This window comes from Prionailurus bengalensis, chromosome A1 (assembly GCF_016509475.1).
Source record: "Prionailurus bengalensis isolate Pbe53 chromosome A1, Fcat_Pben_1.1_paternal_pri, whole genome shotgun sequence".
In the NCBI taxonomy this organism is placed as follows: Eukaryota; Metazoa; Chordata; class Mammalia; order Carnivora; family Felidae; genus Prionailurus; species Prionailurus bengalensis.
Genome location: NC_057343.1, coordinates 195,759,542 through 195,831,630, shown reverse-complemented (window position 1 = coordinate 195,831,630; position 72,089 = coordinate 195,759,542). Strand labels below are relative to the sequence as shown.

At 39.0% G+C, this 72,089-nt stretch overlaps 1 protein-coding gene across 1 annotated transcript; it reads right to left on the bottom strand.

Annotated features, from left to right (window-relative positions):
- Positions 1 to 28,014: 28,014 nt before the first annotated feature.
- On the bottom strand, positions 28,015 to 42,580 carry NMUR2 (neuromedin U receptor 2). Its single transcript, XM_043597774.1, has 4 exons — positions 41,725 to 42,580; positions 35,084 to 35,168; positions 32,529 to 32,654; positions 28,015 to 29,576 (listed from the first exon to the last, which is right to left on the bottom strand). Exons 1-4 carry the CDS (start codon positions 42,439 to 42,441, stop codon positions 29,305 to 29,307), a joined length of 1,200 nt encoding a protein of 399 aa, XP_043453709.1. The 5' UTR covers positions 42,442 to 42,580; the 3' UTR covers positions 28,015 to 29,304.
- Between the last annotated feature and the right edge of the window lie 29,509 nt (positions 42,581 to 72,089).

Below are 72,089 nucleotides of genomic sequence, written 5' to 3'. Positions count from 1 at the left end.
TGGACGTATCCCCAGAAGTGGAATTTCTGGATAATATGGTAGTTCTGTTTTTCATTTTTTGAGGATCCTTTATACTGTTTTCCATAGTGGCTGTACAAATTTCATTCCTACCAACAGTGTACAGGATTTCCTATTCTCCAAATCCATGCCAGCATGTGTTATCTCTTACCTTTTTTTTACAATGGGCATTCTAACGGGTATGGGTATCTCATTGTGGTTTTAATTTGCATCTTCCCAATGACTAGTGATGTTGAGCATCATTTTATATACCTGTTGGCCTTTTGTATATATTCTTTGGAGAAATATCTATTCCAGTTATTTGCTCATTTTAATTGGATTATTTATTTATATTTTGCTATTGAGTTCTAGGAATTCTTTATATGTTTTGGAATAAACCCCTTAGATGAATGGTTTGCAAATATTTTTTTCCTATTCTGTAGGTTATATTTTCACTTTGTTTATGGTTTCCTTTGTTGAGCAGACATTTTTAGTTTGACATAGTCCCACTTATTTATTTTTGATTTTGTTTGTTTGTGCTTTAGGGTCATATCTGAAAACTCATTACCAAGACCATGTCAAGAGGCTTTGTTCCTGTGTTTTCTTCTATGATTTTCATGGTTTCAGGTCTTATATTTACATCTTTAATCCATTTTAATTTAATTTTTGTGAATGGAGTAAAGTAAGGATCCAGTTTCATTCCTTTATATGTGAATATCCAATTATTCCAGCAGCATTTATTGTAGAGATTGTCTTTTACCCATTGAATATTCTTGGCTTCTTTGTCAAATATTAGTTGATCATATATTCTTGGGTTTATTTCTAGGCTCGTGATTCTGTTTAATTGGTCTATTTGTTTCTGTGGCACTACCATACAATTTTTTTTTGACCCAAAAAAAAAAATGGCAGGGCCATTCTATACTGAGGAGTTTGAATTTCATCCTGAGGGCATGGGGAACTACTGAAAGCTATTAACAGTGATATGATTGTATTTAAATTTTAGAAAGATTGTTCTGGTAGCCCAATGGGGGAGTTGAGTGGAACAGAGTTAAGACCAGAGCTTGGGGAGTATGTTAAAATTTCTGTTGCAGTTACCAAAGTGATGAATGATAGTAATGCAAGCAGTAGTAGGGGCAATGGGAAGAGGGGGATGAAATACCAAGGAACTGAAATTATAGTATTAAGTATTTCTTGTATGTGTGTGGGGAGTGAGAGAAAAGAGGTCAAGAATACCATTCAGATATCTCTTGAATGAGATGACCACTACAGGAAAGATGCATGAAAAATTAAATGTGAAGGAAGGAATGATTAGAAGTATGCAACAGTACTGAGACTATGAGAGTATTGAATTGAAAATTGGGGAAGTCTTCATGGAAGAAATGGTATTTGAGATGAGCCTTGAAATATGGGTAAGTTTTTATATGGAGTCAGTTGTTCTCCTTATGAGGAGGAGGATGGTGTTTAAAAATGCTTGGTCTAGAGTGATGCATCTAAGGGAGTCATTCTTTGCTTTCATAGGTAGGTACATGTTGGTAGTTCAGTGCTATTGCCATCCATCCCCTTATTTGACTGTGATGATGTTCTCAGGAGAAACACATGATAAGTAAAATGATCTCCTTTTCAGGGGGAAGTTGCCAACTCTTGGGTAAAATGATGCTTCCAAGCTCCCCACTTTGTCAGGAGAAGAACCATGGCTTGAACCCACATGGCACTGAGTACAAGGCATCATGAAACTGGATCCAAATAGAAAGTTAACCAGATGCTGCTCACCTGTCAGGTAAGGATCTGAATTGAAATAGCTCTCTCAAATAAGAGACATTTTTGCAATAGAATCAAGTCATGCTTGAACTGTATATCCTAGAGGCACAAACCCTGAAATCAGGATAGCTGAGTGGGAGTTGTAGAAGGATCTTCAAGGACACTGTGAACTAGACACAACTAAGGAAGGGCTTGAGTGACCTTCATTCTTTTGCTCTTGGTAAACAGTAACTTGCATATGGCCATTTGGAAAGATGTACCATGAATCCAGGTATTAAAATTCTAATAATTGTTATAGTGCAATAGAATTTTATTTTATTGCTCAAATTATTCAATCTTTGGCCATTGGGAACTTTTCCGATTCTCTTCTGTGTTCTTTTGACATACCTTCAGTATGGGGGGTATTTATTTATTTTTTAGCACTTGTTTGCTTTCTGGCACTGTAAGGTGTTTCAGGCTCATCTTGGAGATTTCCTGCCCCGTCCTAGAATCAGTCATTTTTACAAGGAGGTCTGGTTCCTCTTTGTTTGTTTATTTTTTGTGTTTTTTTGGGGGGGTTGTTTGTTTTTGGTTAATGATATTAGAAACCAAGATCTGGGTGCTAGATGCTAGAAGTGCTTTTTGCAGCTAGGGTGCCATAGCTTCCAGCTGATAGAGCAAGGAAATACATGTGTGCATCCTAATTGGTGTATGTATGTGTATATGTGTATACACACACACACACACCTACCTATAAATACCAATATATTTAACCATCCGTGTCTATATTAAACTGAATAAAGGTTATACTGATGTCTCTAACTTGAATTCATTATACACAGGTATTTTACCCTCCTGCCCTTGATTATCTGTAATTTTTTATTTCAACCAGGAAAAACCAGGCTCCCACCATTGGTGACTCAGTTATTTAATTGTTCAATTCCAGTATATGTGCTTAATAGTTTCAGAGCTGACTTCCCATGGAAGAGAAAAAAACTATCGAGTAGAGGACAGTGCATATGTATATAGTTCCTTTTGCCTCTGCTCTTACAGACTGCACTAATTGTTAGGTAGGTTTATCTCATCCTCATGACTGATGTTGCTTCATACATTTGTACCACAGTTAGATTCCTTGGCCACATTATGCCTTCCATCCTGAGATTCCCTGATTATCTAAATCATTTTTTTAAATTTGCATATGTTACTTTCAGTCTTTGTCCTATAAAATTTTATAGGTTTTGACAAATACATTATATATCCACCATTACAGTATAATACAGAATAGTTTCACTGCCCTAAAAAAAAATTCATTGTTTTAACCCTCTACCTCAAACTTCAGGAAAGAAACAGCTTATGTGTTTACCAACTCTATGATTTTGCCTTTCCATAATGTCATATATGTTGGGATCTCCTGGGCCATCCCCAAGTTTGATGATTCAGTAGGAGGACTCACAGGGCTTATTGTATAGTACTTACAGCTAAGATTTATTACAAAATATAAAAGAGAGACTACAAAGTAAAATTGGCAAAAGGAAAGGCATATGGGGCAAAGTCAGGATAAAGGCACAAACTCTAAGAGCTCTCTCCTAATGGAGTCACACAGGGTGTGCTTAATTCCCTCAGCAATGAGTATGACAACATGTATAAAATATTGTCTACCAGGGAAACTCATTAATGACTCAGTGCCCAGGGTTTTTCAAAGAGATTGGTCATATAGGTATACTCTGTATAGCATGTACCAAAGACCTGGACTCATGCAAGGAAAGATGTCCAGCTTACACCACATTGTTTGTACAACAGTTTCACAGTGATTCACTTTTATGAATTTTTGGAATGGTGGGAAACCCCCTGAAATCCAAGTCCTGAAACACCAGCCAAGAAGCAACCTTGGAAACAGGCCTTTCTAAGGATAGCAATCTTAGGCCTTCTTTGTTAACACTTGTATGTACATCATACAGATGAAGTCATATAGTATGTAGTCTTTTCAGACTGACTTTTTTCACTTAGCAATGTGCATTTAAGATCCATTCATGTCTTTACATGATTCAATAGCTCAACCCTTTTTTATCACTGCATAGTATTCCATGTTTGGATATATCACAGTTTGCTTATTCACTCGCTTATTAAAGGACATTTTGGTTGCTTCTGGTTTTTAGAGATTATTAACAAAGCTTCTCTAAACATTTGCTTACAAGTTTTTATATGGACATGAGTTTTCTAATCAGTTATGTACCTAGGAGTGTGATTGCTTGATAGTGTGGTAAGATTATGTTTAGTGTTACAAAAAATTACCATACTGTTTTCTGAAGTATTTGTAGCATTTTGCTTTTTTACCAGCAATCAATGAGGGTTCTCATTGCTTTAAATCCTTGTTAGCAATTGGTATTATCTAATTTTTAATTTTCATTTCAGCCATTTTAATTGTGCATGGTAGTAGCTCCTTGTTTTAATTTGGATTTCCTTAATGACAAGTGATGTTAAAAATCTTTTCTTGACATTCTATATCTTCTTTGGTGAAGTGTACATTTACACATTTTGCTCATTTTTAAATTAGGTTGTTTGTTTTTCATATATGGGTTGTAAACTTTTGTATGTGTTTTGAATGCAAATCCTTTACAAATATACTCTCCTAGTCTGTGGCTTCTCTTTTCATTGCCTTAACAATGGCTTTCATGGATCAAAGGTTTTAATTTTAATAAAATCCAACTTATCAATTTTTCTCTTTTCTAGATCATACTCTTTGTATTGTATCTAAAAACTCATCACCAGACTCAAAGTCCCTTATTTTTTCTTCTAGAAATTTTATAGTTTTTCTTTTACATTTCTATGATCCATTTTGAGTTAATTCTTGTGGGAGATATAAAGTTGTAAGGGCTCTGTGTTGGTTTATTTTTTTGCATATAGATGTCCAATTGTTCCAGCATCATTTGTTGAAAAGACTATCCATTCTCCATTGAATTGCCTTTGTGTCTTTGTCATAAATCAGTTGAGAATGTTTGTTTGGGTTTATTTCTAAGAACCCTATTCTGTTGCATGCATCTGTGTTTCTGTTCTTTTTACAAATAGCACACCATCTTGATTACTAGAGTTTATAATGAGTCTTGAAATAAGGTATTGTGTCTTGAAGCTTTTCTTCTTTGGCTACTCTAGGTATTATGTTGGCTACTCTAGGTCTGTTGCCTGTCCGTGTAAACTTTAGAGTTAGTTTCTTGATATCTACAAAATAGCTTACATAAGTATATTTTTATTACAGGGCTTTGCAGAACCATTAGTATATTAAAGTGCATTATGAATATCTAAGGAGAATATACACTTTGAAGCATTTCCCAAACTTACTTGACTTCAGTGTTCTCCCCCTGCCCTCCCACCCCCCCCACCCCCCCACCCCCCGCCAGACCTATATTGCATGACCTCAGAGATTATTTCCTTCTTTTGACATAAGCAAAAACTGAAGCTCACAGAGGAGAAAGTATCTTGCTCTAGACTAGGTTAATAATTTTATTAGGATCAAGGCCTGGGCTAGAAACCTGTTTTTTGTTTTGTGGCTATAAGTATATTTTGGTCATATACATACATGACATACATCTCTATCTTCAGATAATTTTGTAGTTAGGATAAAAACTCAGAGAAGCATAATATTAGATATTCTCTGTCTCGAAAGATTTCAGTGCTTCATGCTACATGAATGGGTTTTCAGTCAACTTATTCTCTCAAATAATAGTGATTACATATATTACATAGAATAATTTTTTCTTATTCTGATTATTTAAAATTGTACAATTTAGTATTGGGGATAATAATAACATAATCTTATTATCCCATGCTTTTAAAGTCTATTGGAAAAAAAAATAAAAAATAAAGTCTGTTGATACTCATTCAATAAACAGGGTGGGATTGGGGACATACTCGTTGAAAACTATGTCAGTGTATTGAAAATACTAAAGTAGATCTGAAGCCCACCAATCTCATATAGCCTTTATTAGCTTTAAAATTCATTCCCTGACTCTTCTCACTCTCCTTAGGCTCACGGGCTAAGTTTTGTTCCTCTGTTTACTGAAACAGAGGTGTACTAATAAGTGAATCTGAAAGGCTTTCCCTAAGAGGGTTAAATTATTGACCCCTCAGTTAAGTATTGATTCTCTTCAAAAGCTCCATCTGAAGGATCACTGACATGATCGTCAAGGTTCATGGGCTAGATGGTTTACAGAAATGACAAAGTGTGTGCCTCTTTAATACCCCAGCTCTCTGCTTGGTTTATGTCTTTTTACATTATGTTTTGGGAGCGACTTGGGGGCAGTACCAATGGTCGGTTCTGTTGGCGGACTTGTAGCTTTATTTATATAACTGGATTAACAGTACCTAATCATATTCTGAGCGAGAGTGTTCTATAGCAGTTGAATGGTAGCACTCAAAAAAGATATGTCCAAATCTAAAGACTTGGTACCTATGAATGTGACATTACTTGGAAAAAGGGTCTTTGCACATGTAATTAAGTTAAAGAGCTCAAGATGGGATCACCCTGGATTATACATTGAATTATCCCTAAATTCAATGGGCCGTGTCGTTATAAGAGATAGAAAAGGAGAAGGCACTGGGAAAAGAGGAGAAGGCCATGTGAAGATAAAGGCAGAGGTTAGAGTTTTATTGCCACAAGTCAATGAATGTCTGGAGCCAACAGAAGCTGTAAGAGGCCAGGAAGGATTCTTTTGTAGAGGCTTAGGAGGGAGCCTGGCTCTGCTGACACCTTGACTTTGAACGCTTGCTTCTACGACTGTGAGAGAATAAATGTCTGTTGGTTTAAACCACCAAATTTGTACCGATTTGTGACAGCAGTCACGGGAAATGCACCTTATCTTCCAAGATTTCCAACTTAAGTTTTGAAATATTCAGGGCATCTTTCTGGTAGCTTAAGGTTTATCTACCCACAAGGATCATAAGGTGGAAGAGCTCTGTGAGGGCAACAACATCTGCTTTAACTCATCATAGTGTCCACGTGCCTGGATAGCTCTTGGTGTCATCATAGGTGCAATACTGTAATTTTTAAGAAATACATATTTGGCCAGTGAGATGACCAGAATATATTTCTCATATATATTTGGTTTTTGTTCATCGTTCCTGGCTCACAGATCCTAAAACCCTTGGGATTTCCTATGATGAGAGCTGCGAGGTGTCTTTGTTAAGGTAATCAGGTGACTTTTGGAAAGCACTCAACTAACCTAAAAATGGGGGCCTGGCTGATGGGAGAGCCAGCCTCATGATTAGAGGGTTGGAACGTTCAGTCCCTTTGCCCCCCACCTGTGGGAGGCTGGAGGGTCTGGGGATTGAGTTCATTTGCCAGTGGCCAATGACTTCATCAACCATGCCTATGTAATGAAGCCTGCATAAAACCTAAAAAGGACAAGATGCTTTGGGGTTGGTAAATGCATGTAGGTGCTTGGAGAGTGGCATGCCTGGGGACAGCATGGAAGCTCCCTGCCCTTTTCTCACATCTTGCCCTATGAATCTCTTCCATCTTGATTTTTTCTGAGTTATACCCTTTTATAATAAACTGGTAATCTAGTAAGTAAGGTGTTTCTGCTCTAGCAAATTAATTGAACCTGAGAAGGAGGTCTTGGGAAGCTGATCTATAGCCAGTCAGTCAGAAGTACAGGTAACAAGCTGGGCTTCTGACTGGCATCAAAAGTGTCTGTAGGAGGACAGTCTTATGGGATTCAATCTATGGGATCTGATAATATTTTTGGGTAAATTGAATTGAATTCTGACTTTGAGAACTGCTTGTTGGTGTGGGGAGACACCCTCTTCCAGAAAGCAGAAGTGACTTACCTATATGTTTTTAATTTATTTATTCATGTTGCCCAATTCTTGGGTTTATTTACTTGTTTTAACTTGATCGTCTTGGCAATGGAGAGAAACCCATGGTTGATAAAATATCCATGTCTGTAAGCGGCTGATGACCGGTTTTACTTATAGATATGAAAGGTATATATTATTTTACATATTATTGCCATTTAAACTTCTCACTCTTAGCCCTTTGGGAAGAGACTTAAGAGTACACTGCTGATTTTAAGGCTCTCAGAGACTGTAAACAAACCCTAAAATCATAAAAAAATCTTGTGGTTTTGTAAACATGCCATTGAAATACAAAAATAGCATTAGGTTTTGTTCATTACTTTCTCTTCATTTTATTGTCATGATACAATTTCCTGCACTTTTGGAATAGCTAAGTAACTATCTACCTTTTTCTAGTTTAAACAATCTGTTCTACATATAAATAACTGAATCTTCATACGTCTCAGCTTTGATTATGTATTTCCCCCACTTAAATGCTTTATCTTGTCTACAAATGTCTACAGAGGGAGGCCCAAACTGCTTAACCTGAACCTAGCCAATCTTTTCAGCTTTATTCCTACCTCCTGCTTATTAAAAGTGCAGAGAGATCCTCCTGACCCATAGACAATGCTTTTCAAACTTTAATGCACGTATGGTTCACTTGGGGGATCTTGCTATAATGCAGATTCTGATTCAGTACATCTGGGGTGGGAACCTGGGTTCTTGCCTTTCTAACAAGTTCTCAGATGAAGCTGATAAAGCTAGTCCAAGAATGACACTTTGAGTAGCAAGACTCTGACAATATGCCCTTCTCCTATATGCAATCATCACATTTTATCGTTCTGTGTTTAGTAACTCTCTTTCCCTTGTTGGTGATTGTGTCCCGGAGGACCATAGACCATATTGGACCTATTAGTTTCACTGTTAAATCCCTTAGCACCCATCAAAATGAATCTGAGATTCTTAATACTCTGCTTTGAACAGGGCCTAATTTCCCCCTTTTCTTTAAGCTTCAGGCAGTGAATTGAATCCAGAGAAGGAAAGTGACCTCTCCAGGATAACATTACGAATTTAGTGGCAAAGCTGGGGCTAGTAACTGGTCTCTGAAATAAATACCTACTGTGGCACAAAACTTCAAGTAAAGTTCTTAGGACAAGTAGCACATTATTCAGAACTTGCCCCCCAGGTATTGGATACTTAACATAGAACTCCCACTGCAAGCCCTTTGGCAAATTGCAAATGTCTGAGAGAAGACAAGAAATACCTCTGGGGCATTTCTCAGAGTCCATGGAGGCTCCACAATTAGACTAACAGCTTATAGGATAACTAGAGTGTAGCCAATTGAGAAGGATTGACCTAATTCTTCCTTTTTAAGTACCTTAATTTTATGCATCAGGTAATTAATTGAATGACTTAGTGATTACAGATGCTTTTTCTATCTCCAGCCTGGAATGAAAACAAGTTGCATCAGAAATGTAGGTGGGAGTGGGAGAGATCAGGGCACGGGCCACTTGATCAGAGCTTGCACAGATCCCATGCTGTAATAATAATAATTAAAAAAGATTACTGTGGTCTTTTATATTTCTCTGAGTAATGTATTTATCTGCCTAGTAGGAGGAAAATACAGGTAATGCCCAAAATAACTTCTAGGACTAGACCATGGTTTCTCAACTTTGGAAGTTTGCATTGACAATTGGGGCCAGATGATGCTATGTTTTAGAGAGCTATCCTGTCTGTAGGATGTTTAACACTTCTTGACTTCTACTCACTATATTCCAGTAGCCATTCTTCCTCTCTCCACCCTCCCACCCCAAGTTATGACAATGAAAATGTCTCCAAGCATTGTCAATTGCCTTCTGGACGAAAAAGGGAAAAAAATCTCCCAGTTGAGAACAAGTGGACTAGACCATTGGTCAGACTAAGTATGTCTACAGGGCTGTTGCATACAGCTACACAAATTGTATAGTAACAATTCCACAGAGTGCCATGCTCATAGATTTCAATAATGTTTGGGGCAACTTTTTTCAGATTTTGATAATATCAGCAATCCAAGGTTTTGTCCTTTAATAATTTTTTTTATAAAAAATATTTTAAATATTTATTTTTGAGAGGGAGCACACATGAGTGAGGGAAGGGAAGGGAGAAGGGGGGACAGAGGATTTCAGGTGAGTTCTGTGCTGACGGCAGAGAGCCCAATGTGGGGCTCAAACTCATGAACTGTGAGATCATGATCTGAGCCGAAGTCGGACGCTTAACCAACTGAGCCACCCAGGTGCCCCAGTAATGATCTTCATAGAATAAGAGCCTTCCACATTTAAATTCACTGGTATGAATTTGCAGAAGCTGTGTGCCTATCAGAATATCTGATGACTTTAATGTCTAAGAGGATAATCCATTGGTCACCTTGATCTCCACAACTGTTATCTTCCAGCCCACCTCATCCTAGACCTTGTTATCATTAGTAATTGTATCACCTCTGAAATTGTCATTTCATATATCTTTCTCTCTAATCACAAACCTTTGTGCTTCTGACTTGATTTCTCATCTAGTTCTCCCAACAATATTTAGACACCACCTATGTCTCTAATACATTTGATGTCACCATTTTGCATCGCTGACAATGTCCCTCTTATGCTAGTTGTCTCTTTACCCAGTTCAGATTTACTTGTCCATCATGATGATCATTCCCTTGTAAAAGCCCTCAATAACCTTGCCTTACCAACCTTGTAATGTGTTTGCCTGGCTAAACCCAATGCAGATTGAGTCTAATTATTTACCTTATCTGTATCCGTATCTAACAGATGAACATCTGCACCTAAGTGGAAAAGACACGTACAGTATAGTGATTAATCCACTGCAGTTTAAATTCAAGACCACAAACCTCAAAGGGGCACTCACGTTGCCTAGAATTCACATCCTGGTGACATTGTTTTCTCCTCTCTGAGACAACTCTCTCAGATGTCTTTCACCCGCTCAGAAGTATTACCACACTTGTACCCTCACTCTTACCTGATAACTTTGCCTCAAAAACAGAAGCAGAGGGAACTCTCATATACACGTTATCAAATCCAGAACACATCTTTCTTTGGACCCCAATTCTCTATCTTGTATCTTTTCGCTCCCTCTGTAAAGGGCCAAGTCTCTTGTCTCCCTGCTTCTGTAACTTCCTCAAGCATTTACCTTCGGTAGTTCCCCCATCCCCTGCATTACAATTTCTTCCTTTTAACGAAATCATTCCCATTGCATATAAATATACTCTAGTTTCTCACATTTTACATTACCCTCTAACTGTGCAGCTTCTATTCTTCTATCATCATATTTCTCTCTTCTTCACCGTAAATTTTGAAAGATTGGTCTACTTTCATTTACTGGATCTGGGTCCTTATCTCCCACTGTGTCTTCATCCACTCCAGTCTGGCTTTTACCATTGCTGCTTCTCACACCATTCCTGTCTATGGTCATCGTGTTGCCAAAACTAATGGACACTTCTCTGAACTTCTTATTCACCATTAACGGTAGCCAGTCTCTCCTTCATGAAACCCTTCTCCTGGTGTCTAGGATATCACCCTCTCACATTTCTTGAATCTTTATATATTTTTATTTATTTATTTATTTATTTATTTATTTATTTATTTATTTTGTTGTTGTTGTTGTTGTTGTTGTTTCAATCCTACCTTTAATTGTTAGCGTTCTCCACTGGTTGGTCCTAGACCATGCTCTGCCTATACATTCTCCTACAATGATCTCATCTACCGCATGGCTTTAAATATCAAATGGATGAAGGATTTTATCAAATCTTTATCCTGTATTCTTTTCTGTGGTTCAGATTTATATATCCATCTGACTCCTCACTATGTGTAATTGAATGTAAGATGCCATTTTCAAAACAGAGTTTTGGGGGGCGCCTGGGTGGCTTAGTCAGTTAAATGCCTGACTCTTGGTTTCAGCTCAGGTCATGATCTCATATTTCGTGGGTTTGAGCCCTATGTTGGGCTCCCTGCTGATGGTGCAGAGCTTGCTAGGGATTCTCTCTCCCTCTCTCTTTTCCCCTCCTCTGCTTGCTCTCTTTCTCTCTCAAAATAAATAAATAAACTAAAAAAAATTAAAACAGAAAAAAATATTGAATTTTTCTTTCCTCTCCTTCCATGCCCCTCCAACTTTCTCATATCATTAAATGGCACCTTCACCCACCCAAGTCCGCTCAGAACCCACTCAAGACAAAACCCCAGGAGTCAACCTTGATATGTTCCTTACTTTCATTCCCGACTTAGAATCATGGTGTTTCATTCTGTTTCTGAAAAATATCTTCTTTCTCTGGTCAAAGAGAAACAGTACCAAAAACTTATTAAAGGTGACAAGACAGATTTTATTCAGACTTTATTCAGCAGGGGATAGAAACTCTAGTATAAACTGAGCTCACCTCCAGTTAAGACAAAGGTAACTGAGATTTTTAAAGTGATGACAGGAAACAAGGAAGGACCATGGGGAAGTGAAAGGAGGGTGATAAAAAGGGACTGGGGGCTGTGGGAAGTGGAAAATTACAGAAAGGAATAAGTGGAGAATTACCAAAAATGATTTGGCAGTGTGAGTTGGAACAATGCACATTTTGTAGTTTGGCAGCATTGTGTTTTCTATGAGTAAAGACTCAGCAATGGAGCTAGGGTCACCTTTAGGGACATGGCCTAGTACAGGTAGAAGCCAGGCTCAAGTTTAGTCAAATCTCTTAGCATAGTGTCTGTGCAAATCCTTTGTGCCACAAAGGAGTTTATAGTTCATACCCTCTTCATTATTACCACCTGATCCCTCACTTATCCTCTGGACTTAGGAAGGAGCCTCTTCAATGGTCTCCTTGTATACATTCTTTCCCAGTGCCAGTTAAATCATGTGTTCATTGGCCATTAAAGACATACAAGTCAAAACCACAATGACATACCATCACATACCCATTCCAGCGTATGAAAAAGACAATAATGAGTGTCAGTGAGGGTGCAAAAAAAAAAATGTAGCCTTTCCAATGCTGGTGGGAACATAAAATGGTACAGTCACTTTGGAAAAATTTGACAGTTTCTTAAAATGTTAAACATTGAGTTACTACGTGACTGGGCAATTCCATTTGGAGGTACCCACCCAAGAGAAATGAAAACATATGTCTACACTAAAACTATACCTGAATGTTGTTACCTGTCCATTGTGGATCAGCATAGGGGCTCTGCTTCTTGCTGTCCATTTGAGAACATGGAATGATGAAGCAGCTACCATTCCTACCAACAATTGCTAGTTGTTGTTCCAGAGGAAAAACATAACTGTGGCAGATCTTACATCAGCAATTAAGTGATACATATTACTTCTGCTCTGAATTTAGAGGCTAGAATTAGTCACAAGTCCCCATCCAATAGAAGAACAAAGAAGGAAAATCCTTGGAGGTGGAGAACCAGAAATGGGCAGCAAGCGTACCAGTGACTCTGTTGTCTGTGCCCTGGGCTTGGTATGATTTCTCTTCAACTCTGTGCAGAGCTGGCTTCTCATACTTCTCACACTTTAGTTCCCAAGACTTCCCTGAGAGCACTTCTATAACAAGTTCATCCCAAGCAGTGCCTCTCCCTCTTGTGCAATCCTTTTGAGTTCTATGTCTCCTCCTCCAATGTGTTATGACACTGCTTAATTTGTGTTTTGAAATTGTTTGGTAAATTTCTTTGTCTGTTTTACTATGGATTAACTCTTCCCAGTACAATGTAAACTTTTGGAGGCTGTAATTTGTATTCTCTGTTTTATTCATTACTGAATCCCCAGCTTTAAGAGCAACGCTTAACAAGCTCATAATAGAAAATCAATAAATATTGGCGCAGCCGGTTAAGTGTCCGACTTCAGCCAGGTCACGATCTCGCGGTCCATGAGTTCGAGCCCCGCGTCAGGCTCTGGGCTGATGGCTCGGAGCCTGGAGCCTGTTTCCGATTCTGTGTCTCCCTCTCTCTCTGCCCCTCCCCCGTTCATGCTCTGTCTCTCTCTGTCCCAAAAATAAATAAACGTTGGAAAAAAAAATTAAAAAAAAAAGAAAATCAATAAATATTAATTAAATGAAAGAATGGACATTTTTTTTACCTCCATCGCATTTTTTATGCTGTTCCTTCTTCCTCTTCTTTCAAACAAAATACTATACATCGTCTAATGTTCAGCTTAATTTCATCTTCACTATAAAGCCTTTGCCTAATTAGAGGTAATTTCTAACTTAACCATGCTCTCAAAAATTTTTATTGTTTTTTTAATAGAAAATACCCTTTTATCTTTGTAATTGTATGCATGACTTTCCATTATTTCCTATTCCATACTTTGAATTAGATTTAAGAACCCTATTAAAACTAAATATTAGGTCTCATAAGTATTTTATATCCCAGTGCTCAGCTCATTTAACAAATATTTACTGAACATCTGTGTTCTAGGCAATGTTCCAGGTGCTGAGGATAAAGTAGTAAACACACAGACAGAGTCCCTGCCCTCGTGAGACTTATCTTTTACTGGGACAGACAGACCACCCCACAAATAAATACATGAAATTATTAAGATACGGTAAGCATTTTGAAGAAAATTAAAGTAGAGTAAGGGAGATACATAGCAAAGAGGGAGTGTTGGTCAGGGAAGGCTTTTCTGAAATGTGATATTTGAATAGAGAGCTGCTGAAATGAAGATGTAAGCCGTAAAACATCTGGGAAAAGTATGCTTTGGGCAGAGAGGACAGCAGGCACAAAGGCCATGAGATGGTAATGAGCCAGAAGAAGACTATTATGTGGATGGAGTGGAATTGGGACCACATTTCACGCAGGGCCTCTGTAGGCTGCATAGTAGTTTTATATTTTGTTAGTGCGCATTAATAGATTTTGAACAGATCAAGATTCTTTAAATCATCAAATCAGCTCTCACTCCATGTTCTGTGTAGAAAATAGTCTGTGGGGAAGGAATGTGGAACCAAAAAAAACAGTTAAGAAGCTGTTTGATAGATCAGACAAGGGAGGATTAGCATGATAGTGAAGAGGTGTTTCGTAAGTGGCTGCAAGATCAGTGATGAGTGTAGCATCCAGGATGCAAGGTGAAGAAAGTGTTTCTTTCTTTCTTTTCTCCTTTTTTCAAAAATGTTTATTTATTTTGAGAGAGAGAGGGAGAGAGAGAATCCCAAGTAGGCTCTTCACTGTCAGTGACCTAAGCTGGAATCAAGAGTCAGACGCTTAACCAGCTAGGCCATCCAGGCACCTCAAGAAAGTGTTTCAATAAGGAGGAGGACCAAATAAATGAATGCTTTGGAGGAGTTGAGCAAACAGAGACTTGCTAGTCATTGGTGGGCTGAATAAATATGGTTTCCCTGGAGTAGTACAGACAAAATCCTGACCAGAGAGATTCCAAGAAAAGATGGAAGATGAAAAGTGGAGGCAGAGAATATAGACTGTGATGGAATTTTACTATAAAAAAGGAGCAGATAAGTGGAGAGAGAAAGTATTATTTTGCATAAAAATGGTTACTTAATGGATTGAAATTCAAAACCAACACTTCTAAGGAAAGAGAGAAGGCAATGGATTTATTGGTAATTATTGGTCACTCACTCTAATCTTAAGTGGAAGCTTGAGGTCTTTCAGTTAAGAAGACCTCCTCTCTCCACTATCTTCTCTTTCTGCTTCTTTAATCTCTCTCTGTGCTGGGGGAGGAGAAAGAACTCACTATGGATCAGGGATGAAAGGGACTCTAAGGACCAGCCAGCCCATATTGCTAATAGTAAGTTCTAGAGGAAAGCAATAAAGGGAAAACCTGTAGATTTGTCCTAGGCGAAGTCTCTCTTGTCCCTTTTATAATTGCTCCTTCTTATTCCCATCCTTTCTTGGCCATGATATTCTTTTTGGGTTTCTGCCCAGTGCTTTTGAATTTCACTTTCCAGAAAGCCGGTTGTCCTGGCCAGAACTCTTAATTAAAGATTGAAAAAAAAATAGAGAGAGGTGGGGGAGGAGAGAGGAGGAGAGAGGGGGGCAGTTAGAAGGGAGGAGAGAGAGAAAATTAAAACAATAAAAAACAAGGCAAAAAACCAACTCTAATTGATTCAGTTTAGAATGAGGAATCAATTCTTTTTGTATTTTTCCTTAGCAAAGAAATAAGATGTTAATTTTCTTTAATGTTTATTTATTTTTGAGAGACAGAGAGACAGAGTGAGAGTGGGGGAGGGGCAGAGAGAGAGGGAGACACAGAATCTGAAGCAGGCTCCAGGATCCGGGCTGTCAGCACAGAGCCTGACATGGGGCTTGAACCCACAAACTGTGAGATCATGACCTGAGCTGAAGTCAGACGCTCAACCGACTGAACCACCCAGGCACCCCAAAGAAATAAGATCTTAAAAATATATGTATATTATCAGGCTGTGGACAGAAGAAAATGTAAAAAAAAAAAAAAAAAAAAAAAAAAAAAAAAAAGAAAGAAAGAAAAGAAGCAATCCTTTGACTGTTTTTAGTTTTTACTAATGGCCAGCAAACATTAACTTATGGGCCATGGGGCACCTGAGTGGCTCAGTCAGTTAAGCATCTGACTTCAGCTCAGGTTTGTGGGTTTGAGCCCCGTGTTGGGCTCCACACTGTCAGTGTGGAGTCTATGTGGGATTCTCTTTCCCGCCCTCTCCCTCTCTCTCTGCCCCTTCCACGCTTGTGCTTTTTTTCTCTTTATCTCTCAAAATAAACTTTAAAAACAAAGCAAAATAAACAAAAAACCAAGAACTTATGGGCCAAACCTGGCTTACTATCTATTAGTGTAAATAAAGTTTTATTGGACCATAGCCATGCTAATTTGTTTACATATTGTCAGTGGCTGCTTTAATGCTACAACAGTGTTGAGTAGTTGCAAAAAAGAATTAGTTTACACTGTTTTTTAGTTCAAAATCCTAAAATGTTTAGTATCTTGCCATTTTCAGAAAAGTTTGCTCACCCCCTGGTCTGTACTAACATTTCCTAAAATTGCCTTCAGTGACATTACCTCAGTGGTAATGAACACACAGGCATGGAAACTCCAAATTAAACAAGATTAAGCTTATTTCCTCACTGTAGGACTTTACAGAGCCTTTAATATTTCACTATGGATGTGAGTCTCTAAAAGGGGATAAAATGTACCTTGTAGGTTTCAGAATAAAATCTTAGAGAATTAAGATGGTACAATGGTTTTGATTTCTAAAAATGCCTAAATTCTGGCCTGAAAGACACCTCTTCTTTCCATGAGGTCTCTGGACAAGTAATATCCACACAGAAAAATAGAGTGAGACCAAAATGCCACAGTATTAACAGCTGCTCAAGTGTCTAGTCCCTCACTGCAGAGCTCTCCTGCAAATGGTGACAGTGAAACACACAACTTATAATGTAAGTTACATAAAGTGCTTCCTACCCTCCCCCTGACTTAAGTCTTGGGGTATTACCATCTCATGTTAGACTCATGGATAAAGGGCATTCTAAGGGGATTGTTGGGGAGCAGTATGGCAGCTTTGCAGATCGGGTCCTAGCCTAAATTATGTGCTTGGGAAAGATGAGAGAATGATCAGAGTCATGCCTGCACAAAAGCACCAGTTTGTAAATGGAAGTGTAAGAGAGAGAGTAGAATCTTGTTTATGCTTTCAAGGTGCAGTGTTTGTATCTGATACTAACAATGGTCCAGTCAGTATTCCGGAACTCTGAACAATTGGATATGTAATTCCTTCTCACATGCAATTCCTCCTTCTTTGCTGTTGGTGGAGACAATTAAAGAAGTGCCCTGGCATGGTGAGAGGATGCTGTAGTGTGCCTTTCTTTATAATTTGCTGATTTTCCCTAACTTTTCTGACTTCCATATTTTTTTGTTTTTTTTATGGAATTCATTGTGAGACCACCATGAATCTTCCAGGACACACCCTTAGGGAAAGTTGGCCTAAGCCAGTGGTCCTCAGACTTTAGTAGGTATAAGAATTCTTGGAGATACTTAATAATAATTCATATTCCTGTATTTGTATTCCACCTCAGAGGTTCCATTTAGCAGGTTCAAGAATCTGCCTTGTTTTAACAAACTCCCCAAGTAGTTCCAAATAAGGTAGTCCGTTGGTCATATTTTGAGGATCAACTGTCTTGACACTGGCTGGAGAAGCAAAAGAAGTCTTCTTTTAAACTATCATTTTTAAGTGGTTTTCCTAGAGTTTGCAATATATATTTACAAAAAAGCTAAGTCCACTTTCACTCTTCTTTATCGCTAATAACTTTCCTTACTTTGAAGTCTGTAATGTCTGAAATTAATATAGTTATTTTTGCTTTATTCTGATTGGTGTTATCATAGTATATTTGTTTCTGCCCATTTACTTTTAATTTATGTGTGTGTTTACATTTAGCATGGGTTTCTTGTAGACAACCTACAGTTGGGTCATGTTTTTGGATCCACTCTGACAATCTCTGTCTTTTAATTGCATGTAGACCATTGACATTTAATGTGATCATTGGTACAAATGGATTAATATCTATGTGTCATATTCCTACTGTTTTCTGTTTCTTGCCCTTGCTCTTTGTTCCTGTTTTTGTCTTCCATTCTTTTTTTCTTTTGCCTTTTGTGATTGTAATTGAGTATTTTATATGATCCATTATATATATGTGTGTGTGTGTGTGTGTGTGTGTGTGTGTGTGTATTAGCATATCAATTATATTTCTTTTCTACTTTATTTAGTGGGTACAAAAGGAGTCTTTAAGCTGACATGCAATCCTACCCAACTCAGCAGAGAGGGTTGGAATAGAACTCCAGGCTGGGGAACTAAGTTTGCATTTTACTCCAAAATCAAATATCTTCTTGGGAAACCTCTGACACTGGTAGGCAGATGTTCTAGACTTTTAGTTTTATATTTGAGCAAACTTAACTCTCAGAGGCATGATTAACAAATTGGACCTAGGAAAATTTGGAAGTCTTAAAGATTATAGGCATTCATTGTATGTTATGAACAGTTGAGTCATTTTCATTAAAAAAAAAAAAGTATTTGGAGGAGTCTTTTTTTTTTTTTAAGTTTGTTTGTTTGTTTGTTTAAAGAGAATGAATCAGAGAGAGGCAGAGAGAGAAGGAGAGAGAATCCCAGGCAGGCTCCTCATGGTCAGTATAGAGCCAAAGGCAGGGCTCAAGCTCATGAACTGTGGCTCATATCATGATCTGAGCCAAAATCAAGAGTTGAACGCTCAACTGACTGAGCCACCCAGGTGTCCCAATATTTGGAGAAGCTTTTAGGGTAAGACCTCAGACAGCCTAAGATTCAGTTCTTTGGGTTATCTGAATATGCTTTCTGGGAAGTTATAACATCTCCTTTTCTGGAAATTATTTTTTCCAGAACATTATGAATATTAGATGACATGAGAGAGCTCAACGAGTTTGCAGACTGTTTATAAGAGAGATGAAGATTTACTAGAACAACTAAAATAGAGCTATCTGCAAAGAGAATGAGCTGCCTTGGCAGGCAGCAAACTTACATAACTAAAATGTACAAGTCTAAGATAGGTTGTGGAGGGAATTCAAATATCTCACCAGTTCTAGGGTTTTAAACTTTATTTTTATTTTTAATATAATTTATTGTCAAATTAGCTAACATACAGTGTGCAAAGTGTGCTCTTAGTTTTGGGGGTAGATTCCCGTGGTTCATCACTTATATACAACACCCAGCGTTCATCCCAACAAGTGTCCTCCTCAGTGTCCATCACCCATTTTCTCCTCTCCCCTACCCCCACCCAGCCTCATAAATTTTAAAGTCCTCACCAGTTCTGAAATCCTAAGTCTGATGTATAATCATTGCATGCCATGTTTTTGTTGTTGTTGGAAAACAATGGCAATTTTGTATTTTATTTCTGTAAAAATAACATATGTGTCCACTTGGGGGTAGTAAAGTATTTTTTCAGTATCTCTAGGGAGTCTTCTGTATTTCCTCTGCAAATACATTATATGTATAAGTGAAAACAATACCAACTAGATGTTATTTTATGTCTTTTATTTTGTAAGTGACAGTTTCTTCTAGTGTATAAACAAACACAATAGGAATTATGAACAACACAGATTTTATTTCCCTTTTTTCCCTGTAATACCCAGGAATTAAAAACATACAAATTAAAATTGTTTTATCAGCAACACATATGCCCAGAGGCTGAATGACATTAGTGTTAATTCTTTAATGGTAGTTTCATTATGTTCAATTCAATTCAATTCAATTCAATTCAGTAAGATAGTCCCAAGATGGTTTGAAAATTCCTGGGTTATAAAGATACACTAACACTTGAATCATTCTCCTCTTAAACAATTTCAAGACTTTTACATTTTTATTATAATAACAGTAACATAACAATTTACTGTAAAACTTAGTGGGTTAAAATAATGCATCTTTGGGGCATGTGGGTGGCTCAGTCAGTTAAGCAGCTGACTCTTGGTTTTGGCTCATGGTTTTTAAGTTCAAGCACTGCATCGGGCTCTGTGCTGACAGTGCAGACCCTGTTTGGGATTCTCTCTCTCTCTCTCTCTCTCTCTCTCTCTCTCTCTCTCCCTCTCTCCCTCTCTCTCTCTCTCTCTCTCTCTCTCTCTCTTTCTCTCTCGGCCCTTACCCTGATTATGGTCATACTCTCTTTCTCAAAATAAATAAATAACCTTAAAATAATGCATCTTTCTTCCCTCATAGTTTCTATGGGTCAAGAATCTGGGTACAGCTCAGCTGATAACCCTGGCTCAGAATTTCTCATGAGGCTGCAATCAGGGTGTCCACAGGCCTGCAGTCCCTTCAAGGCCTGACTGGGTTAGGATCTGCTTCCAAACTCACTGACAGCTAGCTTCTCCAGAGAATGCTATGTAAAGAGGGAGGAAGAGCCTGCTCAGTAGAGAAGGCAGAGTCTTTTCGTAATCTACTCTTGGAAGTGATGTCAGTCATTTCTCTCATATTTTATTTGTTAGAAAGAAGTCATTAAAGTCCAACCCACACTCAAGGGGAGGGGGATACCTAGGACATGAGTACCAAAATGTAGGTATCATTATAGGGGTCCGTTTAATAGGCTGCCTAACACAGATGCAGATTTCACATTTTAACTTATTTCTCTTTTGAAAAATTACTCAACAGCATTCAATAGTTAATGGGATTTTTATTTTATGGATGTGGTGACCAGAATCTGTCTTGTACTGGTGTCAGTAGACATGATTCTAGTCCTTCCTCTGTGTTGACCAGCTGCAACACCTCAGGCATTTAAATCCTGAATTGTAGTTTTCTTGTCAACAAAAAGAGGCAGTTGGATTATACTCTTTACTCTCCTTTGTAGCTTGGACATTCTTTCCCAACAAATGATCAAGTTCTGTGCTAAGGGGGTCCAACTCTTTTTCCTTTAGATAAGAGTTCCTCAGTCTCAGCACTATTGACATTTTGGGTCTGAGGATTCTTTTTGTTGGGTGAATGCTGTCTTGGACATTCGAGGATGTTGAAAATCACCCCCGGCCTCTACTCACTAGATGTCACAAATAGCTCCTCTCTTTGTGACAATAAAAAATGTCTCTGACTTGGAGGACCACAGATCTAAGCAAAGCTAACATACAAAAATTATTTGCTTTTCTGTAATATCTTGATTTTTTCCCCTAAGGAAAAAAATATATAAATTAATAAATATACAGATGTTAATAGTTTACAAGAATTTGTAATTTAAAAGAGAGGTGATCTTTTGAGGTAGAAATTTAAGACCTAGAGATAAGGTGTTTCTGGTGACTATAGAAGGGTGGGTAGGGGGCAGGGGTAGGACCCTATTCATGCTAAGCATGAATCATACTTATCCTACAGAAAAAATTACTAGAGAATAATTTCCAGGAGCCACAGAAGTGATTGTGTGAAAGTACTCATGAGTCCTGTGATGGTTAATTTTGCATGTCAACTTGACTGGGTCATGCAGTGCCCAAACATTTGGTCAAACATTATTCTGGGTGCATCCATGAGGGTGTTTCTTGGATGAGATTAACATTTGGATCCATTTGAATGAACAGACTGAGTAAAGAAGATTGCCCTCTCTGATGTGGGTTGGTCTCATCCAATCAATTGAAGACCCGAATAGACCGAAAAGGTTGAGTAAGAGGGAAGTTTGCCTGCTTGATTGCACTGGACCACTGGTCTTCCATCCTTGGACTGGAAATTATGCCATTGGCTTGTCCCTACTGGTTCTCAGGCCTTCAGACTCAGACTGGAACTCTATTGCTAGCTGTCTTGGGTCTCCAGCTTGGTTACCACAGATTCTTAGTCTTCTCAGTTTTCATAATAACATGAGCCAATTTCTTCTGTTAAGTGTGTGTGTGTGTGTGTGTGTGTGTGTCCATCTTACTGGCTCTATTTCTCTAGAGAATCCTGACTAATGCAAGCCCTGAGGGAATTTATAAATAAAAGAAAAGATGGTCATGGGAAGACTTCTGGGGAAAATAGTTGAGAAGAAAATAGTTGAAAAGAGGATGGATAGGAGAAGTTAAGAAAAGTCATAACTTTTCTAAGAATCATATTCCAGGCCTCAGCACTATGTAACACTTGGAAAGTCTCTCTTTTTGCCACAGGTTCCTCCTATTGCCATTCTCAACTCCTAGGCACTGTAGACAAGGAATCTCTCCTTGACCAAACTTTAGTCAGGCTCCTTTAAACCTTCTTTTTGATAAAGTTTCTTCTTGGCCCTCATCTTTGGGACTCTAAGTCCAGTTTTAGCAGTGGATCCTGCTAAGCCAGTTTATAGAGCATCCTTCTTCCCATTGACATCCGATCAAGTTCTTTAATTCTACCCTTTATCTAAAGAAGTTCTGCTTCCCCTCCCCCGCCCTTGATACTTAACCAAGTTCCTCTTAGTAATTTTGCATCCACTCCCTCACCCTGACCATTGGCCATAAATCCCCACTGGGTTCTGTTGTGTTTGAGTTGAGTTCAGTCTCTCTCCCCTATTGCAGTAGTCTATCCCTTATTACAGTGGTCTTACATAGAGTCTTCCTCACCATTTTTAACAAGTTCCTAGTGCAATTTTTGTTTTATTTTACACTACACTGCAATGAAAGCTCCAGTAAATAAAAATTACAGGGGGCAGATTAAGACTAGATTCTTAGATATTTCTTCAATTCATGTCAACGTGTGATTTTAATTTTTTTTCTACTCAGCATGAACCATGTAACAGTTACCTAGGCATGTCTTAAAGCTATGCCTTTCTGTCAAAAATCGGTCCATATGTAGGGAGTATAAGGTAATTTTATAGCTAATCAAGTAGATATAAACCTATTGATAAAATCTTCTTTAGTGAGACACAAAGACTAATATTATGTATGTAAGAATTATGCTGTTTTTAGATTTTGCTTTGTTTTCTGAATTATCCAGATTATAGATTCTCCTCATTCATTCAAATGTAGTGAGATATGTGAACTGAAATTGGAGTCAGGAGAAATCAGTCCAAATATCAACCCTGCCACTCACTGTTTTATCTTGGACTAGTCACTTGTCTTTTTTTTTTTTTTTTTTTTTTGCTTTAAATTGGTGGTATAGATTTGTAGCTAAGAGTCGGAGGTCTAAATTTAGAACGGAATTAAACCTCATCTTCAACATTTATTAGCTGTGTGACCTTGGGTAAATTATTTAACTTCTCTGTTTCAATGTATTTTTCTTCTATGGAATGGGGATTATAATAGTGCCCATTTCTTGTGACGTTCTTGGGAAGGTTAAATAATATGATAAATGTAAAGCTCTTAGCACAGTAGCTGGAAAAGTCTCAATAAATGTTGATAGTTGAAAGGCACATTGGGCTAGATGATCTTGAAGGCTCCTTCATGTTCTAGTTATCTATAAATTTTCTAAGTTACATAGGCATTCAAAATAGGCTGCATGTCTCCATTTGGTTAGGGCCAGGGTTAAGAATAGATAATGAAAGAATGAATATAAATTTTCTTTTAGTGGGTAAATTTGAATCCCCATAGATTCAACAGATTGAGAATAAGGGTGTACTTGTTATTCATTGTGTTTTTAGGTCTAGATCAATGTCTGCCACTTGGTGTATATTTAGCATTTACTGGAAAGGGAAAGTGGATAAAATATAGCATGTAGAGCAATTAAGAACAGTTCCAGGTCAGACTTCTTGCCTTGACCACTAGTCCTCTCACTTCTTTGTATAAATGGCAACTCAGTTACCTCTTTAAGACTCAATTATCTCATTTGTCCAATGGGGATTGTTACAAGCTTTACTTGTAAAAATGTCAAGCACATGACCCACTGTGTGCTTTGTCTAAGTGATTAGTAAATAGCCATATATGATCCAAATCTGATATTGAGGTTCAGACACATAATACAGCTAAACATTCATTTCTACATGTGTTGGAGATAGTGTAATGGTGAGTACCCCTGAGGCTTATCTTCTTTTCATTCCTCTCTGAGCTTCGTGTCTATGCTAGAATGACCACATTACCTGGATCCTTAGCCTCCTAAGTCTTCTAATTCTGAGAGTCCAAAAGAAGACATTTAATTCCACAGATGAAGACATGCCAAAGGCCTTTTAAGACAATTAATATGCTTGGTCATCCTTAGCAGCCTGGAAGCCTTGTGGTTTTGCTGACTGCTCTATCATAATATTGATTAATCTTTCATGTAACAAAGAAACAATCTTTAATGCATATTTGTGCCTTCATTATTAATGAAATCCTAGCAGTTGGTGATACAATCTTGGGCAGTTTGTTTATCTGTTGGAAATGACTACAAAAAACACCTGACACATTTCCTGATATAGAGCTCATTTAAATCTTACATTTGAATGCTGCCAGTGAGAGTTACATTCTCTAAAAATTGTAAACAAAGTGAAATGGCATCAAAAAATATATCTTCATGAAGCAATAAATGCCTCCATTTCTATGGATCATTTTCTCACAAACACTTATAGCACTTCCTAGGTGTCCAGCACTGTCCTGGAATGTTACAAATCATATGTTGACTTATTTAATCTTCATGTAACCACAGTGATATAGATAGATACTGTCAGCATGTCTATTTTATAGATGGCAAAACTGAACTATGGAGAGATTAGGTAACTTGTCCAAGGTCACGCAGTTAATGATGTTAAAGCCAGGATTTGAACCCAGACATCTGGCCTAGGGTCCCTGTTCTTGACTGCTGTGTTTGCTCTCCAATATTTGTTAATGATTTAGTGGGAAATAAGTGAAGAGGTAATATTTGGGGATGGCATTAAACTGAAAGGCTTTTTTAGTGATGGCAATGAACTAGAGTCCCATGTAGAATCCATGTAGTAAAATGGGGGAAGCTCAGACTTTGAAGTCAGATAGTTGTGGGTTCAAACTCACTGCACCATTCGCTAGATGCATTCTTCAGTCTCAACACTTCACTACTTCTGGTGGTATTATACATCTCATCGTTGGTCAGGCCATGGTCTCATGGTGAGTGGAGTATACTTCCAGGCCCCCCAACTCTGAGATTGGCCATGTGACTTGCTTAGCATGGGGAGCGCATGCAGTGGGTGGCCATTGTGTTCCTTGTGAATGCCCTAGCTTGGGTGGAGTAGAGTCACCCCAGCTAGGCTGCAGACAGATGAGTAAGATATAAATACTGTTGTGCGACTCACTCAGACTTTGTGCTTGCTTGTCTCTTTTCCCAAGTGTAAGGGAGGACAAGTCTTATTTTGTCAACTGTAAGCAGGGAGATGACAACATCCTCTTAGTGAAGCTGTGGGAACTTAATGAGATAATCGTGTACATGAATGTTATTGAAGTAAAACTAACAGTTTCTAAAACTCACAGTTCTACTTAAAGAATTGGTAATAAAGTTAGGATCAATATCAAAATTTTTAACGTTTAAAAAAGGAAGCATGGAATTAGAACAAGATATTCCTTCTGTTGGTATAATATTCAAATAAATAATCCTTACCAAAGGCTGGTTAAGACCTATTTTCAAAATATCTATGTAGTCACAAATCATTCTTACCTATGCATTAATGTTGGCTTCTTAACATATGTTTTTTTGTTTTTAAAAATAATGAGTTACTTTTCTTTTTAAATAGTGTTTTGTTTGCCAGCTCAATCTAACCATCCTGCCTACTAAATGCACAGTATATATTTTTCACCCTGTGTATATTTCACTGGCAATAGCATCATTTAGGTATATGCAACAATTTCTATGTATAGATTAGTTAAAACTCCCAAACATTGACATTACCTAGAAAATGTTTCCAAAGTACAGCATATGCATATGTCTAATGTAGAGTTCAACTGTAATTTAATGATTTAGAAGGGATTAAAAAAAGGGAAGAGATAGATTGTTTCGATTTGCTTGGCTTGCATAAGCTAATACAACCTCAAGCTTTCTTACAATGTTTGTATAGTATACTTCTACATATTCAAAAAATGAGATCTCCAGCCAAGTAGAGAGAATGTGGAATCCTGCATCTTTTTACAATGAATCTTGTGGGATATTTAAAAACAGATGTATAGGGAAGATAACATGTGGAACTGTTACTATTTCCTGCACTGATACTAATGGACAAAATCCAAGGATAATTCTTCCATTCTGGGTTAATTATAAAATGCTGATGAGGCTTTCATGTCATAATTAGCATGCTTTAGCTTATTTTATCTCATACCTCTGGGTCAAAATCTGGTTCATTGACTTTTTTTTTTTCAGTGAGTTAACCACAAATTTAAATGGTCTGTAATTATAATGGTGTTTGTTATTGGCCATCTAGTCTATAAACAAACCATGTGTCATACAGCAAGGTGGCAGATTGCCAGCATATCAGTGGTTAGTGATGTGCTGATAAGATGGCTCTCTGGGGTGAAAATAGCTCCAATGTAAAGTGTTTGCCAATGTCTGTGGTGTAAATATTCCCACTGTGGCTGATTTTCAGGCTACCAATCATTTAATACCAAGTTCTCAAAATTCCTAAATATATAATAATAAACTTTTGCAAGACAGTCTGAGCCAGTACCAGCCAGTACATCACTGAACAGTTAATACTTCTAGACACTGGATTCTTATGTTGGAATAGTGATACTTTTAAATTCTCCTGCAATGCCTTCATTCAACTATAACTCATCCACTAAGTGAGGCCATTAAGGGTGCCTTAATTCTAATAATTTAAGTCATAGACTACTTTGAGGAGCTAACCAGAGCTATAAACCTTCTCCACAAAAAAAAGTACACACTAAGAATTATGAATACAATTTCAGAGGCTTCTTGAACTTCTGACACTTGTTCATGGGTCTTTATGGGCTAGACAATTTGGCAAGCAACGTTCTGAAGGTCATTGCTTTAGTTCACTAAGTTTGTGAATTACTAGAGAGCTCAAAAGTCACTGTTGAATTACAAAAGAGTATAATTACCAGCATTTTATTAATCATGTTTGCTGTGTGGCCTCTTTCATTATTGCAAAATGCAGAAATCATGAGGAATTCACAAGGAGATGATGAAGTCAACTATTGAGTAGCATTGAACAATTTGGCTTTAGTTTTTCCCTTTGTTCTACTAACTGTGTGTGAACCATTATATGAGCTAACTCTAAGACTTGCGACATTTGAATTTTTGTTTTGAAATATAAATTTCCTTTATTTATATGGATGCATGTGTGCATGTATATGTATATAAACAAAATCTCAACACTTCCCCCCCCCCCCCATTTAATGCTAGGCTTAATTAAACCTATTGCTCCTGAAAACAAAAAAGAGATCAAAGCTGTAATCAAGCAACAAAATTACTAGCTTCAATTTTAGTGTTGTTTCTTTTTCTATCCATCTACCTACACCAGCAGCATATTTAGTCCTGGTCACTGGGAGTTGATGTTAAAGATGATGACTTTACTAGATCTTCATTTGAGAAGGTCTCTAAAAGATGAGAAGGAAATTCATTTCTCTTCCATTTCTGGAGTTTTGCTTTGCTGAGTCTTTTCAACTTAATCCCCAAATGACCCAAGGATTCTGCTCACCAACATAAACCATCACTGGAGAATTCTGATTCATTAAAGTTGGCTGTTAATTAGCAAAGAGATTTTTAAAAATATATATTGAATCACTTTGAAGATGATTGTTCAGTTAGGAAATAATGATGTCAGAGACCAATAACAGGATGGTTTATCAGTAGGATGGTTCATTCAATTTAGGGAAAATTCAGAGACTAAAAGCTGGAACTTGTATGTTTCAGCGTCAGTAAGAATCTGGGGTTGGGAAGAACCTTCTGGTACTGTGGGCACAGCAAGGCATGCTGTTATAATCACAACTGGGTAAACAGTGAACTGAAAGATATCCTGGTCAGAAACAGAATTTTAGTCTTTGGCTCTTAATGTGGTTTCATCTGGAGCTGTTCTTTGGCTCAGCACACTGGAATGTGAGTTCAACTAACTCACCACATATTTATTGAACCTCTACCATTGTGACAGATATACTACCAGGACCCCAGCAACAGCAAAAATGAACACAAGATACTTCACGCTTTTGAAAAATTTACATTCTGACAAAACAAGGATATAAATCCCTGAAATACGAAGCAGAGTGAGGAAAAAGCTTAAGAGAGAGATTGACAAGTCAGATACCACATCTATTTGAATAAATAAAGCAGGGTTTTATGGAGGTGACACACTGAGATGGTCTTTGAAGGATGGGTAGGACAGCAACAGATGGAAACTAGAGACAAAGAGGGAATTTTATAAGCAAATATGTGCAGCCGGAATAACCAGGGCATATTTTCATAAGAAAAGCAAGTATTCTATTTTGAATAGAATATACATTACATGTGATTATATAATAGAAGAGGAGTCTGGAAAGTTGATTTTTCTTATATGTGCAAAGAGTGTTATATAGGTAATGAAGGATTTAGTCAGTGAAAGTCATAGGATTGAGACTAGTAGTTACTATATGATTGTTTTTTTTTTCCCCTAGATAGTAGACCATACCTCTATGTATGGAGTAAGACTTCAGAAATCCATGTCTAGACAAAACTACGAAAACAACTAAGCCTGTGTTTGGTATAGTTTATGTCTCTTTTGACCCTCCACCATGGCCTTCTCCATCTTCCCATTCTTTTCTAAGTAGAACTTATATCTGATCTGATTCCTGGTGAGGAATGACTGAGAATGATGTGCGGATTAGGAAAGTGGGAATAAATAGTTCTAAGGAGCATCCCCATATTATCAGGAGGATTCTTCAAGTAAGAGGCTTCAAAATTCTAATGTATCACATTAAAAAGGCCAAATATGAGGCAGTAGGATAAAAAGTTTGCTGTGGAAGAACACTGGTATGGTTCCCTTGAGTCATATAAAGTAACATACCATCTACATGTCTTCCTTTTATATCTCACAGGGGCCATTGGTTGTGAGAGTTAGAGCCTGACTCAGAGTTTGGATGACTCAGGACAAACTGTTTCCAAAAGTGAAAATCACTCAAAGTATAGGTGTCATTCTTTACTGGTCATGATTTTTTTTTTTATTTTCATGAACTAGTGAAGGAGCATGAGGCAGTTAGGATGGTGGAAAGGAAGCTAAAACTCAGAAGGTTCTGGGTTTTAGATACAGATTTGGTAGCAATTTGTTTAAATACACACACACACACACACACACATACACACACACACACACACACACACAATTAGAAGTGGGTATATAAGTTGCAAGACTCATTTTGCCTCCCTACTATCATGTAAGAAGGCATAAATTTTACAGGGTGTCCCTTCCTGTAGTATGGTGGCATAAAGGAATGTCAACTCTTTGAGTGTCCCTTTCATGGTGCCTGTCCACTACAGAGGGCTGTAGGGGGGTGCGAGCTGCTGACGGTTAACTGACAAGGGAACTGGGGACCTGCATCTTCAGTCAGCTCCACAAGGTGGCATTCTGTCAGGAAGATGTTCCGCTGGGCAGGTGGCCCCTGTTGGTGGTGCTGAGAGTGCCCCTGTTTGCAGGGAGAGATCACATTCCAGAATGCTGCCCGGAAGCGGCGCGAGAGTAGGTTATAGATAATGGGGTTGACGGCTGAGCTCAGGTAGAAGAAGACACCTGGAACACAGGAGATTAAAAAAGAGACATGTTGAGGAGTGAGAGGCATGGTAGAATGAAGCATAACTATTTAACAAAGGCCTAGCATACCTGTGATTGCCTCTTTTGGAAGTAATAACATATACAAGACTCTAATTGAGAATACAAAATGCTCTGAACAGATCTACCACCTGTGTGTTTAGGAATCAAACACAGAAAGATTAAAGAGTCTTGGAAAAATTTAGGCCGGCATGGGATCTCTCTGAGATGCTTGGCAAATTCCTTTGATCCCCACTTGTTTAATTAAAGAACATGCTCTGATAGCATTAACGAGAGAGATGCTTAAGTATCAGAGGAAAGAGAGATGTTTTTATCTCATTGGAGCTTTGCTTAAATCTATAATTTGAAACTGCAAGTAATGGAGGAATGGTAAATCAGTTAAGTCGTAGTCCCTGCTGAGATATCTTATAATGCTAACTATCTCTTCAAAGAAATATTCCCCAATGCACTTTTCCTACCTAGTCTTTTCCCTTGATGGCTCCTCCCACCTTACTTTTAACTTTATTAATTGTATTTTTCCATTTATTTTTCTCCACCAAATGCCTTGCACACTGACACTTTCCTGTTTGGCACGCATGTTTCTTTTATTTCTATGTCTATTTTATTCCCCAAGACCCAAGATGAGCCTAAGGTTGAGAATCAGAGAACTTTGTTTCTGATCTTACTTAGCCTTGCTCATTCTGTGACTTTAGACGGAAGTGGTACTTCTATTCTTTTCTCTGCAAAATGGGAATAGTAATACCACTCTAACCCACCTCCCTGAATTACTGTGAGGATAAAGTTGAGACGCTATCCACAGAGGGATTGAGAATGGCTAAGAATGTAAAAAAAGTGATAGGTACTGTCATTAACATGTTCGTTGTTGTCCTCATTTATATAGTTCAGGACACACAGAGTGCCATACACCCTATGCACAGAACTGGGCAGGGAGGAATATAGAAGGAGAATATTGCTATGGGCTGTTAATTCATTCAATAAGTAAATATGATTGAATCCTTATTCTCTGCCAGAAACTTTGAGGCACATTGGTAGGCAGTGGATTTAGACTTTGGTCTCCAAGGACATGGAATAGTATTACAGAGGCAAGACCTATGCCTAACTTCAACAGTAAACAAAAGAACTCTACCAAACTATATCTGTTTATATATATGATATATATATACCATATATATATGACTGACAGTCATCCTATGGAAATTCACATAATGGCATAAACACAAGGACCATTATGGTCATGAAGGATTTAATGGGGTGCTTAAATGTTGCCTACCCTGAAGTGGGCAGGAGATAACTGGGGAAGAGATAAGAGAGTACTTCAGGTAGAAGCTAAATGTGCAGAGGCAGGAATGGTTATATTGTGCAGGAATAATGCAGACACGCACAACCCTCTAATTAACCAGTTTGACAAGTATATGATTTATGAATGGAAATACATAACTTGAGGATCAAAAGGCAAGTTGGGGGCATTTTTTGGTAGCATTTAGAAGGTTTAGACTTCATCTGGTTGGCAATGTGGGGGAAGAGAGATGATTTTTAACTGGAAAATATTAATATAAATGTTGTAATTTGAAAATCTTAAAATGGTTGTCTTGATGCATCTGGAGATGTAGAGTCAACTAGTTGTCTCATGTGATCTTGTAGTGTTTTCCAATGTATTTAATCACTTTCTTTTTTCGCAGCTTAACCACAAAGATAAGCTAAGAGCTATAAATATTTTTGAGATTTCACCCAGAATTAGTAATTAATTTAACATGGAGGAATATACTAATGTCAAGGTATAAACCATAACACAAGGCTTCCTGAGTACAAAAGAAAGGATGATTGAATATAGATAACATACATGGCACTCAATATACCTAGGAACTCTGTTGTTTTTGCTTTATGCACACCTGCAACTTAACGTGCACAAGTTGCTTTTATCTGTTTTTTTCTGGTGAGGTCTTTGATGATTTAATGTGCCCATAGAAGCAGCCAGTGACTAGCCAAGGTAGAGGGACAATGTGGTCTGCACGTAAGTCTAACAGTCACCTTTGCTGAGAAAGAGGGATACAGGTGACCATTCTCTGCTCCATTTTGGGAGAAAGAATCTTGAAGTTGGACAACTTGGGCTGGAACACTGTTTTTACTATTTGCCAACCAAGTGACTTTGGGCAAGTCATTTCTTTCTTGTGGAACTGTTCTTTCAGCTGTAAAAGGTGATGATAATATCTACTTACTAAGCTTTTGTGATGACTATAGAAAGATATATAGCATTGTGCAGCTTAAAAAGGCTCTTTAATAGCTATTATTTCATTTACTTCTTACCAACAGCCCATGGTTTGTATAGGGCAGGCATTATTGCCATTTTCCAGTTGAGGAAACTATGGCATGAAGGAATCCACATTCTTCAGATCACACAGGATATTAATAATGGAAATGAGGTGCAAATCCAGGTCCTCTGACTTAATGATCTTTCCATTGCTATTTCCACCCTATTCCATGGTGTCCTTAACAAGCAACATTAAAGTAGCCTAAAAACAGATCCTGATGCCTCATGAATGCCCTTTGGTTAGTTTTCATGAGGATTTAATACTTGCTGAAGACAATATGAGATTTTAGGGACATCGATATTTAATAAAAACCAATTCAGTTATGTGGTCTTTGGATGCAAAACAAAGGAATCACTTCTTAGATCATTTTCCTGCTGTAATCACCAGGCTTAGAGTTGAGGTCTTCAATAAAGTAGGCTCTACAATAGTGATTTGGTGTATTTCTTTTGGATAAGTAACATGCCTAATCAATACATGAATAAAAAATCAAATGTGTTCCTTATTGTATGGTGGGGTCCGCATAATAATTAGTATATATAAATAGAACCTAAGTGAGATTAAAAAGTAGATACTTGTGATATAACCAAACCAGCCAAAATTTTACCTGACACCACATGGATGAGATTGAACACAGCAGCCAGGGATTCAGTCCACTCCTCCACAAAGCTGAAGAAGAGCCGATCAATGTGGAATGGGGCCCAACAGACAGCAAACACTAAGACCAAGACAACTGGAAAAGGATGATGAATGAAAGAGCAAAGGACAGTCAAGGCAAGGATAGGTATATAATGCCCACTCTGAATCCAGCCATTCCTTCTAGCATTTCCCCTCCACCATCTTTTTAATCATTTAATCATTTAATCATCTAGATCCTAAAGAAACTCTACATAGAACATTTACACATGAGAGTGAATTGTATAGGATTTGGGGTCAGTTTCCATATGATTGTATAAGATTTCTTGTACAATATGAGTTTACTTTAGAACGCTTAAAATAGTACTGACTTTGTTCAAAGCTGAAAACATTCTATTGTGGAAAATATGTTGCAAGAAGGTTGCTGGTACCACATAAATGGGTTATATGAATAAAATGATTGGATTCAAGAAATTGGTGTTCTTTTAAGTCCTAGATTAATAACAAACTATTGATACAGTATATAGTGTAAATGTTGTATGAATTTATCTTTTTACTCTATAAATAATTAGAAACTTATGCAAATTCAGTCATTCTGTAAGGGGTGGGAGGGACATAAAGAAAGAAAAATCATGAGCGTTATATTGCTTTACAAGCATCTTTTGATTGAGGTGGAGATGTGTCTATTATAACTTTTCTATGGTACAGATTGCCTCACAATTTTTTTTTGTTTTTACTTTTTGTTTTTATAAAATTACAGATTCACAGAAATACACTATTGCCCAGGGTTTTTTTTTTTTTGTTTTTGTTTTTGTTTTTTTAATTTTCAGCTCCTAAGACAGAGATTAGTGCTACCATATTTTCTCTTTGGGGCATTTAATCTTCACCAATATAAATATGTATGTTTTTTTGTTTTCTCTTCTGAAGTTGTAAAATACTTTTATTTCCCAAGACATGATGCTTGAGATTTCCCTCAGGAAAGTCTTGTAGGGACTAGCGGGGAGATAGGAATATAGATGAAACAAGATTAGTTGTGAGTTGGTAATATTTAAAGCTGGGTGATGGGTACACAGGTGATCATTTTACAATTCTCTGAATTTGTGAGTGCATTTGAAGTTTTCATGGTAAACGGTGTGGTATACCTGTGTGGTGTAGTTTCAAGAATATCTGAATGTTTCTTTTGAGTTTACCAACCCCCCCCTCCCCCACTGCCCTTCTACCAGAAAAAGTCCCTAATCTGCTCACTACTGCCTACAAATCTCTTTAGTTAAAAATTTAATTACTGTTAACATGGAACACTCCAACCCCAAAGGCAAATACTTTACTGTATATTTTATCACAGTGACTTTAATGTGCATACACTTCAAATCTTTTTGCAAGAGCAGATTATGATCAAGGAGGAAGGGGAGAGAGAGATTATGAAGACATGAGGTTTCTTAATAGGGAAAGTCAGGTGCCAACAGGGGCTAAGCGATTTCTAAGATGATGACTACTAGAATTGAAAAGACAGGCTTTAGTGACTTCACAAGATTTTTGCTCATAAACACCACATAGTTAGAGTAAGTGTTTTATATACCTATTAGCCTGAAGGATATGTTTCTTTCAAATCTTTGGTTTTGTCTTGGGAAGTTTATTATAAATCTCCTTTCCTCCTTTCTCATCAATATTTCTCATACGCTAGTGCAGGACTATATATATATCTTAATATTTACTTATTTTTGAGAGTGCGGGAGGGGCAGAGAATAAGGGAGACAGATAATCCCAAGCAGGCTCCAGCCGTCAGTACAGAGCCTGAGCCCAACGACAGATCTCACGAACCCTGAGATCATGACCTGAGCAGAAACCAATAGTCAATGCTTAACTGACTGAACTGAGCCACCCAGGCACCCCAGGACCACATATTTTTATAGCACTCTTTTGGGAGAGTGTAGAGCAATGCCCGGATTTTTAAAAACACCTCATCTATACAAAAGAGTGTATTGTTTTATATAAAATCATATGATGTTATAGGTGGTATGACTGCTTACAGTTACTCTTGGCCACATGTTCTTAATCTGGAATTAAAAGATCCTAGGGAGTCCAAGGATGGGTGTCAACAGGTTCGTGATCCCCTGAAAAGGATTATACAATGTTTGTGTATGTGTATTTGTACATTTTCTGAGGGGAGAGTTCACAGCTTTCATTGTATTTAAAAAAATTTAAAAAGCAACTCATAACACAAAATAGGTTAAAAATAACCTGCTCAGTTTAGAGAGGAAAAGAAATGCTCAAAATCTCAGAGAGTGAGATTTGCCAAATACCTCAGAGAGTATTACAATGACACAATTCAGGGCATTGTTTGAGGGTTAAAAAGTGAAATAGAAACAAAACAGAAAGGTCCTAGGAGGCTGAGAAAACCAAGGAAGACCAGACCTCAACATCTTGTTTCAGAATTTTGATTCTGACCCCAGCAACGCTTTCTCAGTACCAAATGCAACTCCTTTGCTTTCACAAACAAACAAACCCCAAACAAAATGAAGGACTCACACAGCATCTTGGTGACTGATTTTCTGGCAGGTCTTTGAATATTTGCAGTCATTTCATCTGCCCCAAGCAGTTGGTCCTTCTTTAGCTGCAAGGGAAGTGGAAAAGTTGCTAAGGGAGGTAAACATTTTTTTCCTCCTGTTAAGATCTGAGAAATGTAGCTCTAACACTCATTTTGCAGACAAAAAACTGGGACACAAAGAAATGTAAGAATTTGTCAAATGTTTAACAATAAGTTGGAGGTGGAGTTGGATCCAAGTCACCTAAATCAACAGGATCGAGGGTTGTGGCCACGTTGCAATGCAACCATTTATCATACGCTATTCTGTAGAACCCTGGTTATATAGTATGTTAACGTGTATTCTATAAAAAATGTGAAATTCTAAAGTAAAAAAAAGTTAGGTAGGCAATTAATTAATTCATTCATTCATTCAATAATAATCAGATATCTTTTAGAATGGAATCCCTCTGCTATAGGGTAGGTAGGCAGTAGAAAACAAAAACAGATATTGTTTCTGCTTCATAAATTTTATAGTCTTTATTGTGAGTCTTCTCAGTGTCTTTAAGGCACTGATGGACATTATGAACATTTTCCTGGGGGTTCATGTATTACCCTTCCCTCATCCCCACCTTCCACACCCCACATCTCCAACCCCAACCTCAAAGGAGATAGTGCTTCTTTGACTAAACAATTTCCCCCCACCCAACCCTTTTCAGTGGAATACTTACTATATCTTAAGAAGCGCAATCTGAGAAATTCTATGTTAATAATGTTACTGATAAGACTGCACATGTTTCTGAATTTAGATGTGGAATATACTCATCTTGTTGCAAGAGGTGGTGATCCTTGAAGTCTCTAAAAAATGTCAAATATTAACACCACTGTACATGCAATTTTTCCCGCCCTGTTCAAGTCCCATCTACTTCTACAAGACTCTGGTGGCCCTGCAGCCCATTATCCTCTCCTTCCTCTCAACTCCCTTAGCACTGAAGATCTGCATCATTTACCTAGTTGTGGAATTTTCTTCTTTTCAACTTACATATTTTTAGTTTGTGGGGTTATACAACTATAAAGAAACCATAAAGAAAGCTTTAAGGACTCATGACAAACTACTATCAAGTATCTACAAGATAGTACAGTATGTGTTTGTGCTTGATTCTCTAGCACTTATTCTCTTCTTTTCCTACCAATGGTACCATGATTTTCCTTTAGGAAATTAATGCTTTCTCCATTCCTAGGCATTCATTAATTTGGATGGCAATGAGCCCATCTCCAGCTCCAGGTTCAGACCCTAAATAATTTAGCTCCTTTCCATCAGTCACAGTGATTAGATGATTGGAATCAATGGGGTTTCAGATTCTTGCTTGTACTTCTAGGAATTGAAGCTTTATTTATCTCTTATTGGGACCCCTTCTTGTTCTCTGTATGGAATTCTGGAATACAACAGCTATTTTTTTTTCCACCACAAGGAAAGTGCTGGGAGCCATGAATGACCTGTTGTGTGTACTTTGAGGTTGAAATCAACCTTATGGAAAGAAGAGCAAAGAAATAGAAATAAAGCTAGGTCTTTGAGAATATTGTGTGTTTTACAGAATTAAGCTTCATCAAAAGCCAGCTCCACCTCTTGATTTATCAGGTCTATACTGCCCTTCATATTTTGCCAGATTGAGTTGGGGTTCCCTCATTAGCAACGTAGAAAGTTCTGACACACTTATCAGGGCCATCAGGTGGAAGGAACATTCAACTTATTCTATATAGTCTTGGGTAGATTAGGATCAGATTGTTGAATTATAAGAAAATGTATTCCAGTTCAAGATAAAAAAGAGTTTGGTGTGGGTATGTGCAACAGTAGAACAGACTGCTCTTAGAATCAGTGACCTTCCTGAGCTGGATGGCATTTTTATAGAACGCTTTAGAGAAGGTATTTAAAATTAAATAAGAGTTGGGGGCACCGGGGTGGCTCAGTCAGTTAAGCGTCCGACTTTGGCTCAGGTCATGATCTTGCCATCTGTGAGTTCAAGCCCTGAATTGCACTCTGTGATGATAGCTAAGAGCCTGGAGCCTGCTTTGGATTCTATGTCTCCCTCTCTCTGCCCCTGCCCCACTTGCGCGCTCTCTCTCTCTCTCAAAAAATAAATACACGTTAAAAAATAATTTTAAATTAAATAAGACTTGGAAGAGAGGGCCATTAAAAGTTGCCTACAGAGTTAAACAAAGGAGTATCCTGTCTCTCTGACAAACATGTTAGCTCCTAGAAGTCAGGTAGCTCTCAGGACCACACCAGCCCTGAAGCATCACTTGGATAATTAACAAACCTGACCAATCTGTCTCTGAATATACTGGTGCTCTCTACGTACACCCGTGTCTTTACAAAGTAAGGGACTAAGGAGTCTGTGAGATTTAACCCTTCCAAGGTCATCTAGAACTTGGAAATAAGAAAGAAAAATATTATGCAGTTATTAGGAATGGACAGGAGGAAACTGACAATAATGTTATTAATGTAATAGTAAAACAAAATAATGCAGGTGTAGTGCTCATCTCAGTTCCTGGCACATGCTATTCAATAAGTATATATTGTCATTCTGGTTATTGTCCTCAGTTTACTCAAAAGACATAATAAAAACTGAATTTTGGTGAAACAGGGTTATTTATTCATATCTGTGGGGTCACTCATGTGGATTACCGAGTCCCTTCCAGAAATTCTCCCTCTCATGGTAACTGTCACCCACAAGCAGTACTTGTGTTGAGACAAAGAAGCAAACAGATGCACTGAGACAAAAACCTTATTGTTGAAGAGCAATAAATCAAACTGCACATCTTACTAACTCATCACTTAAATCTGCTAAAGGTTCTAATTATTTCCTACTATTTTAATCTTATTTTTTAAGTTTATTTATTTTTGAGAGAAAGAGTGAGAGCTCAAGGGCAGGGGAGGGGCAGAGAGAGAGGGAGAGAGATAGAGTCCCAAGTAGGCTCTGCACTGTCAGCACGGAGCCTGATGTGGGGCTTGAACCCACGAACCATGAGATCATGACCTGAACCAAAAGCAAGAGTCGGATGTCTAACCGACTGAGTCACCCAGGCACCCCCCATACCATTTTTTAAATTTTGTCATTATCACAAGAGAGTCATTCCATAATTTGATTTCAGTCCAAAATTAAGAACAAAGAACAACTATTGAGATCTATTAGTCCCTTCTTTGGGTGGGTTTAAAAGTTCTCATTGGTAATTTCTCTACTTAAAGTAATAGTTTCCTTAAATCAAACATAAAGCAAACAGTTCATACAGTTCTTTTATGAACAGGCTTCCTGTACAGTGTAGTTTGTAACGAAAAGAAAATTATATTAATAATTTCTTACTTTTCAGCTTCCATAGGTTTTAGTGATACAACTAACCAACTAGGGGGAAGAGTGAAAACTGAATATTTATGCATCTTATGCATTGTTTCAGTGGAATTTGAAGGAGGTGGTATAGTAGAATAGAATGCACACAATTTGTCTGGCCAATATTAACTACTGCTTTATGTTTGAATTATTTTATTTCCCTTCAGATGTTTAGCAAAGTAGCTATTCACCCCTTAAGTATTCTCCCCACCCCTGCACTTCTAAAAGTCAAGATACAAAAAGAGGAGTGAAAAATTGTGGTTACTCTACAGGAAGTTCAGAGGCCTTCCTCTCCACTCACTTTAGCTGTGTGAGATAAAAGGTGAAGGGGAGGGCCATGTGGGGGATTCAGGTTGATCCACCACATTTATATATATATAATAATAATATATATTTATATTTATATATTTATATATATGTATAAATATATGTATATATAAATATACATATATATACATATATATACATATATACATATACATACATATACATATATATACATATACATGTATATATATAATAATATATCTAATTTATATATATATATATATATATATATATATATATAAATTCCACCACGTTTATATAGTTTGTGGAGACTAAGCTCCAGAATACCAAGATATACTCCTAGCTTTTGTGTAAATATTTCCGCAATCTGAACAAGATCTGTTTATTAAAAAAAAAAATAGTGCAACTCTGTTTGGCATGGCTGGATTCTGCTACAATTCATAATATATCCTCTTCAATTCAAGTGTTAATGTTGCCCGCAGGAATATAAGTACCAGGTGAGAGACCCAAAAGAGCTTCCCTCCCAGATGGGAAGAAACTTGCCTTGGGGTTGTCTACTTTCCATCTCTAACAGGTTTGAGCCTTGGAGAGCAGCTCAGTGGGTACTTGTATCCTGGAATGATGCAGCAGCACACATATGGCTCCCCTCTTTCTTCCTTGGTCCTGGGATTCCATCAAAGGGAAATCACCAGGAACCATGACCACGTACACAGGGACCAGGTGCAGCTAGAGTCAGGGAGAGCTTTCCTGAGGAAGTGTGGGTGAAGTAGGATTTAAAATATGAGTTAGAATTAGCAAAGCAAAAGGGATTGTGATTGTCAACAGTAGCAACATTTTGGGCAATGATGCAGCAAAGGGTACAGCCTGTGCAAAGGCCCCGAACGCCATAATCTAGGGCCTATTTCTCCTAACTCCGTCTACAGATCTTTAATTCCTCTAGAAGTGATATTCTAAGTCGAGAGTTTTTCCCTGGTGTCCTCTGGGTAACAGCTCATCCTTCCTGAGAATAGGAATGCTCGAAGTTTCACTATACACACAAAGCAAACTAGATAGTTTCTAAGCTGTCATCTGAACTGCCACTTAGCTCCTGATACAAGGTAGCCTTAAGTTCATTACAGCAAAACAAAATGAAACACAAAGTAATTGGTTGGGGTGAGGGATATGTGTTTCCTACTCAAAGTTAAATACTTCTCCCAAATTAACCCAAAATAAATGATTGGTGTTGGATGAGATGGTATTGATAAGTTTGGGGTAGAGATTTCTCACAGGGCTCATGATATGTGGAATCATGCAGAAATCCTTTTCCCCCAGTGATACACACACATTCCCCCAGTGATACACACACATTCTAAAGCTAGTCTGGGGTGACATGTATCTCTGGGAATAGAGGAGCCATCCCTCTAAGAGGAGAATGACAAAACTCCCTGCCTGATTAAATTTACTCCTGTGTCTGGACATCTGTGGTACTTAGAATTTGTTCTTCTTAGTTGGATTCTGCCACTCATCTTAGGCACAGCATGTATTTAAAAGGACCACTTGTGGGGCAGTCATTTCTGATATTCACCTTTCTCAAAGATGCACTGAGATGGGAGTACCTTGACTGTCACAGAATACATGGTGGCAGAGTCATCTTGAAACATATGATGTGAATGTGATGTTTGCTTTGTTTTCCCTTCATTATTAATTCTCGTTGTTCCTGCTCATGGATTTTTCTTTCTCATTTTTTTTTTTAGGTTATTACAGACTGCCAGAGCTATTGGGAGCCTTAGATATGATCTAATGTGACCTTTTCATTTTATAAATGTGAAAACTAACTCCAGGAGAGAGTTGTGTGGCTTGGCTAAAAGCATATTTTATGTGAGCTTCAGATCTGGGAATCTAAGTAGTCCTAAGACTGTTTACAAAACACAAGCTGCCTCCTTAAATGGGCATAAAACTGTCACAGTTAGATTTCATCTCTATGAATTTGGATGCAGAATGTACCAGGAGAGGAATTATATAGACTCACTACTACCCTCACCAAAAGTAGTTTCAGCTAATTTAGATTAGAAAAAAAAAAAAAAACACCAACTTATGAGTATCATATCACCATGAGTATAGGAAAGGAACCTTCTCTAATTATAAGATATGTTGGAAACAAAGTGATAGTGTTTTATTAATTCTGGCTATCACTTATCCCCACTTTCTTCTACTCTATCTTATGTGCTCTGTTCACTTCTTTGTCCCTCAGTTTCCATCTGATCAAGAGAAATCCAAGTTGGTCCCACTCAAGCCATATATATATATATACGTATACGTATATATATATATATATGTGTATATATATACACACACACATATATATATATATATATATATATATATATATATCAGGTTAAAATGCAATATATATATATATATAATTGCATTTTAACCTGATATTTCAACCAAAGGGTCAAAGCAACCATAAGGAACAGTCTCACTTTAAAACTATATATCTGTCCTGGAGTAGAAGATAGAGATAGTTTATGTTATACACAGACCAAATTGGTACAGAGGAAAATTTCAGTGCAGGCGGTAGATGGGGACAGGAGACAACAGGATGTGGAGCAGTTTCTCCTGTGGTAGCCACTTTGTGCTGTTTAAAATGAGCCTCCCCCTCAGGCTTACTGAATCAGGATTTCCCAGGGGGAAGGGCCTGCACTTTGATACCCATAGTAAAATTTCTAGGAACTCCTAGATTTGAAAGCCACAGGCATAGAGGGAAGAATAATGGTAGATGAGTTGAAGGAAATGGTTTACAGTTGTGGTTAGTATTTGCCTGATTTGGGGCCGGTCCTTTAACTTCTGTTTGCCCTCTGAGCTCATTCTGTTTTCCTCTCTGCTTCCTTCCAATTCTGGATTTCTCCAAGTCTAAGTTCTTTTCTCTGAACTTTGAGTCAATGAGAGAGGAAGAGATATACCACCCTAAGCCAGCGAGCTCGGATACTCACTTTGAGCCCCATGAGGTAGTAGAGGACACTGATGACAGTCATGGGGAGGATGTAGAAGAGGAAAGAGGTAACCTGGATGACGAAATTGTAGATCCATATGGGCTTGATGACCGCACAGGTGGCGGAGCCCGGGACCAAGGACCCATTGGGGAAGTAGTGCAGCTTGATGCCGTGAACGCTGGTGTTGGGCAGAGAGGAGAGGGCAGAGAAGCCCCAGACGAGGCCAAGGATCCTGAGAGCCCGCCGCCGGGTGCTCCTCAGTTTGGCCCGGAACGGGTAGAGGACGGCCACGTAGCGTTCCACGCTGACCGTAGTGACGCTGAGGACGGAGGCAAAGCACACCGTCTCAAAGAGGGCCGTCTTGAAGTAGCAGCCCACCAGCCCAAACAGGAAGGGGTAGTTGCGCCACATCTCGTAGACTTCCAGGGGCATCCCAAGGAGCAGGACCAGGAGGTCGGAGACGGCCAAGCTGAACAGGTAGTAGTTGGTGGGCGTCTTCATAGCCTGGTGCCGAAGAATCACCAGGCACACCAGGAAATTGCCGACGACTCCCACGACGAAAATCAGCGCGTACACTGCAGTCACTGGGAAGAAGAAGTGGCTGCGTGGAGGCCCGTAGAGGAAGGCCAGGTAGTCCTCGGTGCTGTTCAGGTATTTGTGGGATGGATCTGCCAGTTCCTGCTGGTGGATCCAGGAAACGTTCTTGTGTTTTTCCATTACTGGTTTTAAACTGCAAGACCTGAGCCTCCTCTGATAGAGGCTTCTGTCCCAGGCTGAGCCAGAAAAGAAAGAGAAAGCAGGAAGGAAAGCACAGACTCAGGGGGGGCGGGAAAGAGGCTGGGGAAGCGTGAGTACTTCAGAAAGGCTGGGCTGCTCAGACCCGGATCCCTTTGGAAGAGATAGAGGCCCCGCCCCTTCACGGGCTGTGGGCCAATGAGTGTGTGTCAGACGCTCAGCCAGAGGACCCCTGGGTTGGAGGGCTGGCTTTGAAGCAGGAGCTGGAGAGGAGCGGGAGACGTTTTTCTGGATTGGAAGGAGCTGGGAAAACAGCTAACACAGAGGGTGATACTCTCACTTAAATAAGCCGTGGGTACTTTGAGCGTGCGTTTTGCAGAGCTGTGGGCGTCTGGATGGAAATACAAAATAAAGTTGCAGGGTCATGGATAGGAGAGTACAAATTTCCATTGATCCTTGTCACCTGCACAGCGTGACAAAAATGGGAGATCAATAGATTTCTCAAGTTATCTTGTTCCGTTGGAAATCCAGGGCTCTCTGGGGAAAGCATGATCAATGTGCCTTTCTGGTTTGTTTGCATCCGCAATAGAATCCAAAGCCTGGAAAAACCCTTGTGCGACATCTAGCCCTGCCGGCTGTCTCTCACTTCGGTCTCTTTTGGCAGTGGCTTGCTGTACTAAAAGGCAGTGGGGTTTAAAATCAGGCACACCCGTAGAAATCATGTAAAGGCATTGGGATTGTTGCTCAGACTCTCCCAGCCTCATTTCCTTATCTGTAAATTGAAGATTTATTCACTGTATTTTATTCAACCAATACTTCTTGAGGGTTCACTGTGTTACCAGGCAATGTTCTAGGCTCTGTGGAAACATCAGCAGACAAGCAAAACAAAGATCTTTGTCATGTGGAGCTTTTCTTACTGTAGGGAATTCTGAAAATATTCAAGCAAACAAACAATAATACAATTTCAGATAATAACTTGTGTTGTGAGGGGAAAGAAGGATATAGGACCGTACACGCATAAGGCTGGGGGTGTTCTTTTATTAAGGATGGTCAAAGAAAAATTACATCAGGAAATGTCATTTGGGCTGAGGTCTGAATGATGAGAAGTCAGTCATAAAAGAGCAAAGGGTGAGGCGCCTGGTTGGCTCAGTCGGTTGAGCGTCCGACTTCAGCTCAGGCCATGATCTCACAGCTGGTGAGTTTGAGCCCCATGTCGGGCTCTGTGCTGACAGCTCAGAGCCTGGAGCCTGCTTTGGATTCTGTGTCTCCCTCTCTCTCTCTGTCCCTAACCCACTCGCATTCTGTCTCTCTCAAAAATAAATAAACATTAAAAAAATTTTTTAAAGAGCAAAGGGAAGTGCATTCCCAGCAAAAGTAATAGCGAGCGCAAAAGTCCTGAGGCAATAATGAGCTTGATGTGTTTCAGAAACATCAAGAAGACAAATGCAGGTGGGACTTAATGAGTGGACAGGAGAGTATGAGTGATTAGCTTGAAGTGACTGGTGGGGACCAGATCATGTAAATTTTTCTAGGATTTGATATAGCGCTTGGGTCTGATTCAGACTGCAGAGAGAAATCTCTGGAAAGTTTTGAGCAGGAGAATTAAGAATGGTGAAGTATTAATAGGATGTAGGCAGGAGGCTGGTGCACTATTCTAAGTAAGAAATAGTAATGGCTGGGTTTACTATGGCAGCAGTAGATTTGAGAGATATCTGAATTCAGAAATATTTTTGCAAGGGATGGTAACTTATGTGGTTGTTGAGAAGATTAAATGAGAGTACTTATCTTAAAGCATCTTATCCTTAAGAGATGCTCACCAAATGTTAATTATTTTTTCCCTTTTATTTGTTAAGTTGAATGATAAAACTGAGACGAAAGAGGTCAAGTGGCTTGTCCAAGAATAATATGTTGGTCACGATGGGGCAGTTTATGCTGCTGTAAGGAATGATATCTCAGTGGTTTAAAACAGCAACAATTTGTTTCTCACTACAAATTCGTCATTGGTCCCTAGGAGGGCCTGTCCCATGCTGTACTCACTCTTGGGACCCAGGCTGATGGGATGATCACTATCTGGGACTTTGCTGATCATTGCAGTAGAAAATGAGCTCTGGAAGGTCTCAGGTAATCATAAGCTCTAGTCCAGAAGTAAATAATACATGCCACCTTTGCTCATGGCTCACAGCTCTTTGGCCAAGACTAATCATGTGCATCCACTCAAACACAATAGGGGCAGGAAATGCTCTCCTACCATGTGCACAGAAGATGGAGAACTGGGAAAATTTGTGGAACAGCCTTAACAGTGACTTAGATAGCAAGTCATGGCAGAGCCAGAACTTGAGCCCTCTCATTCATGATGGGCTTTGTCGTTAAGATCACCATTAAGAAACTTTAATATATATTTCTGATAGAGTTTAAGTATTGGGATGCAGTATCTCATTGAGGTGCAGGGTCATTAAAATTATAAGGGTGAACAGGGGAGTGTGGGTGGCTCAGTCGGTTGAGCGGCTGACTTTGGCTCAGGTCATGATCTCCCGGTTTGTGAATTTGAGCCCTGCATTGGGCTCTGTGCTGACAGCTCAGAGCCTGGAACCTGCTTCAGATTCTGTGTCTCCCTCTTTCTCTGCCCCTCCCACACTCAAGCTCTGTCTCTGTCTCTCTCAATAATATAATAAACAAATATTACCAAAAAAATTAAAAAAAATTATAAGGATGACCAGTAGCAGATGTGAACTCTAGGCTGGGGAAGATACACACTATACAGGAAAACAAATTAAAGATTCAAAGGCATATCTCTGTTGTGAAAGGTAGATTTAATCAAACAGAATGATGTCTAACAAGGGATGCGATAACAGGCTTGATGCAGGGAGATGATATAGAAGTGATAAAGGCATAGACTCTAGTGTAGGCTTGGGGTTCAAATCCTAGGCATTCCTCTTACTAGCTGTGTGACCATAAGGAACTTCTTTAACCTCTGTGAGTCTCAATTATCCCATCAGCAAAATGAGTAAAATGGCAGTACTGCCTTTTAGAATTGCTGGTAGAGTGAAATAGTTCCTGATGAAATGCTCAATACATATTATTTAAAATAGTACAGCATTTTAAATAAGTATGTAATAATAATATATGTGATAAGATAATAATTTAATAATAAAAATGTATTTATTTGGGGGAGGTCAAAAAGACTTAAAGACTGGGAGATGTGGTTGGGAGTGTTACTGTGAAAAGGACTCTTCAGTTTTAATGAACTATCAGTACAGGAGAGCAAGTCAAAGTAGCCGCTAAGAAAGTATATGCACATCAATTCTCCAGCTCACCTGAGTCTGGATCTGCACCTTCTAGCCATGTGAAGATGGTGAGATTGATGAGGAGCATAGTATCCTGAAGGCAATGTTTGACGCAGGTTGGGAATGTTTTGCCTGAAGAAGACGGAAGTGGGATATTGGGGTCACCTCCAAATATTTGACAACATATTTGGATGACACTTAAGGAAAGAGGGGAAGCTCATGTATAGAAAACCCAAGATAGCCACCACTGGGGGTCAATTCCACTGGAATTTCCTGATAAGTAAATAGAAAATCTCTCAAAAGTGTTCACCTCAATGAAAAGGAGCTTAAGTTTTTATCCACCAATTTCTGTCCCCCATTGTTTGAGGGCAGTAAATCCTTACATCTCTGAGGGGATGCTCATGGGTTGAACAAGCTTCCGTGTTGTCAGAGAAGGTTATGGGATAGAAATACAGCATGAACTTATGGCACACCTCTATCAGCAGAGGTAAGTCTGAGCATGGACAGGGCTACTTTTTGTAGCTGTGGCTTGCATCAGGTGGGCCAGGGGGATGTGGCATGAAGGTACCGGTAGCATCTACTAAAATCTATAAAATTAAAAGAAAATACTAGCTGATGTTTGTTAAATAATTATTCTTCCCAGGCACTACTTTAAGCATCTTACATGTATTAACATGCGTAATCTTTACAATAATCCTGTGAGACAGGCTCTCTTTTCATCTTTGCATTACAGGTGAGGAAAAGGCCTGTTTTGTTTGGTGTGCACTTTGGAGGATTTATAAAAGAGAAAGGAGAAGAGATCCTTGATTTAGACAAATTTTCACAGATACCTCTCTGGATTCACAATTTCCCAGAAAGTCAGTGGGGATTTCTGTGACAGGAGATGTCACGTATCTGGGAAGCAGATCATGGCAGCTGCTGATTTCTTTAGAAGCTCTTTGATAGAAATAAAATCAGTTTCCACTCTAGTCTCAATGACTGATATTGATTGGAAACAGAGAATGGCTAAGGGTGCTTAAACCACCAACAGATGGAGACTTTAGTAATTACATCTGTATGAAGGTAGATACCTGAGCGGCCTCCAGAATAGACAGTTTTCTCTGCAGATCAGAATGTGACTCCGTGAAAGTCAGCACGTGACAATATGGTATGTTTTAAAAGAAGATAAAAGTCCCCATTGGCTGAAAGTCCTGCCCCAATAATGTTGAAAATCTTATTCCTTTAAGCTTCACACCTCTCAAAGGGAAAAATATCATTACCAACAGCAGCAGCAGCAGCAATGGCAATGTGTGTGCTGTGTGCCAGGAGCTATGTAAGTGCTTGTCGGTTTGCAAACTGGTTCCCATACATGGAGAGCAAGGAGAGACTGAAGAACAAGAGAGATCACTCTAGATTGGTAGGCGTAGGTTTAACAAGCAAGGGAATGTATGTACAAGGCTTGTCCTGGGTGGCCATTAAACAAGCAGATTTCTGTACCTGCCTGCTAGAATCTTAAAAGAGAGGCCTTAACTGGGTTCAATCACATGTACTGTCTGGATGGTCTCAGCAACACCTTACTCTCTCAAGGCTGTGTTCTTGGAATAGTTCTCAGGCAGGTTCTGTGGACAGAACATACATTTCAAGGACAGGAGAGGGTATGAGGAGTCCAGCTTATGGGTCAACTGGTGGTCACATCCTCTTGATGACCTCCTCCAACAGTATTTTACTTGAATTCTTTAATATAATCCTTGAAAAAAAAACCCATTGAGGATATAGTTTTGTGATTCACATTTTACAGATGAGAAAATCTAGGATTTGTAAAGATTAGATGCCTCACAAATTCACATGGTTAATTATTATCAGTTACAGGATCCAAACAGGATCTGAACCCAAGCAGACTTGACCCTTTGTTATCTGACTGAGAGGCCTTTGCCATGAATCATGACTCAGGATTGCCATGTAACAAATTCTATTTTATTCTCATATGAATTACTGAGTCTTGCATTTCAGGGATCGCTACCTTTAAGCAGTGTTCCTCTGGATACAACATATTCATCCAAAGGTCAGTTCAGAGCTGACATGCATCAACTCAGTTCTGGGAATCTTATTTTAAGGGACTTCTTATTTAAGTTAAAAAATAAAATTTTATGTACCCAAGTTAATAGAACCTGTCAAAATGCTTTTACACTGAAGCACATCCATATTGTTCTTGTATAAATTAGCCGACAGAATAAAGTAAGTGGCAATTTGCCACGTTAGTGCTATTTATATAAAGAGTCCTTGTAGATGACACCATTCAGCGTGCCAGCTGCTGTAGAAGGTATTTTGACTAAATCTAGTCAGCGTTTTTTTGTGGGCCAGTAGGAGAGACAGACTAATTAATAATATAAATAATATAAAATTATAGCAGGGTTACACAAAAGAGGTACTTTATTAATAAAACTGTAAGATGTGATCTAGTTCTGAGATCTGAGAGGTGAGAATAAACTAACATGAAGTTTTGGGTTGGAGGCCAGGAGAAGAATATTCCAGGCAAAGCAAAGAACATGTGCAAATGTCCTGTGGTGGTGGGGAGGGGGGTGTCTAGTACCCATGAGGAATAGGTGTTGGGGGCATGTTGCAAGGTGGGGACCATGGAGAGACCTGTAGGCCACACCAAGGTCTTTGTTTCTTCCTTTTGCTATTAAAAAAGCCAATGAAAATTACATTCTCTCTTTTTTTTTAAATTTTTTTCTTAACGTTTATTTACTTTCGAGACAGAGAGAGACAGAGCATGAACGGGGGAGGGTCAGAGAGAGAGGGAGACACAGAATCTGAAACAGACTCCAGGTTCTGAGCTGTCAGCACAGAGCCCGATGCACGGCTCAGACTCACGGACCAGACTGCGAGATCATGACCTGAGCCGAAGTCAGACGTTCAACCGACTGAACCATCCAGGCGCCCCTGAAAATTACATTCTAAGCAGGAGAATGACATAATCCTCAGAAAGATCCTTTTTTTTGCTACAGTGAAGAAATGGATGGAGATGAGGAAGATGAGGGGATATAGGGTATTTCAGTAATCCAAGTAAGAAGTGATGATCATTTGGGCTTAGACGTGGCAGTGGAGATGGTGGGAGGAGTTAGAGATAGGAAGTACAGATAATAGGACTACTGAGTGTCCAGATCTATCATATTCTGACTATGTGAGCTTGAGAAGATACTGGACCTCTCAGAGTCACTATTTCTACCACTGTAAAAATTGAAACAATTTCAGTATTTATTTCAAGGCTCTATGAGTTCCATCTGTGTATCTGACATATGGTTAAGTTCTTAATAAGTGATAGTTATTATTAGTATTCCTAGTTGAAGAAGTCCCCATAGTAATAATAGTAGTGTTATCAAATTTAGGGTAAGGGAGAATTGACTGAGATGAAAATATTTCCAATAACTGGATTCATATAAGTAGAATTTCTGTGCCAAAAAGTATAGGATTAAGAAGGATTAACCCTAAATATACTTTTTTGTAACTTTTTTGTAAGCCCGTGTTAGAGACTTAAAAAAAGTTAAGTTCAGGGGTGCCTCTGTGGCTCAATCAGTTGAGCATCCGACTCTTGATTTCAGCTCAGGTCATGATCTCAAGTTGGTGGGATGGAGCCCTGTGTAGGGAGCCTCTCTCTGCCCCTCTCTCCCAAAATAAATAAGTAAACATTTAAAAAAAAATGTTATATTCACCTTTCACTCTCTGGTTTTCTAAAAAGACTACTTAAATTTACAGTTCCTCTGTGAATTTGAATTTACATTCACATGCCCCCAAAGCCTTGCCAACACTACTTTTTGGGGTACGGTATTGTTTTCATTGGGTTAAACGTGACTGTTTTTTTTTTTTCTAAATGTTTAATGATCATTTTCTATTTTTTTCTTTGAAATGCCTTTTCACACAATTTCCCTAACATTAAGTAATAAATAAACAGCAAGCTAGACCTCGGCAAACATCACAGAAAAGGACACTAAAAGATGACATCCCAGTAAATTGTTGGAATTTTGATAAGAGTCAGATGAAGGCAGCCAAGATAGTAATGAGATTAGAAATCAGAAAAGTGATAGCACAGAGCCTGGGGAAAGATTTGGCCTCAGGGAATGAGCACTTCAGTAGGGTACAATGATTGAGCGGTTTGTCAATCTCTAAGAGATTGTCATGTGGAAGATGAATTCAGTGTTTTCCATGTAGCTTCTTTGACCCAAGTAAAGATGCTACTAACAAGTGAGTATTGACTTAAATTAAGGATGAGATTTCGAATGATTCTCTGAATTCTCTGAATAAAAATAAAGGAAGCTCTGTGAGAGGCAGGGACCCCTTAGCAGGGAAGATATTTAGAGAGATTAGAGACCTTTCTGCTGGAAAGGATTATAAATCAGACAAAAATGAATAAGCTTCTCACTACTCAGTGTTCTCCACAGACCAACAGCATCAGTATCATGTGGGAGCTTATTAGAAATGCACGATTTGGGGCCCAGCCCAGACCTCCTGAATCAGAGTGTGCATTTTAAGAGGACTTCCAGGAGATTTGTTTCTACATTAGAGTATGAAAATCCCTGGACCAGATGTCCTGTCCAGTTCTGTCTTAATCAGTATGATCCTGTGAGTCTAGAAGTGATTGCAAGTGGAGGGAACTGGGCATAGTATGAGGACTAGGCGAGATGCTGGATGAGTGGGCAAGGCTTTTAGGGTTGTTCCAACTCTTCTAGCCATTCTTGCATCAAGTTCACAGCAATACCTGGGGTAATACTGGAAGGAGTAGGCATTGCTTTATACAGAATGAATTTTGAGCTGTTGACTCTGAGCTAGAGGAAACCCAGGGATTATCTGATTGCGGTGACTTGTCCTGAGTTAAAATAAAAATTGGTAATCTCTTTATGCTTTAGTTTCTAACCATGTTTGTTCTTTCCCTAGCTGGTTGTCTCTTTCCGTCTCTCTCCTCCTCCCCTTCCCACCTCTGATACACACATGCACACACATGTACGCATACGCACAGGCATGCACTTTTTTTTTTAATTTTTTTCAACGTTTTTTATTTATTTTTGGGACAGAGAGAGACAGAGCATGAACGGGGGAGGGACAGAGAGAGAGGGAGACACAGAATCGGAAACAGGCTCCAGGCTCTGAGCCATCAGCCCAGAGCCTGACGCGGGGCTCAAACTCACGGACTGCGAGATCGTGACCTGGCTGAAGTCGGCCGCTTAACCGACTGCGCCACCCAGGCGCCCCCAGGCATGCACTTCTTAATTTAAACAACCTGCTTTTAAAATTAGTCTGGTAGCTGCCCTTAGGGCCAAACACCAAAATCAAGGAGAGAGGGGAAATGTAATATTATGGAAGGAGTCTTCCAGGAATAGCAAAGCGGGCTGTGAAGAGAAATATAAACAGCAGTTGAAGTTGAAAGGAATATAAACTAAGAATGCCAACACTCTTCAGAATGATATATGCTCTTCATTAGTTCTTCCTCAGACTCTCCAGCTGAGGTTTGCCATTGGTTATTTCAATGGAAAGGCTAGTGTCATGATGTAGGTCAGTGAAGAAAATGGGGACTAATAGAGTAACAGTGGATGGAATACCCTGTCTCATCAGTCAGAAAATGGGTACGCCAGCCCCAGTTCTGGGGCTATCTAAGAGGACTATGTTTGGTCTCATGGGTCCTTGGGCAAGTTATTTTATATGTACACATTTCAGTAGCCTTATGCATAAAAGCATGGATTATTCCCAATTCACTTACAGGTTGTTTTGAGTTCCAATAACACTTTGTAGTTTCCAAGAGATATTTGTGGTTTCTTGTTTAAATCATCACTCTTAGGGCGTGTGTGTGGCTCATCTGGTTGAGCCTCCAACCCTTGATTTCAGCTTAGGTCATGATCTCACTGTTTGTGGGTCTGAGCCGGTGTCAGGTTCTGTGCTGACAGTGCAGACAGAGCCTGCTTGGGATTCTCTCCCTCCCTCTGTCTCTGCCCCTACACTGCTTGTGTTCCCTCTCTCTCACTCTCTTTCTCTCTCTCAAAATAAATAAATAAAATTTAAAAAATAAATCCTCACTCTTCCCAATGAGGATATTAAGATTAATGATGGCAGGGTGCTGTTTTACTTACGCACTGTTCCATTTCCACAGCTAGCACAGTTCGGCTGCATACAAAGCAGAAGGAGTACTCAATCATGTTTTTGCTAAATGGGTGGGTATTTACATGAAGGAAAGAAGGCGGGGGAGATGGAAGGCCAGCACATTTTCTGCTTGTGTGACATTTGTCTTATTTGTGGTCATCAGGTTTCCCACAGTCTCTTTCTGGTCACCTCATCTGATGTTTCTCTCATAGGCTTTGCTGTTTCGTGATGGCACTAAACCGGTTAATGGTGTAGTGGGAAGCACTAAGGCTCTGTGACAGGTAGGCTGAAGTTTAGTTGGGCCACTTGAAACTGCATTTGGGCAAATGACATGGCCTGTCTAAGCAGAGTTTTCTCAGTCAAGTGGGATTAGCAAATTCTAACTCATTGGGACGCCTGTGAGGATCACGTGGCAATATGGATGCAAACAGCACAGTGTTTTGAATACAGTAGGCATTCAATAAATGCTATTTTCTTGTACTAAGAATTCAAGGAGCTTGATCTAATAAAAAGATGTGATCACTGGCAAGTATGTTGGCACATGGTAGGCATTCAATAAATGATTTAAAGTAGGGTGCATAAATGTAATATTGATTTTTGTCTTCAATCACATTTTAGTTGAAAGTGATTTGTAAATCTGGGATTAATTTTTTACATGATTAAATGTAAGGATTTTTTTTAATCTTTCATTTTAAAGTGTTAATTATATAACTTCTGCCTTTTGAAAATTTTGAGATGTTTTTCTTTATTCTGACCTATAATTAAGTTTTATAAATGTTATATGAAAACTCGAAGATATATTTTTGATATGGGATAGAATCTTATCTGTTAATTTAATCTTCTGGACTACATCAGTTAATTTTCTTTGATGAAGAGCTCTTTCTATGAAGAGCATAGAAGCAAACAAATAAATAAACACAACTTACTTAGTTGTGGCAAACTGGGTAATTCAAGAAGTTAAAGGATGAGGCAAACAACCTGGCTTCAAGCCAGGAAGGAAGTGTTAGCTCTTGAAGGGCCAAGTAGGGGATACTCATGAGCAGCACCTTCAGGTCACTGTCATTTGATGCTTAATTCCCACTATTATCCCTCATTTTGGATCTCTGCTTAAGAGCCAGATTCCTCAAAGAAATAATGAGATTGGCTTAGCGTAGATTTCTGGCTAATGCGAATTACAGAGGAGGTCCATTCCTAACTAGAGGAAGGGAGGAGGAAACAAGACAGATAATAACAGAGGTCCACGAGCTGAACTGTGAAGGTAACATTTTTATATCCTTATTTCACTGGTTCTCTTGGCTTTGCCAGAGTAGGCCATAGGTGTATTTAGGACTCAGAAAAAATGGAAACATGATTAGCTATGTAAAAGAACATGGCTGGGCTTGGGTTCAAGGTACTCTCTTTCCCTAGATTTATTTGTCTACAGAAAAAGAGTTATGGCTCTATCCTTACTATTAATACCACTACCAGCATTTATTGAATACAATGTTCATTTGTTTATTCATTAATTAGTATTTAAACTGTTTATCGGATACTATACTAGGTATAATTCTGCCCTCATAGAACTTAGAATCTAGTAGCAGGATAGTCATTTAATCAAATAAACACTTAAGTTGATATATGATTATGACTGGAGTAACTATAATGAAAGAGAAATACAGTGTGCTTAGAAAGTGTGTATGGAGACTTGTCCTTGTCTGCAAGGGCCAAGAAGTCTGAGTTAGTAGTGATATTGGAGGATGCATAGGAGTTAACCAAGTGATGGAGCTCAGGGATAGAGTTTTAGAAATGAGATGAATATGAAAGGAGTCCATGCCTAATGAAAGCATGATTTATCTGGGAAACCAAATGAAGGATGTCATGTGGCTGGAGTGCGGAGAGCAAATGGGCATTAGGTATGAAAAGAGCCTGGAGAGGGCAGTACAGCCACTCTTATGGACCTTATGGGTCATTTTGACTATTCTGGCACTCAGCTAACAGTGATATGAAGCTATTGAATCATAAGCAAGGGAGTATGATATGACCGGGTTTGCATTTTGCGACAGTATTCCAGCTGCTGTATGAACAGATTTGAGGGGTTAACAGTAGAAGTAAAGTATATCAGGAAATAATTGTAGGAGTCTATACGACAAATGAGGGTGGTTTACACTGGGGTTATGGAGTAGAGATGAAGAGAACTGGATAGATTGGAGATCTATTTAAAGTAAAACAAACTTGGTGTTTGATTGGATATAGAGAGTGTAGGAGAGGAATATGACAACCACGATTACTAAGTTTTAGCTGGTATAATTGAAAGGATTACCCATCCATGGAATCATTTATTGAATGGATGGTGATACATTCAGTTGTGCCAGTTAAAACCTAGGTCCATTCACATTAATTTAAGCATCAGTGTAAGTCTGAGCTGAGGGGGAAAAGTCATGAGTTTAATTTTAGATATGCTGAATTTGATATGCCTTTGTGATGGCTATGTGTAAAAACCCAGAGGAGGTTGGATATAGGTGTCTAGAACTCACAGGGAGACCTTGACTAGTGATAGAAAATGTGAGATTTTGCCTATAGAAGATAATTATAGCTGCTGGCATGGGTGAGGTTGACTAGGGAAAGAATACAGATGAGAAGGAGATTTAGATTGGAATTTTGAGAAACTCCAACATTTAGTATCAAGATAGAACCTCCCCCAAAGAGCCCAAGAAAAGAGTAAAACCAATACAAGGTCAAGAAGTTGAATTCTTTTTTTAAAAAAAATGTTTATTTATTTTTGAGGCAGAGAGACAGAGACAGAAGGTGAGCAGGGGAGGGGCAGATAGAAAGGGAGACAGAAGCTGAAGCAGACTCCAGGCTCTGAGCTGTCAGCACAGAGCCTGACACGGGGCTCGAACCCACAAACCATGAGATCATGACCTGAGCTAAAGTCGGACGCTCAACTGACTGAGCCACCCAGGTGCCCCAAAAAGTTGAATTCTTTAACAAGTCAAGACAAAATCATGGATGACTTTATGACAGGTATATAGACACAATGATGGGGCATGCAGATTTCACCAGTGATGGGGCATGCAGATTTCACTAATTGGGGACTTAGAAAGATGAGAGGAAATGAGGATTTATTAATAGGCAGCAATTGTAGACATTATTTTGAGAAGTTTGGCTGAGAAGGGGAAGAAGAGATATGCTGTGCAAGAAGGTAATTTTGAGTTGAGTGAAAAATTGTTGTTGTTGTTGTTTTTTAATGAAAGAGATTCATTTAAGAGCACAAAGCACCCCTCTGAAAGAGAAACAGGGAAGAAAAGATGCTGCGGGAGGGAAAGAAAGGGGGAAGAGAGGAAGGACACGGGGATGAATGAGTACATATGACACAGCCAAGGGACACTTCGAGTGTAAGATTCCTGGGAATGTGGGAAAGGGAGCGTGCAAATCACAGCTGGTAGAGCTTGCCTTGGGAAAGAGGAAGAGATGTTTCCTTTATTGTAAGAAAAGGGAAGATGGTTTCTAGATTTTGTAGCAGGAAGTTGAGGGACTCTGGCCTTTGTCTGATGGCCTCCAGTTTCTTTGTAAAGTATAAGGCCAGGGTTTCTGCTGAGAGTCATCAAAGACGTGACAGGGAGAGGGAGTTGGGACGGAGAAAAGGTCAGAGTAGGGCTGGCAGTTTGAGGAGAGTAGAGATGACTGAAATAGAGATGACTGAAATAGGCTCATCAGCAAGTAGGAAACTGAATTAATAAAAAATTATAAGGTTACTGGACGTGATAAAGGCCCACTTGAAGCTGGTCAATAAGTCAGTCAACACACATTTATTAAGCCAGACATTGTTCTGGCACCTAAGGTGCAGTAGTGAATAAGAGGAGCCTACTTATTAGTGACAGGGGTGATGGATAATGGAAGTTTCCATCCAGGCACCGGTTCCTACCAAATGCAAGACTTTGTGCTTCACGCTGGGGACAGAAAAATGAAGTAAGACCAATGGGTTTTCCCCAAGTGATACCATCTCTCCACAACACTGAAGAGTTCCAGCTCTTGGATTCCTTCTTAGTTACTGCAAATGAAGAAAAGATAGCCTTGGAACCTCCAGGAAAATAAATCTCCATAGTCAGAGGTCTGCAACCATCAAATGAGTTCCCACACACTGACACATTTGTCATGAGTGGGAAGTACACATTTGGATGATCAAGATACAATTTATAGTAGTCACAGAGGCCAGGCCTGATGAGAATGTCACAAATTAGCAGCCAAAGTGTCTGAAACATTGAACTCCAAGTCTTGACATAAGAATTGTGTATAATCCATTTCCCTCTCCCAGGGAATCTCTTCTGATAAGGACCAGGATGCAAGCCCTTGTAATCCTTCCCCTCTACCCTTTTGAGGCTCTGTCCTTGCTTAGGCCCAGCTCATTATACAGCAGCTGTCTTCATTACCATGTCATGTTTCACTTATGGGAAAATGTTGCCATGGTAATGCTGGAATATAGGCCTGAACACAGACCAGCATGAACGTATCCCAAGTTAGAGGCAGTAGAGGAGTGATGAGTCATAAGCCCATCTCCTTTCCTCCTCATGTATGTGCTTTGTCACTGAAGGGGTATTGGAGTTAATGGAGATGAGCCTTTGGCAGTAAATGGGATGGATGCAGGTCCTCACACAGGTATTTTATTTTGTTGTAATTATATTGTTTTTCATAAACATATTCATGAAGGCTCCCAGGTTAGCAAAGACATCTCCCAGTTCCTTGAAGAACTGGCAGTCTTGTTTTTTCTTTGGATAGTCATAAACTGTCCAGTATATACACATGTACACATAGGCACCACTAGTAATAGATAAAACGGAAAACTACTTGGATGTCTTCCTATTAACCCTTTGTTGTCTCTAGAAAAGCTCAGATTCATGACCTGTTGAGAGTAATTTGGCGTTTGTATACAAAATGATGGATTATTAGAGCTAAGGAGCCCTGAGAAATAATCTAAGCTAACTTTTCTGCTTAGAGATGAGCAAAAAAAAGGCCTAGGTGGGAGAGCCTCTTTAAGGTACCCAGTAAGCAAGAGGCAGGTTGATTGAGCTGGAAGATGAAGCATCTTTTTTCCCCATCTCTTTGTCTGATATGTTCTTCCACTAAATTCTGCTTCCAAAGGCTTTTAGAGAACAAACTTTATCTTCTTCAGCATGTGAATTGATGGAAATGAAAATAAATCCAGAAGACTCCCCACCCCAAATATTAAACTTTATTTAGTCATTTAAGGCCCCTGACTGGAACCTCCTAATAAAGCCTGGCTCACTTTGGAGGGTATTATGAATGGACCTGAAGCCTTGAGGAGATAAGTGAACAATATCAGGGCTCAGAGCTGACTTGTTAGCACATGTCCAGTCTAGCTGTCAGCAGGACCTCTTACTCTTTTATCTTTGCTTTCTTGGTCTCCAAACCCATTAGTGTGAGGCATCATTTGATATATTTCTTTCTGTCCTTCCTAGAGCTCAAGTACTATTTATAGTGGGTCTTGGTGACTTCACATCATAGGATGATATCAGAGGATTTTTGTGACACTGGGTTAGTTGTAATTTAAACTAAGCCATGTAGATTCCCTGGAGACATTGGTGAATCTGAGCAGAAATGTATATGTATTTTATTAAAAGAAAGGGTGGTTTGGAACTTTGTATTGATTTTTTACCCACTGTCACAGGCTGAAGATCTTAAGAGCTTCTTGTTGGGGAAGGGACTTAATAAAAAGTATAATTAGTTAAGATTGGGGCCAGACACCAAGAGTCTTAGATTCTGACTTCCTGTTGATGGAAGAGTCATTTTAACTTCAGCTCATTTCTCTCATATATAAATCAGGCTCGGAATTATATATCCTGCTGGCATTGTTGTGAGGAAGAGAGGAGAAAATGCAAGAGAACTGGGTAAGAGCTGTCACCTTCTCCAGCCTTTACTGAGCACCCTGTGCATGCTGGGGTGCTTTGAAGAAAGAAGGAAGGTGCTTCTTTACTCTTGGGGTTAGTTTGGCTCTGGTTGCTTGGTCAAAGAGATTTTATATCCGTCAACTCCCTTGGCATACCCACTGATGATGTGAGGTGACAATGGGAGAGAAAATTGACTAGTTCAAGATTACCATGCACAGAGTTAGGATTCCTGAGTGTTAGTCCTTGTTGGGTTTTAATGTAGCCCATGTGATCTTGACAAAGTAATCTTCATAAAATGCAAGAAAAATCATTTTGAAATCCTCCCAACTTGAAATCCTCCATTAACTTCCTCTTCTATTTGGATGAATTCCAACACCTTCACTATGTTCTGCAAGGTCCCACAGCATTTGGTCGGCTCTTACTTCTACTTCATCCTTTTTCATTCTCAGTCTTACCCCCTGCCTTTCAGGAACAGAAGAATTCTTTCAGTTCCTTGACATACCTTCCTTTCCTGTCTCAGGGTCTTTGCATGTGCAGCTACTTCAGCCTGAAATGTCCCTTCTCCTGGTGCACTGCAAAACTGCCTCTTCCTCGTGGTTCAGTTCTCAGCTTCAATGTCACTTGCTCAGAGTCTTTTCCTGAACACCCCACCTAAAGCAAGCATACTCTTATTTTTTATAGAGTCCTTAGTTTATTACCTTCCTGGAAATCTCAACTTGTAATGTGTTTGATGGTTCACTACTTTATCCTATTGTCCTTACTTGATTTATCTCGTGGTTTGTCTGCTCTTCTACAATGTAAACTTCATGCAAGTAGGGACCATATCTATTTCACTTACGGCAGTGTTTCCAGCACTTGATACAATAGCTGGCACCCAGCAAACACTCAGTAGCATTTGCTACATGAGCAAATATGAATAGATATGTCACTCTCTGAGTCTTCAGCTCATCATAAATGAAAACATGCTGTAACAGTGCCTATTTTACTTATTCTCTAAACTACAGACATGAAAGGATATGTGATTCTTCCCTTCTGTGGTAATCATTTCGTGGTCTCCATTAGACTTGCTTTTTCTCCTGTGTTTTTTCTTTTATATATATTTTTTCTCTGCTTGCTTGAATTAGATGCAGAATTTACTAAACCAAAAGTGATAGTGGTGAGAACACTGGACTGAAAGTCAGGAGATCTGGGTTCTAGATTTAGATGTGATTCTGCTCACAGTATGAACTTGGACAGGTTACATGCCTACATTTGGACTTTAATTTCTCCTCTGTTTATAATGAGGGGGTTGGAACAGATAAGCCAAAGAGATCTTTTCCACCTGGACTATTATCTAACTTACATTGTTTGTTTCTCTTTCATCAATTTACCTGGGCAGCTTCATAAGGCAACTGCTTTTAAAATAGCAGTGGTCATCTGGATTCATGGTTGGGTATATTGGTTAAAAATAGAAGTCTATTAATTAACTTATATTCATACTTTAAAATTTCTAATCCCTGAAGAGAAACCAAGTCTCAAAACATCTTGCCAATAAACAAAATATTCTATGCCCTTGATGCATGCTGGCCACAGTATGCTGGGAGCCAAGAGTGCTGGCAAAATAGAAGAGAACAGTGTGATGTCCTCATGTTGTCCTTCATCTGCCATATTTTGTAGGTCTTCCAGAGTTTTCCCAGCATGAGTCCTCCAAATTCCCCATTTCATCCCAGCTTACACACATCTCAGCCCTGGCAGGGAGGTCCATATTTAGAGCCAGTTTTGGAAATAGTGGGAATGTTTGACATATCTATGAAGTTTTTAGTATTCTGTAACCTGCATCCAACAGTGAAACAGGAAGATAGTCTTGTGATTTAGAGATTAAACTGTGGAACAAGAAACCTGGATTTGAATTCAACATAACTTGCAATGGTGACTTAATCATTCTCAGAGAAGATTCCTTGTTTATAGGAGAAGTATAATAATAGTAACAAATTCATAAGTTGTTGACAGGGTTAAGTGAAATAATAATGGCAAATGTGTACCACATCCCTGACTCATGGAAAGCACTTAATATACATTACTTGCTGTTTTACTGTCTGTTATTACTTGACGAAAACTGGAGAATGCCAACCTAGATTGAGAGGTGCTATTTGTTGTACCTATCCAATATGTTGACCTTTTGTGTCATCATCTGAAAAGGTGATATTTGGATTATGACTTTCAAAAACTTTTTTTAAATGTTTATTTTTGAGAGACAGAAAGAGACAGAGAGGAGGAGGGGCAGAGAGAGAGGGAGACACAGAATCCGAAGCAGTCTCCAGACTCAGAGCTGTCAACACAGAGTCCAATGCAGGGCTCGAACCCACAAACTGTGATATTGTGAACTGAGCCATGAGATTGGCCGCTTAACTGACTGAGCCACCCAGGCATCCCTGGACTATGATTTTTAAGATCCCTTCCTGCTGTGAAATACTAAAGTGAATAAATAAAATAAGGCAAATTTGACATTATGGGAGGATACACACTTGACATTTTAGTGTTTCTAAATTATCTAAGAATTCTTGAGCATCAATCACCACATATTATATAAAAATGACTGTGAGTTTCTCAGTTACAACATAGAAGCCACAAAGTGAGTGCGTGATAAAACTGTACAGTGGGTGACATTTTGGGGAAATCCAAACCTTCCCAGTCTTCATCTTTGCTGAAATGTCTCTCCTGACATCCTAGCCTTTTTCTTATGCTTTTCTTTCCCTAATTTCCAGAATCTCTGAATTATATGTCTTATCTCTGACTGTAAAATGAAATTCCCTTGTTCCCCCCTATTAAGTAATTTCATGCTCTGAGAAGCAGGGAGGAGGCATATTTCAAGCAAGTTCTGTGATTGGACCATGCTTTCCCGGGCCCTGATATAATGCCAGATTGGTGGTTGCTATTTTTTCATGTTTGACAGATCAGAGAATTATGGTGCTTCCTCTTGCAGCAATGATATAACCAGTTCCATAATCTTCACACATTACTGGTTCTGGCTTCAGTCATGACCAATAATATATCTCATTTTAAGGATACCTAGAGTTTCTCTCTCATACCTAATTAAACTCTTAGAATTTTTCTGACTCTAACCTTCTCATTTTACTGATGAGAAATGAAGTCCCCAAGAGATGACAGGACTTGCTTTATGTCTCCAAAGGTAATAAATTATGAGACTTTCTGTCATAATTCCTGAAATACTGTTACATGATTGCATTCCTCAGAGTCTTGCTTCTTTATGATTTTTTTTTAATTAACAAAATTTTTTTTAACATTTATTCATTTTTGAAAGTGAGAGAGACAGAGCATGAGCAGGGGAGGGGCAGAGAGAGAGGGAGACACAGAATCCGAAGCAGGCTCCAGGCTCTGAGCTGCCAACACAGGGCCGGATGAGGGGCTTGAACTCACGGACTGCAAGATCATGACCTGAGCTGAAGTCGGACGCTCAACCGACTGAACCACCCAGGCGCCCCACGATTATTTGTTTTTGTTTTTAATAAGAGGCTGTTATTAAGTTTGGATCTCTCTAGGATAAGAGGATAAGAAGTATGTTAAATTGGAAGTAATTAATACTTCCCAGGTTAATTGAGAATTGGTTGTTAGTTGGAACAGGACCCAGCAAGATGCCTAGAGCACAAGAGGGACCGGAAAAGGAGGGGAGAATTGCAGAGTACAGACTGGAGTAGAAAACTAACCTTAGATTTGGCAAGATGGGATTTGTTAGAGACTGATAACTGGCTTCTGCATACTCGTGGGGGGAAAAAACCTGCCCAAAGTGGTTTAAAAAGAGAATAAAATATGAGGGAATGAATATATGCCTATTTCTAGGAATTTTTTTTCTGAAGGTGAGTAGATAAACAAAACAGCTGGCGAGAGACATGAGGCCACTGGAGGGATCTTTTAAAAAATAGATGAAGTTGTAGCGTATTTGTAGGCTGTTGGGAATGATATAATATTTAGGGGGAAATTGATGAAGAGGAGAAAGAGATAATGGTCATAAGAGCGAAGTCTTTGGTTGGTGAGAGGGGATGTCATCTAGTGCACAGGGAGAGGGTTTGGTTTTATACAGATGTGAAAACAGCTGATGGGCAGAGAAGCAGGTGGGTTGACAGATTTGGTGGTGGAAAGATGTGACAGTTCCCTTTTGGTTGCTATGATTTTCTCAGTGAAATACAAAGTGAGTCAAGCGCTGAGAGTGAGGAGAGGGAGAGAGCATTGAGGATTTTGGAGGAGATGAGAACGTGTGAACGTTCACCTTGGACAATGGAAGAGTGAATTAGTTGGGGGATATAGTGAAATTGCTGGATAGTACGAGAGGCCCGCTTGGAGTTGGGTGGTCACAGATTTAAAGAGAGACAAGACCTGTAGTGAGTTTTTCTCCAACCCCTTTCAGATGCTTGAGTGCAGTTGTACAACAGGTGGAGGACTGAGTTAAACTACAGTTGGGTTTTTCCCAAACTGGACTAAAGGAGGGAAGAGGATCCAGGGTTTGGGTAATATATAAGGGAGTGAATATAGAGATTGACCATGGCACCTAAAAGAATAAAGGAGGAACGGAGGGCATAAGATAGGCAATGGACAGTGAAAAGTGATGGGGCTGGTGTGTTGGAGGTCCTAATGGTAGTTAAAGAATTAGTACAGGATGGGGTGCCTGGGTGGCTCAGTAGGTTAAGTGTCCAAATTCAGCTCAGATCACGATCTCAAGATTCATGAATTCGAGCCCTGCATCCGGCTCTGTGCTGACAGCTCAGAGCCTGGAGCCTGCAGCTTGCTTCCAATTCTGTCTCCCTCTCTCTGCCCTTCCCTGCTCACACTGTCTCTCTTCTCTCTCTCTCAAAAATAAATAAACATTAAAAAAAAAAGAATTAAAGGGGTGCCTGGGTGGCTCAGTTGGTTGAGCACCGGACTTCAGTTTGAGTCATGATCTCATGGTTCGTGGGTTCGAGCCCCACACTGGGCTCTGTGCTGACAGCTTGGAGCCTGGGACCTGCTTCAGATTCTGTGTCTCCCTCTCTCTTGCCTCTCCGCCATTCCTGCTGTGTGTGTCTCTCTCTCTCAAAAATAAATAAACATTAAAATAATTTAAAAAAAAGAATTTTTACAGGAGGCTATGGGAGATTATAAAATTAACTTAGTTGCAGAAATAAGAGCAAATGTTTGAAACAAGTATTTCACAAGCTATGTAGTTATTAGTAATAAGAAGGTCTAGTGTATGGCCATGGTAGTAGGGAGCTGAAATGAGGTGAAGGAGAAAATTGAGGGAGTAAAGTGCTGAGAGGCACAGGGATTGGATGGTGACCATGGCATTGGTGTGGAAGTGGTCCGGAATGCTGACGTAGCTGTTAGGAGAGGAGGTAAAGAGATAGTGGTATAGAAGGGGTGAAGAGTATGATGGTGATTTTGAGACTAAGTTTTCAGTGATTAAGGAAGCTAAGAACAATGGTAGGTGACCGCAACAAGGCATGATAACAGGTGGTAGAGCTTAATGGCATATGCTTCAAAAACAGCAGGATTTTGGAAGGGAGGAGGAAATGGTTTACTATAAGTGATTGTGAGGATAAAGGAGAGCACCTAGCTTCACTTGCAGGTTCTTTAAAATGCAGGGGGTGTGGAAGGTAAAAACAGTTTTCGCTTGAGAAGCCTGCAAGAGAAGCAGGTTTCATAATGAGCACCCCACGCATCATGTGGTAGAGAAGTTAAAGGAAGTTTGAAGATATAGAGGATTTTTCTGGTAGAGACCATAAGTTCTAGAACATGCAGTAGAAGAGCTGGGATGGGTGGTGGTGGTGAATAATGGCTGTGAAATCGTATTAGAGGATGCAGAGAACTTATCTGAGTAATGAAGGTGATCTAGAGTAGTCCTTCTGAAACTCTAATATGCATACAAGTCTCCTTGGGGTCTTGTGAAAATTTAGACTCAGTAGGTCTTGTGGGGAGTGGGGGCAGGGGGCTGAGATTCTGCATTTCTAACATGCTCCAAGGAAATGCTGATACTGCTGATTTAAGGATCACACTTTGAGGGGCAAGGCTCTGTAGGCTTGGACTAGTGTCACAGTTGGACATGGAGAGGGGATGGCAAAGATACATTTGATGCAGAACATTTAGAACTGTGGAACCTCCTTCATTCCAGGAATATTTAATAGTGGCCACCATTTTGGGGACATCAATTTTATACCTTCAATCCTCCTCTTTTTTTCTCTGAATGTGAAACACATGTGTTTAATATATATATATATATATAATATTATATATGTTATATAAATTATATTTGTTATATATATACATACATATATGTGTGTGTTTATATATATACACACACACATATATATGTGTGTGTATATATATATATATATGTATATATACACACACATATATATGTATTTGTTCCACTAAGTGTATTGTCTTTGTTTCATAGATATGCATACATTATTCCAACAGGATCATTTGCTCCTTGAAGCCAGACACTGTGCGGAATGGTGGAACATTTTTGGATAATGAGTCGTAACTCCCGATTTTAATTCCCATTTCTACGATTAACTGGCTATGGAAAGCAGTGGAAAAAATCATTTACCTTTCTGATCATTTTTATATGTGAAGTGGGGATAATCATGCCTCGCTGCCAATGCTATGAAATTCAAATGAGATACTTGATATAAAAATGTCTTATAAATTCTAAAACAATACAATAGTATGATAACTCTTACTGTAGGGCTGGTATTTCCCTGGCAGATACCAGTATGACACTGGCATTCTGACCAATTGTCCGTGCCATACTGGTGGTTAAATATTTTTAATATAAGCACTATTATGCCTTATTATAATTATTTATTGTGTACCTTTATACAATGGTAGCAGAAAAATAGACATGAAGTAGTTGTTGAATTAAACATCTGGTATAATGAAGTGGATAGAATATCTGAACATCTACCCCAGGGCATAGTGGGTGAAAAGTAAAAGTAATTTCCAAAGTCTGTGGAATGAATTCTTTCTAATGATGATTCTGTCACTTTTACCAGGAATCCTTAAGGTGTCAATTCTTGTTCCCTTAACAAATTTTAAAGTGCCCTCACCACAGTTTCTTACATCGTCTACCTTTCACATTGCTGTTGATTGATGGTTGATTCATGCTGGTGCCCTCAGCCAAGGGAAGAGTGTTAAGCAGCCAAGCTATGATTAACCTTACCCATGTATTTTGTTCTGGAACAGAACTCTCTGTTCCAAAATGTGTTATGGGACTCAGGTCAAACCTTCTTTAAAGACTTCTTAGGTGAGTTAACAAACGCAATTTATTCTCTCACAGTATAGATATTTCTATTTAAAAAAAAATTCTTGGAGAGTTTGCTTTATTTAGTGAGGACTGATTTTCCTAGGTCTCTGTGGCAATGACATAAAAACAATAGACTTTGCAGTTCAAGTTCTGATTCCACCTGTTATTAGCAGTGTGATCTTAACCAAGTTACTTAATCTCTGTAAGCCTCAGGTTTCTTTTTTTTTTTTAATTTTTTTTTTACATTTATTTATTTTTGAGAAACAGAGTGAGACAAAGCATGAGCGGGGGAGGGGCAGAGAGAGAAGGAGACACAGAATCTGAAGCGGGCTCCAGGCTCTGAGCAAGAGGTCAGCACAGAGCCTGATGTGGGGGCTCGAACCCACAAACTATGAGATCATGACCTGAGCCGAAGTCGGTCGCTCAACCTACTGAGCCACCCAGGCACCCCAGCCTCAGGTTTCTTACTTGTAGAACTGGGATACTTATAATTAGATTGCTCATAGGACTGCTGTAAACATTGAGACAATGTGCGTAAAGTAAGCAGCACACTGTTAGCCCAAAGTAAGTGGTGGTGGTGGTTGTTGTTACTACAACTGTATAACAATTTGGATAAAGGGCTTGAATCTAGAATCAAGAACTCTAAATTCAACTGTAGAAAAAAGCCACAAACAACTCCATTAAAATGGGCAAAAGAAGAAGATACACACTTTATAAAGTAAGTGCAGAAACATATGAAAAGATGTTCAACATCATTATTCATTAGGGAAATGCAAATTGAGACCACAAGGAAGTATCACTTTACACCTATCAGAATGGCTAAAACTGTAATAGCAATACAAATTCTAATGCCCATAGCAGTGTTGGTTAAGACTGTGGAACGATTGGAGTTCCATTACACTGCTGGTGGGGATGGAAATTTGTAAAACCACTTTAGAAAAGAATTTGACAGTTTCTTATAAAGCTAAAGACACCACTACCGCATGACCCAACCATGCTTCTCCTAGGTTTATTTCTCCAAGGGAAATACCATATAAAATTTATATTTGTAACATTCATAACATATAAAATGTTCATATGTTAATTTATAACAACAAAACACTGGAAACAACCTGAATTTCCATCAACAGTCACATGGATGAACAAATTGTGGTACCATTAAATATTACTCAACAATAAAAAAGGATTTAATTATTGATACCAATACGGATGCATCTCAACACAATTGTGCTGAATGCAAAAAACAGACCCACTGTATATTTCCCCCAAAAAAGCACTTACTGTATATTCCATTTATACAAAAATTGAGAAAATCCAAACTATACTGACTGAAAGCAGATCAGTGATTGCCTGGGGACTGGTGGGAAGACAGTGGGGAAAGGCAGAAAAGAGGGATTACAAAGGGACATGAGGACATTTTCAGGGGAATGTATATGTTCATTTTCTTGATTGTGTTGATCATACTGATGGTTTCACAGGTGTGTGCATTTGTCAAACTTATCAAATGGCACACATTAAACTGTAGAATTTATTATAGGTCACAAGTAAGCTGTTAACAGAAGAAAAACATATGTTGGCTCCCACCCCCACTGCTTTCCTTATGCTTCTAAGCCTAGAAGGCTTTTCATAATTTGACCCCATCTTATTGATTAGTCTCAACTATTACTGAACCTTCTCCATTGAGACCATTTTCTTCGTCCTCTCCCCTGTAAGGCCATATGGTTCCTGCCTCCCTGTCTCTGTTCATAGTATTCCACCTATGTAGTGGCCTTCCCCTATCTTATCCTGATAATCATACCCCCTTCTAGGAACCACCCCAAAAACATTTCTTTCATTTGTTCATTAAACATGCATTTATTGGGCACTTGTTATGAGACAAACCTTAGGCTAGGAGTTCGGCACCCTTCAGGGACCAAGACAGACCCAGTTTATGTTCTCATGAAGCTCGCAATCTGCCTAGACACACAAACAAGTCAACTGATGTACAGTCATGCATACAATTATGCTACTCAGCCTTTGAATACTCTTCATGTTGTTGGGGAATTCTCCATGGGTGGTTGTTGTGGGAAACAGGACTGATTTCTTCCTAAAGGTCTTAGGATTGCTCACTACTCCCTAAGTACAGACATACGACTTAGGTTTGTTTGCTTAATGGTCCTGATTACCACTTGGAAATTTTGAAAGAATAAAGCAGAGACACAAATACAATTTGGCAAGTGCCCAGTGGGGTTTTTGACAGTGTCAGTGTCCCAAAGAGGCCATGCCTGTGGGGGGGCATTTAGGCTCTTGCACATTTTTAGATCTTTGTTCTCTAGGCTTCCTTTAGATACCTACTAAGTCTGTTTGGGCTGCTATAATAAAATGTCACAGATTGGGTTACTTATAAACAACAGAAATTTGTTTCTTACAGTTCTTGAGGCTGGAAGTCCAAAATTAAAGAATGATCAGTTTCTGATGAAGACTGTCTTCCAAGTTGCGTATAGCTGGCTAGGGAGCTCTGTGGGGTCTCTTTTATAAAAGCATCTATCCCAATCATAAGGCTTCTATCCTCATGACTTAAGCATCCACCTCTATCACTTGCTGGTCTACTCAACGTCTCTTAGTTTTAGCTTCCTGGGCAAAATAATAGTGTCTACCCCTTATGGTTGTTGTTAACTTTCTATGGGATAATGCAAATTAAATCCTCTGCACAGTCCTTGAATATAAAGAGGTTCAGTAAATGTTAGCCATTCCCATTACTCTGGCTTACTAAGGTGGTCAGATATAAAATCCACTCTAGCCAAATGTGGTCAACTCATGCTCACTGGAAAGCAGCACTGATCCAGAGCCTTTGAGGATCCTTAGATCACCAAGGACAATGTTCTTGCATGGATTACATAATCACACACCAAAAGAGACAGAAGTTCAGAGGACCAAGACAATGAGACAAAGATACACACAGTCTGGAACCCCAGGACAAGAGGCAAATCAGGAATTTAGATAGTGAAAACTCACCCAGAGCACAGGTCAGTAAAGCAAGCTTTGGGACAATTAACCACGCTTATTTAGGTCATAACTATGCAGACAGAAAATCTGGACCACAAGCAACATCAATCTGAATGCTAAAATGTTGATTTAATTGAGATCTGCATTGGCCCCTACCAAATTTAGCTCTTAGCTGGGTAGAGGTGAATATTCTGAGACCCTGGTGGGTAGTATGAATATGGCTGCCATGGCTAAGAAGGACATGAGAGCTGTGTTGTCTGACAGACTGAAACACACAGAAGTACAACTTTGTATATTCATCTTTTTTTACTCTCTCTTTGTTAGCTCATTCTTACCTTAAAACTTAGGATCTGATAGAAATTTTGACACACAAAAAAAGTGACAAACAATAGTCATTCTCTGGAAACATATTAACTGTTAAACTGATCGTTTAAATTAAATAAAATATGTAAAGGGCTTATACTCAGAGACATTACCCATAGTGCAGTGGTGATGCTTTTAAAGCCATCACTAAAACATTCAATGCTTAAGAAATTTAAGGATAATGGAAAATCACTGTACCTCTTAATGGGCATAGAGCCAGAAAAAACAGTGGCATATTATCTTCTTGGGTGTGGACTGATTGGCAGTGTTATTATCCCTGCACACCTAATGGCACATAGAATATCCATGTGCAGAGCCCTTTCAGTGTCAAAAGGGTGAACAAGGGCAGTGAAGTGAAGGATGTAGAGTGTCCTATCTAGCAGGTTTTGACTTAAATTATAGACTTCCCTTATGTGCCATATCCCAACCGAAGTCCCCTGCATCAGAGTCTCCCCATCCCCAAACTTCTGATGGGATGTTGGATAGCTGCAGACAACAGAAAAAAGTAGAAAAGAAATTGGCTGCAGCCTGGTGGAGAGTGCTATCAGAGAAAATCATTAATGCTGAGGTTAGAATGAGATCTGGACCTTCCATGTGATTGGAGTTGGAGTCAGACCATGGAATCCTCTGTGGTAAGTTCTCCTCCTGCCTTTGCTTCTCCCTTCTTTACTCCCTAACTCATCCTTTCCTTCTTTCCTTCTCCCACACCTCTAGAACACTAAGCACCTGAGAGATTACAAGCTGAGTAAGACTCAACTCCCGCCACTAAGAACAACTGCAGGAGTTAGAACAGCAATTCCTAATGATTCAGGTGACTTTGCGCAAGTCTCTGTAGTTCTTCATCTTATTTAACAAATCAGGAATTAGAAATGGTGTTTTAGGTTTTTCTAGCTCTCAAAGTTTACTAACTTTTAAATATTATCAGTTATTATGGACTAGGCATTCAGCTAAGAATGTGATTTCATTCCCATGAAAATGAAATAGACAAGAACAATTGTTATGTCTTCCATTTTACAGATGAGGAAACCAAGGCTTAACAAGGTTAAATAAACTGTAGAAGATAGCTCAGAAAGCTAATAGGTGGAAGACTTCCAATTTGAACCGGGATGTCTGACTCCACACATAGCTGCTATACTCTTTTGCCGTTTTTGAAGCCAGTGGGTTTGTTTTACAGCTGATGTGGCTGGAACTGGTAGAAATTGCTTAAGTGCCTGGACTCTGATGTCAGAATTGCCTGTGTTCAAATTAAAGTTCCATCACGTTCTAACTGAATGTTTTTGGACAAATTGCTTAATCCCTCCGTGCCTTGATTTCAGACCTTCAAAGCACTAATGACAAATTTGGGAATAGACAGCATTGCTATACTAAGCTTTGCTTTGCAAATCGATAGCCGTTAATCTCCTGATCCTCAGAATACTTCTAACTCCCCTATTTCAGTGCCATAGTGCCTGAACTGTCACCATTATAATACAGGTTCCTTCAAGCAACACATGATCCTGTTAGCACAGTCCTCTTGTGAACAATAAAGATATTGACTAGGATTGAGGGATTGCACTCTGCCAGGCAAAATATTGACCCCTTTCCGTTCATCATCTCACGTGCCTCACTACCACCATATGAGGTGTGTCCACACAGCATGTGTACAATTATTATTCCCATGTGATACATGGGAATATGAGGCTCAGAGCAATGGCCAAGATCATACAACTTATAACTGGTGGGACTGGGATTCAGTCCAGATCTGATTCTAGAATTATGCTCTTTAACAATTCTGCCATTCTGGCACCATCAGATATGCTTAGAAGAATTAGAATTGAGTCATTGTTACATAAACATGAATTTATTTCTCTTATCATTTTCCCCACAAGAGGAGCAACCAGACAGCATGAAGAGTACAGCCATATGGGAGGTGTGGTCAATTTAAAAAGAGAGAAAAGCCTTGAAAAACAACTTCCCTGGGCTGAGGAGGGCTGGTTATGGAGATTAATACCTTTCCTGGTTTGGCTTTGAGCTCATGCTGGGATTGCTGTTGGGAAACAAGGCGACCCTAATTCTAATTGGAATTACAGAGTCTCAGGGCTGGAAAGAATTTGGAGTGTAGCCTTCAACCCTTGTTCCAGGAAGGCACCATCTCTGTAACAACACAAGCTGTTGGGCTTTTTCCCCCGTTTGTCTGCTGTAACATCTTCTTGGACATGAAATCACAATGTACATCCTTCACGTTAGCTCTGTGTTTCAAAGCTTTTTCCTTATCTCAACTTTGACTTTCCTTGTTTTGTTCTTTTCTCTTAATCAACAAAAAGCAAATGTTCTCATCTTTTCATACTGTTATTGTATAATCTTTTGGAAGCAGCAGTTATGAATCACATGCTCTGCGTCTCAGTCTTGCTGCCACCCATTAACCTGGTTGCCCCCACCCATTCTTCAGGTTTTGAGTCACACATCACTTTCCTGAAAAAACCTTTCCTCATGCCCAGACAAGATCAGGTTCCCCTGCTTTATGCATCCACAGCATCCTGAATTCTTGTTTGTAGCACTTCATATGCTTACACTTATATAATATATTGAATATTCACATTTCCACCATATATAAAATCTCGAATTTGGTGTTGTTCATATCTAATGAACAGATACACTGTGATTATTCATTCCATTCAAAGCTTTTATGGATTACCTCCTGGTTGCCAACCATTGTACTTGTGAACAAGAGATTCAACACCTCACCTCACGGAACTTAGTCTAGTGGATTTTTCTTTCTTTTTTTCAGTCAACTTTTATCTCTGGTAGCAACTGGCAATAAAAACATTTTGCTTTGTGATTCCTCTGTGCAATATTTTTCTAAGTATATAGATTGGTTCAGAGTGGTGGTTCAGACGTGTGTTCCCTGTCTTGAATTAGTGTATGAACTACACTTGTCCTCACTTTGCACATTAAAAACTGGCCAGGCAGTTCAGCTGATAATTTGCACAGTTGGACTGCATCAGTGACTTCATTCATTCATTCATTCATTCAGCCATCTTTGCATTGCCAGTTTCCCTTTGCAATTCTGATTCCAGTCATCTCAGCGTTTGGGATCTTGAAAACGTTGTCCACGGTGTAGGCATGGGGTTTGGTGTCAGAGTGGCTTGGGTTCTGTAGCATTCTGCCACTTACTAGCTGCGTGACCTTGGGCTAGTCAGTTAAACTTTCCAGTGCTCAGTTTTCTGGGAAATGCCAAGTCATACTTCATTTTTTTTTTAAAAAGAGGACCAAATGAGAAACAAAGCAGCCACAGCATTGAACAATTATGTGATACTTATTATAAACCAAGAACTGTTCCAGGGACTTTACATATATAAACTCATTTAGTCCAACCTATGAGGAAGATGCTGATATTATTTCTGTTTTACAAACAAGGTAAAAGAGGCCCATAGAGGTTAGTGAACATGCCCTATGTCACCTAGCTGGTAGGTTCAGACCCAAAAAAATCTCATGTCTGCATCTACAGCCTACACTCAACAACCTGGCAGCAATTGCCTATGGATAATACATGCAGACCACTCAGCATGGTGCTCAATATGAGGTGTCTCTATCTGGCTCATTCAGGTTTGTGACAACTGTGAATCGGTTTGCCCCACTTTCCCTAGGAGATTTCATCAGCTAAGAGAAGTATTGTGAATATGAAGCACTGCTTATCCATTTTGCTGCTCAGATGAGCCCTAAGCCCACGCTTATCCCAGCTCTAAGTGG

Bases quoted from the DNA above. Each gene is read 5' to 3' on its own strand.
- NMUR2 (XM_043597774.1), bottom strand. From the start codon at position 42,441: ATGGAAAAACACAAGAACGTTTCCTGGATCCACCAGCAGGAACTGGCA. The intron at 32,655-35,083 runs GTGAGTCCTTCA...ATCCTTTTCCAG, and splicing joins ATCAGTCACCAAGATGCTGT to TTGTCTTGGTCTTAGTGTTT. The intron at 29,577-32,528 runs GTAAAATTTTGG...CCTGTGTTCCAG, and splicing joins TCTCATCCATGTGGTGTCAG to GTGTCTTCTTCTACCTGAGC.